General features: G+C 41.4%; 4 protein-coding genes across 10 annotated transcripts in view; 1 reads left to right on the top strand and 3 right to left on the bottom strand.

Annotated features, from left to right (window-relative positions):
- The window catches only part of b4galnt1a (beta-1,4-N-acetyl-galactosaminyl transferase 1a), a 51,320-nt gene extending 47,624 nt beyond the window's left edge, over nt 1–3,696 (bottom strand). Inside the window, exons 1-2 of the mRNA XM_048241398.1 lie at nt 3,561–3,696; nt 1,708–2,018 (exon numbers count right to left, since the gene is read on the bottom strand). Coding sequence (XP_048097355.1) covers nt 1,708–1,919 — 212 coding nt within the window. The 5' untranslated portion in view covers nt 1,920–2,018; nt 3,561–3,696. The remainder of the gene's footprint in view (nt 1–1,707; nt 2,019–3,560) is intronic.
- Nucleotides 3,697–11,906: 8,210 nt separating this feature from the next.
- Nucleotides 11,907–38,671, top strand: c1galt1la (core 1 synthase, glycoprotein-N-acetylgalactosamine 3-beta-galactosyltransferase 1, like a). 7 transcript variants are annotated; one of them, XM_048241018.1, is made up of 4 exons: nt 11,907–12,318; nt 32,913–33,204; nt 34,066–34,730; nt 37,032–38,671. In XM_048241018.1, the coding sequence occupies exons 2-4, from the start codon at nt 32,943–32,945 to the stop codon at nt 37,386–37,388; spliced, it is 1,284 nt and encodes a 427-aa protein (XP_048096975.1). In that variant the 5' UTR covers nt 11,907–12,318; nt 32,913–32,942; the 3' UTR covers nt 37,389–38,671. The 7 variants fall into 7 exon arrangements, with proteins under 7 accessions (XP_048096975.1, XP_048096979.1, XP_048096973.1 ...); XM_048241022.1 differs by having other exon boundaries at nt 12,215–12,318; nt 33,033–33,204; XM_048241016.1 differs by lacking the exon at nt 11,907–12,318 and adding an exon at nt 31,501–31,925.
- A 3,443-nt stretch (nt 38,672–42,114) lies between these two features.
- On the bottom strand, nt 42,115–44,454 carry tac3a (tachykinin precursor 3a). The gene is made up of 7 exons (XM_048241023.1): nt 44,315–44,454; nt 43,549–43,664; nt 43,347–43,446; nt 43,206–43,235; nt 43,002–43,055; nt 42,770–42,839; nt 42,115–42,424 (listed from the first exon to the last, which is right to left on the bottom strand). Exons 2-7 carry the CDS (start codon nt 43,648–43,650, stop codon nt 42,406–42,408), a joined length of 375 nt encoding a protein of 124 aa, XP_048096980.1. The 5' UTR covers nt 43,651–43,664; nt 44,315–44,454; the 3' UTR covers nt 42,115–42,405.
- Nucleotides 44,455–68,819: 24,365 nt separating this feature from the next.
- Nucleotides 68,820–72,089, bottom strand: part of znf385a (zinc finger protein 385A) — a 40,069-nt gene continuing 36,799 nt past the window's right edge. Inside the window, 1 exon segment of the mRNA XM_048241284.1 lies at nt 68,820–72,089. This exon segment is cut by the window's right edge and continues 1,340 nt beyond it. The gene's annotated coding sequence lies outside the window, so the exon portion shown is untranslated.

Consider the following 72,089-nt stretch of genomic DNA (forward strand, 5'->3'; position numbering starts at 1 on the left):
GACTAGGGATGTAACGGTGTGAAAATTTAACCTCACGGTTATAGTGACCAAAATGATCACGGTTTTCGGTATTATCACGGTATTTCTGAAAGTGTGTTCAATATGTTCAGAAACCACTGATAGGCCTACACAAGCTGAAATAGTTTCAAAAAGTATCCCGTTCACTTTTTTTTTCATGTTTAATTAGCTATGTGCTTATAGCTTAACTTACCCTACCATAACTTGGAGTTTGCTATTTCTGTTATTTGGATGCAATGAGTGAGACCAAAGTAAGCGTTCAAAATAAAACTTTAGGCTACTGTATTCTCCTGATAACATTGAGTGGAATGGATTTAATGTGGGCTTGAACATAAAAAACGCTTAGAGTGGCTACATGATACAGTGCACATTTTTGCGGTGAAAAAGTTCTGCCTTTTAAAATCAGGTGTAGCCGAATCCGAATCGTAGTTAAAACCATCAATTAGACAACAGAATCAGTAGGGTACCAGTTTTGTTCCATTGTACCAGGCCTACTGTATGTCAAAAGCAGGCTCGGATGAAGCTGGGAAGGATTAAACACACGGTTTCCGCGGTAATCAACAGTGATAATCATGATATTTGAAATGAAAACGGTAATTATTATCGTCAACATTTTTATCGCGGTTTACCATTATACCGGTAATCGTTACATCCCTAGTTTAGACTACTGCAATTCACTGTACATAGGCCTAACCCAATATAATTTAAATTGACTCCAGTTAGTTCAGCAATGCTGCTGCAAGACTCCTCACTGGCACCAAAAAGTGTGAGCACATAACTCCAGTTTTAGCTGAGCTTCACTGGTTACCAGTGAAATTTAGAATTGATTTTTAAGTTTTACTCTTTGTTTTTAAAGCACTCTATGGTCAAGCCCCTTTGTATATTTCTGAGCTGACTTGACTTGACTTGACTTCATTGATGACATTTAGGGCATGTTTTCTGTTAATAATTAAATGTCTATGTAATAGACTATACCCTGTGTAGCTTTATGCCTTGCTTTTTATTACTCAATGTCTTATCAAAAGCTTTTTTAGATTAGAGAATTCATATTGTAGCAAGGTAGCATGGGAAAAGGCACAGTGGAACACGCCCTTCAAAAAGAGAGGTATTGTCCTTCAGGTCTAAATGAGGGCTTAACTGTTTGTTTGTTATGATTATTGTGAAATTGTGTATTGGTCGTGCTTTTAGAATTGGGTTTGTCCATTAGTAAGCCAAGAGAAGTTACACACTTGAGTCACCATATAGGCTATTACCATCCAATGAGATTATTACCGACACCAAAAGAAGGCTAGCTGAAATTACGTATAGAATTTTTCTGCAACAGCAGGTGGACACCCAGGTACACACAAAAAACACATCCTCTAATGACACACAAGTGTGTGTTCTTGTTGGTTAAATGGGGTCAGGTCAAGTCAACAGTGAAGGATGTAACAAGCTCTCAGGAAAACGAGACTGCTCTAGACTATGTGCATGAAAGTTGGTGGTTAGTTTCCAGTGGAGCCAGGTGTGTTTTAACCTGCCGTTATTGTTAATGTAATTAGTGTCTACACAAACTCGGTTGGGTGTTGCAGTAGGGAATCAGTGCCTTAAGATAAAGAAGTAACTCAGCTAACGCTCCACCGGAAATACGTGAGCATACAGGAAAAGCCGTGTAGGTAATCTATTGCGGCCACATGCCATCGCACCCACCCCAACACACTCTCCTTGACACGGTATGGGATGTCATCGTATTTGTGCTCCGAGAGGAGCAGTCTGTCCCCCAGCAGCTTCTCCATCTTTGCCTCCTGCTTGGGCCGCACGTCCACGGACGTGTACGGCCGCGGCGTCCAGGAGCGGATCAGAGCTGCCACCAGCCCCAGGGTGACCATGACCATCAACACCTTCTTCTTCTGGGACCACATGGAGTAGGTGGGATTGGGGGTGGGGTGGTGGGAGGGGGGCAACAAGAGGAGGGGAGAGGAACGGCTCGAACTCTGTGGACCGGGACCACGATCGGACGCCTAGAGAGGAGAGAAGAACAGAAACAATATGGTCCTTCCTGGTGGATTCTCAGCAGAACAGAGTTGTAGCTTACCTAGGGAGTTTAACTAATGCTTGAAACACTTCAAATGAGAAGAGCTTGGTCTGATAGATTCACTACTGGGCCAATCGGAAAGCTATGGGGAATACTCCAATTTAAGTCTTGCAAGGCTCCATTTTGAGCTGACCCTGGCACTTTGAGATCTTGATTGATGCTTAATGGTGACAGTCCTGACCAAGATAATTACCACCACAACCACTGTGAAATTCATGTAGAGACGACATTAGCAAAAAAAAAAGCAGTCAGCATGGTCCGACATGGAAATAACAACTGTACTAGTTCATACACAAGACACTTTTATAATCATCTGGCTGTCCACTATAGGCCTACCTGTCATCTAAATAAAGGTTGTTATACAGTTGTGCCTACATGACAGTGTCTACACTACAGTATAGGCCTACGTCGTTACTCAAACTTCCTCAACTCAAACAAGTATGAGCCAAGTCCATGAGCTTTCAAACACACATACTCAATCGCTCCCCCTTTACAATCTTCGCAGAATTCCCAAGGGGGGCTCAAGAGCATTTATTGGAAAACGTATAGTCATTTAAACCATGGATTTGCGTAAAATAGATGAATATTACAATGAGCAACCGCTTAAAAACTCAAACTCAGTTGACTTTACTTCATCTTGTAACTTTCACATGGCACGTATGCCTAAAGACGTGCAAGAGATTTACTTAAACTGAAAACACTTACTCGCATTTGCTTCCTTTTAACTGATAACCTTTTTGCAAAATTACAAATGTACACTTTCACCCAAAGATAACTCATGCCAACCGGAAGGTATTCAATGACGGGCATAACTTGACCGTTAACACCTAAACAGTCCGTGAAATGTACTGAGTGAAGCAATTCTATAGCTCTGGCCCACGATTAAATATAGACAGCAAGCCTATGTATTAGCATGTCAAATAAACAATTAAAATACAACGTTAGCTAGCAGACATTTATGCCGGTTTTAGTTACCTTAATATATTAAGACGCATCAGACTACATGTTACATCATTATCTCATTCGCTAAACGACAAGCTTACTGCTACAGCTGGTTTGAGTAATATTTTGTAATCAATAAAAGCAATAGACTAATTGTTGCAACAAAATACCTTGGATATGCTACTTAGTGTCAGGCTAATTGTTAATAGAGCCCTTACCACGACAAGTCGCGGGGATGCGTAATGTGGAAGGCCATATCTGGCAAAGACGAGCTATCATTACAGGGAGGATATGCCGTCAATTAACATTAAAAAAATAACAAGTATCTAACGATGCCACGCAAGTTAAGTGAATATAAAACATTATCCCGTCTAAAGAGGCACTATTTGGATTTCTACGCGTATTTTCGTATTGCAGCATAGGGTCAGCCAAACCCAAATTGCACTGAATAAAATCACCTCGATTGCCTTGCAGAGCCAGATGTCGCATAATAACACATTCAATCCATAAGATAACATTGACTTACCAGACAGAATTATTTCATTGCCTCTTTTTTCCAGAGCAGTGGCAAACACATGGTTTCAAGCAAGGCATAAAAATCCGGTTGAAGGTAATTGGAGAATGACACTGGCAAGAATGCCGCCCTGTCTTGTTCTTCACTACCCCTTCTTTCGGCGTAAGAATCTGCCTGTTTCCATACGTAGCCGATGCCCCAAGTGGGCCCGCCTGTGAACTGCAGTTAAGGGTTTAAAAACCTTGAGATACCATACCGGCTACATATTCTTTATGGTAAGGATAGATTACTTCATTGATTTTATGGAATCATTAGACTATTATTACTAGTTTTTATTCCATCTTTAGGCAAGGTAATAGTATGATGTTGTTGTCTTTTTTTTTTTTTTTTAAATCAGCACTTGCTTTTGTATAGTGAATGTTTTGAGACATCACATTAAATGTTTGGCCCAACAGCAAAACACAAGAAAAACATCACACAGTTGGGATATTTATTTTATCAGCACTTGCTTTTGTATAGTGAATGCTTTGAGACATCACATTAAATGTTTGGCCCAACAGCAAAACACAAGAAAAACATCACACAGTTGGGATATTTATTTGGAGACAATACAATTTTGGAAGCAATCTGCAATCTGAATGATGATGTAATAATAGTCTTAAGATTCACACACAGCTCTGTTACGTAGGATACTGTGTTAGGAAATGGATGTAAGGGGGGGGGAAGTATGTGATGAATTCCAGTTTGTGTGGGCTATTTCAGATACGGCATGAGCAATTATTTAAGGCATTGATAGAGATGTGGTACAGTAACTAAACACAGGAAGTCAGAGTGAGTGGTCTGTCATCTAGCTCAGACTGTGGTTGAGGCCCCTGTTGTACAACATCTACACGAATGACTGCTGAGCCAACAGCACCTCCATCATCAAATTTGCAGATGACACAGTGGTGTGGGACCTGATCAGTAACAACAATGAACAGGCCTACTTGAATCTAGTAGAGGATGTACAGTAGCACAGTGCCAGTTCAACAACTTGATCCTGCAAAACAAAGAAAATTGTGGTGGACTATTGTCAGTTACACTCCATTAAAAATCAATGGGCAGCCTGTGGAGAGTGCCGAAAGTGTTGAACATCACCGAGGACCTCACCAATAACATCCAGCACACTCTGAAGAAATCCAGGCAAAGACTGTATTTATGACAGCTGAGAAAATTCAAAGTGTCATCATCCATTTTGAAGGGCGTTTACTCTTCAGCAGTGGAGAGTGTTCTACAGGTAGCATCATCACCTGGTATGGGAACTGTACAGCCTGTGACTGCAGCAGGGAAGGACAGGGACAAAAACACAGCCCAAACAGCCCTCAAATCGGTCGGGCACACCTAATTAAATACAAAATCCTTGCATTACCCTTAAATATGCATATATTTACAACTAAGTGTCGTGGAGCACTGAAAATTGAACAAATGTAGGCCTCATTGGCTATTGTGGTGGAAAAAACTCACACCTACCAGTTCAATTCAAGACCAAATTAGCACTCTGAAAAACCTCTGACTAAGTCTAAGCCAATGCAACACTGAGCAGTAGAGTGAATGTATATTCTGCAGAATATTTAATCCAATTTGAGATCTGCGCAAAATCTGAGGCTGGAGCAGGGTGCTCCATCCTTTATCCTCACAAAGGGGTCAAAGTTCCTCCTATTTCCTATATGCAACAATCTGATCAAAATTTGGGGTTCTTCAGAGTTCAGAGAGTTCAGAGAGATTTATTCATCACATACACAGTTATATCAGTATATAACAAGCAGTGAAATGTAAGCCTGGTTAGCTTCATGATTGTGTAAAGTAGAAAAAATCTAAGTAAAACAGATAAGATTAAAAGCAGAAGTTAATAATAAATAATTCAACTAAATAATAAAGTGACATGAATAATAATAATAATAATAATAATACTAATAATAATAATAATAATTGAAATAATTGAAATTGAAATGAAATGCCTTTATAGTCGTTGTACTTTACAATACAATGAAATTAGGAGCGCTACTCCACTGGGTGCACACAATAAATACAATAAATAATCATTACAGGACATATAAACAGAGTAAAAAACAGTAAAAGACATTTAGAAACATAATAAAAACAATAAAATAGTATAATTTATACAAACAGTACCTTTGCGAAGTTTTCCTTGAAATCTCGCGTGTCACGGGAAGTTGATTGACGAGAAAGAGCGAAACTACAGCTGATACATGACATGAACCATACTGTCTTCGTCTTATCCTCCATTATGTCAGCTGAAGCTGCAGTCCGTAGGCTATATGCACATGTACCAGTCACTCCTTCTTCACGTGTACAGCACGTCTTCTGTCAACATTACTATTGCGAGTATTCACGTATCAGCTGTAGTTTTTCGTCAATCAACTTCCCGTTAGATTTCAAGATGGCGGCGCCCGGAAAACTTTGTGAAGGTACTGTTATGTATTATCGTCTTGTAAATAAACTACCAGTGCTTTTTCAAAGTTCTCAATGTCTCGTTTTAAATGTCAGGGCCTGTCAATATCACACCGAACTTCTCCTTTAACATTCATTTTCAAAACTGTACAACTCACCGAGTGAGTTCTTGCGAGAACTCTGGATTTTCCAGGTTAACATTTGGGAAGAATAAATCTGGTGGTACTGGATTGTATCAACCTATAACGCCTACCAGATAATAATAATAATACATAATAATAATGTTATTAAAATGGGACCATGGTATTCATTAGAGTTGGCATGTCCATGTTGAGGAGTCATGGCAGAAGGGCTTGCCTGACTTCAACAAACTGAACAGACAGTTACTGGGATGGGTGGAGTCCTTTATGATTTTAGTGGCTCTGTTCTTGCATCAGCTGATGCACATATCATGCAGGGAAGGGAGAGGAGTCACTCTCTGCAAGGCTTTGCAGTCTTTCTCAGAGCTGTTAGCACACCACACACACAGTGATACACTGGGTCAGTATGCTCTATATGACCCCAGTGTAAAACGTTTTTAAAATCACATGGGGGGAACCTGAATTTCCAGAGTTGTCTTAGGTGGTACATTCGTTGTCTGGCCTTTTTAACCTGAGCTTTGATGTGAGTAGCCCAGGTCAGGTCCTCAGAGATGTGTACTCACAGATATTTATAAATAAAACCACTAACTCTCTCTACCTGTGCTCCGTCAATCAAGAGAGGGGTGTAAGTCTGCTGCTGTCTCCTTCTGAAGTCTACAATTAGCAATTCACTTTATTGATCCCCACGGGAAAATTCATGATGAAACAAACTATTTGGCCACAATTCCCAACGGTGTGTGTGGAAGAAACCAGGCACTGAGCTGCACTGATGTTTGTCCTTCTTTATGCTTCTCTCATCCTCTCAAATGAACTCTGGATGTCATTCATTGTGACCATTGGGCCCTTGGTTACCTGTCTGACCAAGGCCCTCCGTCCCGGATTACTCAGTTTGGCTGAGCGGACAGATGTAGGAAGACTGTTGGTTGTTCCCAACTTTTTCATTCGAGAATGATGGAGGCCACTGTGCTCTTGGGCACTTTCAATGCTGCAGAAATGTTCTTTGACCTCGTAGCTTGGTTTTCACTCTAACATACACCATCAACTGTGAGACCTTATATAAAGAGATGCAGTGGCGATTCTAGACATTTTTAACAAGGGTGGCACTACTGAGGCACTGATTAATTCAAGGGTGGCATGAGGCAAAACATCCAGATAAACAGAAACAGGCTCAAGATGTGAAATTAGCACAAATACATTAGGGAAACCAGATGCAAACACCATACTCATAAATTGAAGGACAAAAAAACACAAATACCTCACATAAAATGTCTTTGTATTTAAATAAAATGTAATACAAACATATTAAAGTTAATTATCTAAGTTGTCTGTCACTGGGCTATGCTGTTCTAAAACAAATTCCATCATGGGGGCATTAAAATATAATCAATTTTATTATATTTTATAAAAATATTTTATTTTGTAGCTGTTACAATAATTTGACCTGCTTTTTTGTCTGTTAGTTTATTTTCTCAAGAAACTTGAGGTTGGTATGAAGGAGTGTATTGTGTATGTGAGCAATTTCATCTTCCTGAATCTCAATATTATGATCACAACAGGTCTGGGCAAATTATTAATTCAATTTTCACGTGGGGTAACTTGTTGCAGGGCAACCATAACCGGTTCCATGTCTTCCGATTAGATGATTAATCATCAGATTAATCATCAGATCATCAGATTAATCATCACTTTAAAGTTCTCAAGAAACTTGAGGTTGGTATGAAGTGTATTGCAGGGCAACCACATAACCGGTTCCATGTGTTTGAATTGGATGACTTCCATGTGTTTGAATTGGATAAAGTTCTCAAGAAAATATGATGCCATTATAAAATATGATGCCATTTTTTTTCCAACTAAATAAAATAAAAATGACAACATACTATTTTGTATTTTACATACATGTATCAGACATACTGCCTATCCCTGGCTGTTGGCTGCAGCAGCTCAAGCTAGGTAGTACTGATTGTTTTGTGTTTATGTTAGTTTTGATCCAATTTGACAGCTTTGCTATGTTGCCCACCCAAAATTTCTACCAGCCCACCCAAATATAGTAGCCTAGGTTAGAACCAGCCCTGCCCTGCATGGAGACATATTTTACGATAATAATGGAGAAAATGTTAACAAAACTTTAGGTTTTTGTTAACGGAATCTCCCGACCCCCATTCATCTATTTGCGCAACAGCCCACATTCTGCCTTCAATCCAGCGAGACAAGTGAAATAAATGTTTTTTTTTAAAGCTGTCATCGTCATAGGCACGATATTTAGGCTACCTCTGTTAAGCCTACACAAAGTTGCGTATTAAGGAGTATTTCCTGATCGGGGAAACCTTTTGTTCCGCAGTTCAATTGTGCCGCAGGCCAATAAAGGCAAGCGTGTTTGCCACTTACATTTCTGACGTCTGACACTTCACACTGCTGCAAGTGCATCAAGAAAGGTCCCGCCTTATACCATGTTAATGGCCAATCATAGACAAGGATTTGGGGTGGCACCTGGGGTGGCCAATCGAATCTCAAGGGTGGCCTGTGCCACCCGGAGCCACCCCTCTGGCTCCGCCCCTGAAGAGATGTGTCTTTCTTAATAATGTCCACTGAATTAATTTAGGCACAGGTGGACTCCGAACAAGTTGTAGAAGCATCTCAAGGACCATTAATAGAAGTAGGATGCACCACAGCTCAATTACAAGTGTCATGAATACTTGTAAATGGAATATTTCAGTCTTTTATTTTTGTTATAAATTTACAAAACACCCCAAACATCTGTTTTTGTGGAGTGTTGGAGTATTGATGAGAAAAAAAACTGGACTGGGAACAAAATTCGGCCCTGGCAATTTTCTCCTGGACCGGCCCACTACTGGACCGACGACCCCCCCCACACACACACACACACACACAAGCCCACCGATACCAAAATCCCCCCCTGATTCCCCCCCATAAATAACAAACATGCTGTAGCAACACTTCATAAACTGAACCCAAACATTTAGATTTGGACCTATAGGTTATTATATAATCAGTATCGTAATATCTGTCAACTATGACGATGTCCATGCATGTTCAGTAGCCTATATTTTTCATTTAGTCAAGCAGTGACATGTGGTTTAATCAGTGTTGGGCAAGTTACTTCAAAATCGTAATATATTATGTATTACTTATTACTGTCATTTCAAAGTAATTCATTACATTATCATATTACTGTCTCTGAATTGTAAGGCATTACACTACTATTGTATTACTTTTAAGTTACTTTTACCAAAATATCTGGAAATATGGATTTGGAATTCTAGCCTTCTAAGCCTTGAGCTAGGCTTAAGGCTAACAACAGTAGAATACAATAGATGCAGTGATGGCTCATGATGCAATACAAGGAACAATCATAGCCAGAATTTTGTTTAAAGAAGACAAAAGGTCAAAGTCTGGTCAATTGTGATAGAAATGCTGTAACTTTAGGCTTAGGCCTACTCATTAAAATCAACAGAGAGCCCACTACCTATATATTGTAACCCAAAACTTAAAGACATGTCAAGATAGGCTACACAGTGCAGCTACTGACCATTTTTGTGCCCTAACTGGTGAAATACAATCTGCCTGTTCCCAGGGATGGGTAGTATTTCAGAAACATGTAATATGTGTTTCAAATGCAAAATAGTAATTTTGTAATTTTAAAAATACTGCAAAATACTATATGTGAAAAACACAAAAAAGTAGATACTACAGACAGGTGTAATGAATAATTGGTAATTAGGCAACAATGGTTTATGTTTATCACAATCAGCTAATGTGAGAACAGCTGTGTTCAACAACACTTACAGCTTTTCAGTGACGGCTATTGCTGAAGCATCAGCTCTGGTCTGAAGCACTGGTGTGAAGTGGTACATAAAGTAAAGATGAGCAAGTTGACCTGTGCAAGTTCACACAAGGACACTGACAAAGGCAACCATGTCCCATTGTCTCCATGCCAATCTTTAACAGAAAAATGTCAGATATCTCAACCACAATGACATCAATAGATGGTAAGGTGTTGAGTGTACCCAGATAGGTCAGTCACTTAGGCCTACCATATATCGTCACAGGTGACAAGCTAATCATCGCAAAGTGTTGTGCTAATGCTGGGAACAGGCAGGGATGGGCAAAAATACATCAGAATGTATTTTTAAATAAAATACTTAATACCCTCATTTTTAATGTATCAAAATAAACTACAAAATACAGTAGGCCTAACCATATTACGTATGTATCAAAATAAAATACTGTATTTTTGTATTTAGAAAATACTCAAAATACTTTTTTCAAGGACGTATGGAAGCACTGCAAAAAAAGCTTTTTTTTATCCTAAACATTTAGCCTATTAAAACTATACTGTATAGTAAAAAACAATACAATTTGGCCCCTATCGTATACCTTATGCAAGTTCATGTGGTGTGATCAAAATTAAGAATAATTCAAGAATTTACATTTACATTTAGTCATCTAGCTGATGCTCATCCAAATGACTGACCGAGCTTTCAATTAACCACATTATAATCAATAGGCCAAAATCATAATTGTGTATCTGTGCCAAAATTCGTAATTCAAGTCCAGTGCAGAACTGAATAAGAAAATCATACGGCGATGTATCTTGAAGTTCCAGTATGTGAGAGACTTGACGTGCCTTAATATCTCCAACCTCAAGTATGCAGCTAATAAGGAAATATAATTGTTATTTAATTAAACAAGGTGAACTTCTCCCCACTGTGGAATGCAGAAAAGAATGCTACAAGGAAGGGAATTCAAACACACTCAACACCTTACCATTTATTGATGTTATTGTGGTTGAGATATCTGACATTTTCTGTTAAAGATTGGCATGGAGACAATGGGACACGGTTGCCTTTGTCAGTGTCCTTATGTGAACTTGCACAGGTCAACTTGCTCATCTTTCCTTGCGTACCACTTCACACCAGTGCTTCAGACCAGGGCTGATGCTTCAGCAATAGCCGTCACTGAAAAGCTGTAAGTGTTCTTGAACACAGCTGTTCTCACATTAGCTGATTGCGATAAACATAAACCATTGTTGCCTAATTACTATTTATTCATTACACCTGTGTGTAGTATCTACTTTTTTTGTGTTTTTCACATTTAGTATTTTGCAGTATTTTTTAAAATACAAAAATACACACCAATAAAGTATTTTGATACAAAATACAGAGCCATTTCCTTCAACCCAATAAAATATAAATGACAAAATACTATTTTGCATTTGAAACACATATTACATGTTTCAGAAATACTACCCATCACTGGGAACAGGCAGATTACATCTTTATAGTTGGCCATATGATGACATACTTAGGTTAATACTTCATTTCACCAGTTAGGGCACCAAAATGGCCAGTAGCTGCCCTGTGTAGCCTATCTTGACATGTCTTTAAGTTTTGGGTTACAATATACAGGTAGTGGGCTCTCTGTTGATTTTAATGAGTAGGCCTAAGCCTAAAGTTACTAGCCTGGGTGCCATTCCGAACTTAGTCCCGCCCACAACGTTTGAGGTCGGGAAGTTCGGTCTGGCATTGATCAATAGTGGCGCTAGCCTGACGTAGTCATACTCAATTCTAGTCAGAATTTGAGTCTGAAACTGCTCCATTGAGCTGTGATTATGGGGCGTGTTTCAAACGAACCAGGAAAAAAATGCCTCTGCACTCAATTGGATATACCTACAACCAATCAGAGCAACGGAGTGTGTGAAGTATGTTAAGCGACGCATAGTTGATGTCAACAGAACTCAACTGCACGCTGGAAGAAGTACAAGAAGAAGATGTGAGCGATTTTCGCAGGTGTTGTAAAAATAATGTAAGGATACACGGAGTTCTTCAACACACGAACCTCATTTTTGAGAGAAACAGTAAAGGTGAATGCATATACGATCAAGTTATCCATTTAGGATTACAACTCCACAACACTGCAAACAAATCGCATCGCATTTGTCGGTCCTGTCAGAACTTTATAACACGGTTGGAACGCGACATGCCCGTGTTTAAAAAATGGACAGAAGACGAAGGAGACCATCCTGAAGAACCGTGTTCATCTGAGGCATCAGAGAAAAGAGACCGGTAGCCTACTCCTTCCAAGACGCCCGGACTCTGAAGAAGTTCTGCCCCAATCCGTCAACTCCAACCAGTACAAAAACGCAAAGAAGCATTACAGAGGTAAGCTTGTTAATACATTTCTACTTCTTATGATATGAATATGAGAATAACCTCGATTGCCACGTTTCACATGAGTTAATAGTGAGTCGTGATTATTGTCCAATGTGATAAACACTGTGCATTCCCACACTCCTCATTTCCGTGAAATCTATCTATGATTAAATCATCTAGTCATATTTTGACATGCCTAGTATTCTGGAAGCCAGCCCGAATTTCAGTGTAGTGTGAGCAAATGTTACCAGGATAAACTTGTACCTGATGTGTAAGTTGGCCTCTGTCACTTTGTCAATATGTAGAAACTTCATTTTGTAATGGACTACTAGCATGTTATCCAACCCCCACTTCTGTGCTCTGCACCTCTGTGGGGGGTGGGCAGTGTTTCTCTGACCTGCTCAGCAATTGCATCTGGTGTCACCATATTTAACAGTCTGTGGAAATTGCAGTAAATCGCAAAAGACAATTTCTCACGTTGAGCACACAAATGCGTGTGTCGTTTATTTACATAGGAAAACACACTGAAAAACTAAAATGGCGCTGTCCAGCAACAAAACCGGCATGGGGCTACAAGTCATCACACATTCATAACATTTAAAGGGACCACGATCCCTGAACAGTTATACTTACATGAAGTAACTACAGACAGAACAAAGTGCTGTGTTTAATATAAACGGTGTGTAGAACCACACTTAATAACAAAGGTGAATTATGCCGGTCACATTCACTACACACGTCCCCCCAGAATTCACCATATCAGAAGTACAATCAACAGTCAACGGGGAGGTGGGCGTATTAACCGTCCACAACGGCTGTGCTGTACCGGAGGTCGATGAGACCCAACTGCGGCAGGTGTCCCGTCATGACACGGGTGTGGGGCATGGCGTGTGGGAGGCTTGGGAGAGAGGGGAGTAGGGGTGGGGGCAGAGCTGGAGCAAAGAGCTGGTCTGGGCAAATTATTAATTACATTTTCACGTGGGGTAACTTGTTGCAGGGCAACCATAACCGGTTCCATGTCTTCCGATTAGATGATTAATCATCAGATCATCAGATCATCAGATTAATGATCACTTTAAAGTTCTCAAGAAACTTGAGGTTGGTATGAAGTGTATTGCAGGGCAACCACATAACCGGTTCCATGTGTTTGAATTGGATGACTTCCATGTGTTTGAATTGGATAAAGTTCTCAAGAAACTTATCTGCCTGAATCTCAATATTCTGATCACAACTCTGGGCAAATTACAAGTCAGCACCAGTGCTGCATTCATTGTTTTGCACTTTTATAATCACATCACCAAAAGTAGGTTATTGGTTTTACCAAAAGAATTTGGCACTATGTTTAAACTACAAACCTAGAAAGTATTTTGATACAAAATATGATGCCATTTTTTTCCAACTAAATAAAATAAAAATGACAACATACTATTTTGTATTTTACATACATGTATCAGACATACTGCCTATCCCTTGCTGTTGGCTGCAGCAGCTCAAGCTAGGTAGTACTGATTGTTTTGTGTTTATGTTAGTTTTGATCCAATTTGACAGCTTTGCTATGTTGCCCACCCAAAATTTCTACCAGCCCACCCAAATATAGTAGCCTAGGTTAGAACCAGCCCTGCCCTGCATGGAGACATATTTTACGATAATAATGGAGAAAATGTTAACAAAACTTTAGGTTTTTGTTAACGGAATCTCCCGACCCCCATTCATCTATTTGCGCAACAGCCCACATTCTGCCTTCAATCCAGCCGAGACAAGTGAAATAAATTTTTTTTTTTTAAAGCTGTCATCGTCATAGGCACGATATTTAGGCTACCTCTGTTAAGCCTACACAAAGTTGCGTATTAAGGAGTATTTCCTGATCGGGGAAACCTTTTGTTCCGCAGTTCAATTGTGCCGCAGGCCAATAAAGGCAAGCGTGTTTGCCACTTACATTTCTGACGTCTGACACTTCACACTGCTGCAAGTGCATCAAGAAAGGTCCCGCCTTATACCATGTTAATGGCCAATCATAGACAAGGATTTGGGGTGGCACCTGGGGTGGCCAATCGAATCTCAAGGGTGGCCTGTGCCACCCGGAGCCACCCCTCTGGCTCCGCCCCTGAAGAGATGTGTCTTTCTTAATAATGTCCACTGAATTAATTTAGGCACAGGTGGACTCCGAACAAGTTGTAGAAGCATCTCAAGGACCATTAATAGAAGTAGGATGCACCACAGCTCAATTACAAGTGTCATGAATACTTGTAAATGGAATATTTCAGTCTTTTATTTTTGTTATAAATTTACAAAACACCCCAAACATCTGTTTTTGTGGAGTGTTGGAGTATTGATGAGAAAAAAAACTGGACTGGGAACAAAATTCGGCCCTGGCAATTTTCTCCTGGACCGGCCCACTACTGGACCGACGACCCCCACACACACACACACACACACACAAGCCCACCGATACCAAAATCCCCCCCTGATTCCCCCCCATAAATAACAAACATGCTGTAGCAACACTTCATAAACTGAACCCAAACATTTAGATTTGGACCTATAGGTTATTATATAATCAGTATCGTAATATCTGTCAACTATGACGATGTCCATGCATGTTCAGTAGCCTATATTTTTCATTTAGTCAAGCAGTGACATGTGGTTTAATCAGTGTTGGGCAAGTTACTTCAAAATCGTAATATATTATGTATTACTTATTACTGTCATTTCAAAGTAATTCATTACATTATCATATTACTGTCTCTGAATTGTAAGGCATTACACTACTATTGTATTACTTTTAAGTTACTTTTACCAAAATATCTGGAAATATGGATTTGGAATTCTAGCCTTCTAAGCCTTGAGCTAGGCTTAAGGCTAACAACAGTAGAATACAATAGGTGCAGTGATGGCTCATGATGCAATACAAGGAACAATCATAGCCAGAATTTTGTTTAAAGAAGACAAAAGGTCAAAGTCTGGTCAATTGTGATAGAAATGCTGTAACTTTAGGCTTAGGCCTACTCATTAAAATCAACAGAGAGCCCTCTACCTGTATATTGTAAACCAAAACTTAAAGACATGTCAAGATAGGCTACACAGTGCAGCTACTGACCATTTTTGTGCCCTAACTGGTGAAATACAATCTGCCTGTTCCCAGGGATGGGTAGTATTTCTGAAACATGTAATATGTGTTTCAAATGCAAAATAGTAATTTTGTAATTTTAAAAATACTGCAAAATACTATATGTGAAAAACACAAAAAAAGTAGATACTACAGACAGGTGTAATGAATAATTGGTAATTAGGCAACAATGGTTTATGTTTATCACAATCAGCTAATGTGAGAACAGCTGTGTTCAACAACACTTACAGCTTTTCAGTGACGGCTATTGCTGAAGCATCAGCTCTGGTCTGAAGCACTGGAAGTGGTACACAAGTAAAGATGAGCAAGTTGACCTGTGCAAGTTCACACAAGGACACTGACAAAGGCAACCATGTCCCATTGTCTCCATGCCAATCTTTAACAGAAAAATGTCATATCTCAACCACAATGACATCAATAGATGGTAAGGTGTTGAGTGTACCCAGATAGGTCAGTCACTTAGGCCTACCATATATCGTCACAGGTGACAAGCTAATCATCGCAAAGTGTTGTGCTAATGCTGGGAACAGGCAGGGATGGGCAAAAATACATCAGAATGTATTTTTAAATAAAATACTTAATACCCTCATTTTTAATGTATCAAAATAAACTACAAAATACAGTAGGCCTAACCATATTACGTATGTATCAAAATAAAATACTGTATTTTTGTATTTAGAAAATACTCAAAATACTTTTTTCAAGGACGTATGGAAGCACTGCAAAAAAAGCTTTTTTTTATCCAAAACATTTAGCCTATTAAAACTATACTGTATAGTAAAAAACAATACAATTTGGCCCCTGTCGTATACCTTATGCAAGTTCATGTGGTGTGATCAAAATTAAGAATAATTCAAGAATTTACATTTACATTTAGTCATCTAGCTGATGCTTATCCAAATGACTGACCGAGCTTTCAATTAACCACATTATAATCAATAGGCCAAAATCATAATTGTGTATCTGTGCCAAAATTCGTAATTCAAGTCCAGTGCAGAACTGAATAAGAAAATCATACGGCGTAGGGCGGGCGTAGCGGTCCTCTGTGGGCATCGTGGCGAATGAAAACATAATCAGCCGTCTGAAGCCCAGTGGGAATGTGCGACTGAGGGAGGCCGTGACGGGAAGTAGGGTCAGGTGCGAAAAGCCTCGCATTGTCCAATAGAGTTGACCGCTGGAGAGTTGCAGACCAAGGAACCGTGGTGCTAGGGACAAAATCCCCTGGGACCCGCAGCGGCTGTCCATAAACAAGTTCGGCAGATGAGGACTGTAAGTCCTCCTTTGGCGCAGTCCTGATGCCCAGCATCACCCACGGGAGTTTGTCGACCCAGTTGCTGTCTTTGAGGCTGGCACGCAGGGAAGCCTTCATTGACCTATGAAAACGTTCACAGAGTCCGTTAGCCTGCGGGTGATATGCAGTCGTGCGGTGGAGTTTCACCCCGAGGCTCTGTGCGACAGCATTCCACAGCTCAGACGTGAACTGCGCGCCTCGGTCAGAGGATATATCCGAAGGGGTGCCGAAACGAGCAACCCAGGTTCCGATAAATGCCCGTGTCATCTCAACAGTCGCCACAGACGTCAGTGGCACAGCCTCAGGCCAGCGGGTGGTCCTGTCAACCATGGTTAACAGGTATGTGAAACCGTGAGAAGATGGCAGAGGTCCGACCAGATCTACATTCACATGGTCAAAACGTCTCTCTGGAACCGGGAACCACTCTAGCGGTGCTTTAGTGTGACGGTGTACTTTGGCCCGTTGGCACTCAACACAGGTGTTAGTCCAGTCCCTAACGTCCTTCTTGAGGCCGTGCCAGACAAACTTTGCTGCAACCAGTCTCTGTGACGCTTTCGAACCTGGGTGGGAGAGACCATGGATGGCATCAAAAACGTGTCGTCTCCATCCTGTGGGAACGATTGGCCGAGGACTGCCTGTAGAGACGTCAAACAGGAGCGTGGTGCCAGCATCTCCAAAAACCACGTCCTCGATCTGCAGCCCTGTAGTTGAGGTCCTCAGGAGTTGCACGTCCGGGTCTGTAGTCTGATCTGCTGACATGCGGTGGTAATCAAAGCAAAGATGGACTGCCCCCGCCACAGCCCGTGACAAGCAGTCCGCCACGTAGTTGTTCTTACCAGCAACATGTTGCAAGTCTGTAGTGAACTCTGAAATGTAGGACAGATGGCGTTGCTGGCGGGCGGACCACGGCTCAGCCACCTTGGCCATGGCAAAAGTCAGTGGCTTGTGGTCCACAAAAGCAGTGAAGTGTCGAACTTCCAGCAGGGAACGAAAATGTCTGATGGCGAGGTAGAGACCAAGCAGCTCCCGGTCGAAAGTGCTGTACTTACGCTCGCTGGGACGCAGCTGACGGCTAAAGAAAGCCAGAGGCTGCCAGGCCCCGCCTACCCACTGCTCGTAGACAGCACCGACAGCGTAGTCCAAGGCGTCTGAGGTGATGGCGATGGAGGCTGTTGAAGAAGGATGCGCCAGCATGGTGGCATTCGCCAGGGCTGCCTTAGTGGCAGCAAAAGCCTTGTCCCTGCTCTCTGACCAGTCCACAAGGTGCTTGGGCTTACCTTTCAAGGCCTCGTGCAAGGGCCGCATAAGCTGAGCAGCTCGAGGGATGAAGCGGTGGTAAAAATTCACCATGCCGAGGAACTCCTGTAGGGATTTGACAGTGAGCGGGCGTGAGAACTTTGTTACTGCCTCCACCTTTGATGGGAGAGGGACTGCACCGTCCTTAGTGACTCTGTGTCCCAGGAAGTCAACGTTGGAAAGACCAAACTGGCACTTGGCGGGGTTGACAATTAGCCCGTGTTGGCTAAGTCGCTCAAAAAGTGTTCGGAGGTGCGCCAGGTGTTGAGACTTGGACGTGCTCGCTACGAGGATGTCATCCAGGTACACAAAAAGAAAAGGTAGGTCCCGCAAAACAGAGTCCATGAGGCGTTGAAAAGATTGGGCGGCGTTTTTAAGGCCGAATGGCATGCGCAGGAACTCAAAAAGACCAAACGGCGTGATCACGGCTGTTTTGGGAATGTCCAGTGGGTGCACCGGCACCTGATGATATCCCCGGACGAGGTCCACCTTGGAAAAAATCACCTTATCTGCCAGGTGAGCTGAAAAATCCTGTATGTTCGGGACTGGGTATCAGTCAGGTGTTGTTGCCTCATTAAGCCGCCGGTAGTCGCCAGCCGCCGCCCGGTTTGGGGACGATGTGGAGGGGTGATGCCCACGGGCTGTCGGATCGACATACCCAGGCGTTCCATGTTTGCAAATTCAGCCTTTGCAACGGCAAGCTTGGTTCTTAACATCTACACACAGTCCATGTGCACACAGAAAATCTGCTCCGAGTAGGGGAACGGCAACCTTTGCTGTAACAAAGTCCCAGCCAAACCGCTGTCCTCCGAAACACAATTCAACGTACCTCGTTCCATATGTGCGGATGGGGCTACCATTGGCAGCTTCCATAGGGGGGCCGTGGCTTTCAGTCACCATGTCCAAACGGGATGCAGGCAGGACGCTCCTCTGTGCTCCCGTGTCGCACAGGAAACATCGTCTGGAGATGCTGTCACGGATGAAAAGCAGCCTGCCTACGCGGTCGACGCTCATGGCCACTACTGAGCGCCGGCCCTGTCATTTCCCGACCCGCCGAAACTGCACGGCGAACAACATTTGTTAGCCTTGGGTCCAAACTTGCCATGATAAAAACACAAGCCTGAAGACTGTTGGGGGCCAGAAGACTGCTGCCGACGAGAAGTGGTTGCAGCGATGAGTGTGGAGTCGTCCAGCGTCACAGGAGCGATGTGTGCGGGAAAAAGCGCGGCCACACAACACAATGTCCCTGACTTTTTGTCAGCCTCTTCAGCCAGCCTCCGACTGTCAGTGATTGTGGTGTTGGCTAGTGCAGCCCTGACTTGGGAAGGCAGCTGACGCAGAAAAAGTTGGATAAAAAGAAAATCGGGTCTGTGCTCACCCAAGAGATCCAGCATACGGTCCATGAGCTCAGATGGTTTGCTGTCACCCAGTCCTTGAAGGGAGAAAAGCCTGCTGGCTCTCTCAGCGTCTGACAGTTCAAAAGTTTTCAACAGGTGGGCTTTGAGTGCTATATACTTCTCAGTTGCCGGAGGGTTTTTAAGAAGACTCACTACTCTGGATGCTGTTGAATTTCCGAGAGCCGACACAACGTAGTAGTACTTTGTTGTATCCGCGGTGATCTCACGCAACGCGAACTGCGCTTCAGTCTGGGCAAACCATGCCGACGCCGACGATTCCCAGAATTCGGGGAGTTTGAGGGTAACAGCATTCGCGGTCATGGTCGTGTCGTGTCTCTGGATACGTCCAGCAGACTAACGTCGGGGTCACCAGTGTGGAAATTGCAGTAAATCGCAAGAGACAATTTCTCACGTTGAGCACACAAATGCATGTGTCGTTTATTTACATAGAAAAAACACTGAAACTAAAATGGCGCTGTCCAGCAACAAAACCGGCATGGGGCTACACGTCATCACACATTCATAACATTTAAAGGGACCACGATCCCTGAACAGTTATACTTACATGAAGTAACTACAGACAGAACAAAGTGCTGTGTTTAATATAAACGGTGTGTAGAACCACACTTAATAACAAAGGTGGTACGCCGGTCACATTCACTACAAGTCTGTATTTTCCAATGTATTGTCAATGCACGTTATACTTATTAGGCTATACTGTAATTCTTCACACTGATGTGTTCACTTATATTTCAGGTTGTCACACATTTTCCATCCACTTGACCTCCACCTGGAACACCTAAACAATTTTCTCAAAGGACCAAACATGTCAGAAATGTCAGCAGCCAGAATCAGTAGGTCCATTGGCATCGTCAAAGAGCTAATGGACAAAACGGACACAGAGCTGGAGCTGACATGGCCGGCTGGCATTCATCATGTGGCCCGAGAACAGGAGGACGTTTTAACACTGGTAAACGTTTTCAGGGAGACACAACTTTCCCAACAAAAATCACCCAGGCAGGCAGTATCATGCATTCCCGAATTTCTAGAGGAAAACATTTTCAAAGCTGAATTACCAGGAGATGTGGATGAAGTCCAAAATAATGGACTGGCAAAATGTGCCTATTTAAATAATTAAGTAAATGTGAAATGTAAATGGTGATGGTAATTTGTAAATATTGTTTTCATAAATGACAATGTAAATAATTGTGTTTTCATATAAAAGTTTAGTATCCACATTCTTGAAACCATTTTTGTGTTTTCTTATTGGTTGTATGTTCAAAGTTCAGTGTATATCTTCAAACATTACCTATTATGTGTAGATATTAAAAATCTTTATTGACATGTCTTATTGCTTGTCTTTTAAATGCAGAAACATCACCAACCATTAGAGAAGTATAAACCATTTTAATTTTATTCAAAAATATTAATGTAACAGAGGTAAAAAAAAAGGTATTTGCACAACAACAGGACCCTGAAGCTACAGATTTGAGCCTGAATTTGAAGCTAGTCTGAGATCTTCAACATTGACAAGCCTGATTCTAAGTTACTTGGTGATGATTGTATCTTATCATCCTCGTCATCAAAGTAACCAGTGTAATCCATCTCAACCTGAACACGGTCATCCTGAACAACAGTCATCAAACAAATTAGTTTGACAAATTAGTATGAGCCTGAAGTAAACTACTCCTGTAAGTTTGTAACAGTTCCCTGATCAAAAGTGTGCCACTATTCTGTGTTTGTGGTGTGATGAAACCTCCCCTTGAAAGTGTTCATATTTGGGGATTAGCTCCCCACAACCTTCAGGTTCACAAGAACAAACAGAATGGCAGTGAGCGCAGCACAGATGTCCTAGATCAATAGATGTGGTGTGTTCCTCAAAATGGCAGTACAAAGCTTTCCGCAGACAACTAGTGACTCCATTATAAAGTACCGTCTTAACTGCTGGGTCAAGCTTTGTACTAACATCCCTCACAATCCAGTGTAGGCACTCCAGTGTATGGCCAGGTACTTTAATCAGACCCAGTCTGATGTTTGTTCTGTTTGGGCTCAGGGCCAAAATGATTGGATTGTCCATCTGAAGCTGTTTCATAACCCTGGCTCTGGATTCCCGATCAGCAGAAGCAGTCAATGTCAGCACAGGTGTACCTGGAATATATAGCAGTACAAAAAGCAACCAATAAGTAACAGTAAAAATAAGAAATTATGAGTAGTATCATTTAGTACTTTTTAATGACTGTACTGACATCTAAAAAGAATACATCACTTATAAGGGGTACAGTGACTACCAATATGGGTATGGTGCTTGAGTACATAGAGCAACACCCAAATGCCCTTCTGCCCTTTTGCAGCCTGACCACTGATAGAAATAAAACAGTAACCTACATTAGAATGTTTTAACAGCTAGTTCGCTACAATCACACTAACGTTATGATTGTCTGAGTTAGCGAACGTACAACGATACCTACTATGTTTACAACATGGGATTCATATCACGACATTGGGAGTTATTTACTAAGTCAGACAGTTAGATTCTCTTACCATTTGTAAGTTAGATGAACTTCGTCCACGACGATACCCATTACGTTGGCTTGAAAAACATCGGAGCCTAGCATGTCCCTCCACTTGTTGTTCAGCAGCCAGGATTCCGGGCTTCAAAAAAGGATCTGGCAACGACCGCTGGCTATATCCACCTCGTCGTGCACGCCGAGTTGCATCGCCGTGATGCCCATTTCAGTTTCTTCGGCAAAAAACATCTTTCTTATCAACAAATGCCTTGATCCCGTTACTCTGTTCCTCTTTTAAAATTAATTCGCTGTCGATATCTTCTATAACAGACCTGATAGCAGAATCTACACATCTCAATTCTCCAGCGGCAGCCATCGTTGTTGTAAACGAATTCAACCCAAGCGCTCTTTGGTGACGATTTTGGGCGAGCATACTCGCGCGAGTACTACGTCAGGCTATAAAGTTACAGCATTTCTATCACAATTGACCAGACTTTGACCTTTTGTCTTCTTTAAACAAAATTCTGGCTATGATTGTTCCTTGTATTGCATCATGAGCCATCACTGCACTTATTGCATTCTACTGTAGCCCAGGGGCGTCGCTAGCTATTTAAAACATTCGGGGCTAGAGCCCAGAAGTTATAGTCCTTTTTGTCCGGTGGTTCGGGGGTTTCTCCCCCGAGAGATTTTGAAAATCGGGCTGATGAACATGCAATTTTAACCTACTTTGAGAATGAAAAGGAAGGCCAATCGTAATGATCACGTCACGGCATTCCGAATATTTTGATGTTTAAAGACCGTGTAAGGAGAACGTCTCTTCTGCCAAAGTGCACCACATACAACACCCAAAATATGACATTAAAATAGCCTGTAGAATAAACATCTTCATGCACCTCTGTCAAGTGCACAGGTGTGAGCGTTTGTCTCGGGATAAACATTTGGACGTCATCACCTTCAATTAATGGGCTATTGGTGCCTTGAAAGCAACAAATGTAACAGAAAATATTGCCATTAGTAGCCTAATGTTACAAGTTACAACATGTATAGTTGTGAGTAACGAAACTTGAACGCTAGAAGGTGTTGCTTGTGGAGAGCCTAACAGGCTAACTTGAAAACATTAGGCAGATGCCAAACGCGTCACGATGTCCCCAGCAGTTATGTCATTTTTGTCATGTTTTTCGTGTTCGTGTGTGGGGCTGTGTGCAGTTTATCATTTCGAATTCAATGAGCTAACTAGTAACGTTGATGGAGGACGTAACGTACGTTAGATTGATGGTCAGATAGTCAGATCTTCGTGTAGTGGCGATCGGCTGGCTGCCAGCTGGGTTGAAAGTACTGAGACTGCAAAAGTCTTGTTTTACCGCTATGTATTTCAAATGATCAAGTCAAGTCAAGTCAAGTCAAGTCGGCTTTTATTGTCAATTTCTTTACATGCACTGGTCATACAAAGAATTGAAATTTTGTTTCTTACTTTCCCATGCAGACATAGACATGCTTTAAATACAGACATAGACATACTATAGACATAGCCATAGACAATAAACATTAAATTAAAGTGCAAGACTGAAATATAGAACATGTATCAAAATAGAAATATAGGACCTATATATAAAAAATAGAGGTAGTTGTGTTATATTTATATAGTCTTAACAGTTACATGAAGTTTAAACTTGTGCTTGTGTGACCTGTATATTTACATTGATATGCAGTATGCAGTAATTTCAAGTATATCAGGCTTGATGTGAAGCAGCAACACGTTAGGCTGCGCAGTCACAGTGCAGTTCCACAGGGCGGTGTTGGGGGGGGGGGTTAGGGTAGACAGGATCCTAGTTTCCTAGGTTCCTGGCTGGCTGGTGGGTGGGGCTGTCAGTGATGGGAGAGTGGGTAGAGTGTTCAGCATCCTGATTGCTTGGTGGATGATCACTGAAAGTATAATATTGGACACAATTACTGGATTGGTGAAGGGGAATAGCTTGATGTTAGGTATTATAGACCTAGCCAAAGTCCGTCTGTGAAAACCGCTCGCTTCTCATTCATTCTAGTGTTAATTTTGTCACCTATTTTTTATTTAGTCTTAGTCTTAGTCTTGTGACGAAATGTCCTTTTAAGTCTTTGTCGTATTTAGTCATTCAAATATCATTTTTGTTAGTCAAGTTTTAGTCAACTAAAAGTCTCGTCATTTATAGTCTAGTTTTAGTCAAAAGAAAACTAAAGCTATCTTAGTCTCAGTCAGTTTTAGTCAAAACATTTTAGTCTTTTTTATAACAAATTATTTCTGATTACCATTTCAGTCAAATAGTGTTTCACACATCTCAATTTTCTAACAATGTTGTGTGTCCACAGGGCTACTCGACTGTTATAATTACTCATTCTGATTTTTTGTCAGTCAGTACATGCACAGGTAAGTCGAGCTACAGTTATAGCTCGGCTGGGATTTGGCCATAGACAGTAAAAGATTTGACTGGACCACTGTCATGATCTTCATAGACCAGTGTTTCACAAAGTGTGGTCCGGGGACCACTGGTGGTCCATAAAGCTATCCCAAGTGGTCCATGAGCAGACGTGGTAAAATATAATATAGATGAGTTGTTTGCAATATTGAACCAACTGTTCTACAACACTGTCTATGTCAGATATGCCAGTTTAAATCATATTAATCCTCTGACACAATTAAACAAAGTGCAAAGACAATAAGCAAGGTGGTTCAGTAAGTATTGTGTAGGCTAATATCCTGCTAGGTCTATTTTTTTTTTTAGCTAGGTGGTCCGTGTGTTTCTTTTTTATTGATTAGTTAAGTGGTCCTTCATCTGAAAAAGTTTGAGAAACACTGTCTTGGACCCAAGTATGAATGTTTTACTCCGCCACGCTAGATGGCGATATGCGCCCAAACGCAACACAAACTCTCAATCTTAGCTAACTTGCTAGCGAACTTTCCATATTAGCTTACTTGCTAGCAAACTTTGCATCATCAGTGTAACTAGTTAAATAGTTGACATTACTTGCTGAAAATTTTCGTATGGACATTCTGGGGGATGTTAATTTGTATATGTATGAGAGAAGCTTCAACTTCTGGGTATGTAGCATTGTGGCATAAAGCCTAACTTCTAAATCTCCGGTGTTCTTGTTCCATGTAGTTTCCTGCTGCAGCCACAGGATTGCAGCAACAGCACGTAGACTAGCCTACAGGAAAGCTGCTGCGCATGAACCATGAACTCATTCGGAATATTTTGAAAAGGTAACAGCTATTGTGTCTTCTCATTTGGTAGACGAAAATGGAAGAGAAATTTTATCTTAGTTTTTATTTCATGCAAAACATTTTAGTCTCGTCTTTTTTGGTCAACAATAATGCATCTTAAGATAGTCTTAGTCAGTGTTTCAGGACATTAGTGCAGTCTCGTCATCGTCTCGTCTTAGTCATGTAAAAAAAGGTTGTTGACGAACATTTTTCCTCTCGTCTCGTCTGACGAAATTAACACTAATTCATTCAACTCTGCTCAACTTTTGCCGCTTGCTCCGCTCAACTCGCTGCTGAAGGTTACATTCGACCGTTTCTTGGACTCATACCAACGTCAGTGAATGAATAAGTCTGCACTGCTCACCTGTGGTAAAAAATACTGGCGCAACTACTATACTGTCATGGAAAACATTTTTTTGTTGGTAGTGAAGAATGTGATTCCATTCTACAGAACCAAACGTAAGTTAGTGTGTCTCTTTCTAGTTATTCAAACAAAGTGTCCTTCAAGTTAGGGGGGTGCAGTGGTAGCCTGCTAGCTAGTAACATCAGACCAGCATTGATCAACGTTGTCTTTGAGGGCTGCGTTTCACGAACCTGAGCTGATCGAAATGTCCTCCTGGGTTGCGGGAGATGATGACACACTGTGAGTTTCCACTTTTTGTCCTCCCTGCTCTGCCCTTTTTTTTCTAAAGAAACTTCTAATATCAATTTGTCCTTCTGTACACTTATTTCGCTAAGGCTATAGTAGAAGCACGAAACAGCAATGTGTAATGGCGTAGAGTAGAAGGTACTTGAAATTGCAACATTTTGCAACAAATGATTCTAAACATGCCCAGATCACGTCAGATTTTCTTGCGCTGCTGTTAATGCACACAATGGACACAAAACACAAACGTCTCTTCTACGGGGCTATTTATTTCATTCACCATTAGAGTTTTTGTTCTTGTTGTTGTTGACGGCCCATATATCCGGGAATATCCCCAGAGGATCCGGGGCTATAGCCCCGAATGCCCAGGTCTACGACGCGCCTGCTGTAGCCTTAAGCCTAGCTCAGTCATTATGTTGTACCACATCACCCTCCATTAGAAGTGCAATGAGCTGCATTGAGCATAATAAACTGCATTTAGAATTCCAAATCCATATTTCTAGATATTTTGGTAAAAGTAACTTAAAAGTAATACAATAGTAGTGTAATGCCTTACAATTCAGAGACAGTAATATTATAATGTAATGAATTACTTTGAAATGACAGTAATAAGTAATACATAATATATTACGATTTTGAAGTAACTTGCCCAACACTGATTAAACCACATGTCACTGCTTGACTAAATGAAAAATATAGGCTACTGAACATGCATGGAGATCGTCATAGTTGACAGAAATTACGATTTGTGCCAACATGTTGTAGAAACACAATCACAGCCTTTAGGCCTATTTGGTGCAAATCTTCTACATTGGTTATAGTCAGCGATTCACATTAACTGTAGGCTATCACCACAAGTGTATAGGCTACTAAACGTTTTTGCCCAAGTTTGTGTGCCGTCATCACATTTTGCAAAATTAGGCTACCTTCGTTACTAACCTACCAGTTGATACTTTTTACGTGCATCGACTTGCGATTGATTGTGCATCTAATGTAACACTCGGCGGAGAGACTTCCACTTTCCAAGTTCCACTTTCACTGTCGTTGTGAGCTAAAAGGCTACTATAAGGGAAATACTTTTAAGTTCCCTTTGAGTCCAAACATGAATAGGTTTTCTTTAACCTGTGCTACACTTTTCCACCAAGTTGTGCGAAAATTGTAGGTACCCGGAGTTTTTTTTATGTTGACAGACAAACCGCACTACATAGCCTACATGGTGCAGTAAATGAAAGCTCTTTCAGAAGTGGCGTGCAACTTACGCCTATAAAAACAATATATTTATGGAATAAAATTAGACACCTCTGATTGCTGTTTACGGTTAAACTGCTATGATGTGAACACCAGCCAGCGGAGGGCACTTACATAGCCTAGGCTACCATGCATGGACTCGTAGGCTATATTTCCCCACAAACCAAGCGGCTGCTTGGTGGGCAGGGGGGCGCGATCGTAACTCACATTGAACCTGTCATGAAGAGGCCAAAATGATTGACCTGTCACCCCTCAATCCAAATGGATGCAACTGCATTTATAGGCTAAGCCTAGGTCTACATGACGGGCCGCAAATAGGCTAAATAACTTTTAAAAAAAATAATATCCAGGAGGTCACCGGCCCACTGGGCATTTGCCCGGTTGTACAGATGACCAGTCCGAGCCTGGCTGTGAATACTAGCACTGTATACAGCTTAGTTGGCTTGTGCATGAATAGCCTATTTTGTAGCCTACAGTGTACATTCCCTTCAGTCTACAGTCTTTTATTCCATCTTTACCAAGAGAACCCTTCTGAGATGGAACCCTTTCGACGCCCTATTAAGGTTTTGCACCTACGTCATAATGTCATGTGACCGTTTGTTTACAACTAGAGTGGTAGGCAAGAATGGTAGGCAAGGCACTGCAGAGAGTGGTAGGCAAGCCAACAGTCGGGTTGCATAGGCTACACATAGTTACAAATAGCTTCAAAATTGAAATTTTAATATCAAATATTGACCGGGATGCCGACCACTTGTGTATGCCCTAACAGTTGGTTTTACAATAAGAAGCAAAAAGGTGACGAACGACCGTTTAGCCTACCTATCCTCGTGGTTGTGGAGGATGATCGTTAGCAGCTGTGAAGTCTTTTATTCTCAAGATGGCCTAATGGTGTATCCTACTGTCTACGAAGACGTAGGCTAAAATACAACTATCTACAGTCATCCAAAAATGAATTGCCAGAGATAGGCTATGAAGGGAAAAAGTGCAGCATTTTAAACATGGCAAGATTTTTTTTACAGTTTGTTCTAATTTGTCTCGTGAAATTCGTGTTTGTAGACATCAATCACCTATCTCCTGTCCTTCTATTTCACGTTATCATGAGTCATTTGATTATATAATCACAACAAATGCTAATAAATGAAAACAGAATAGGCTTATGTGCTATAGCCTACAGGTCAGTTAGGCTAACTCCCGTCTGTCAAAATAAACTGATTTGATCCTATGAATTGTTTAGCGATCACACACAACAACTTAACACAGCAACCTCGAACACCACTGTTGAACCTAGGCTACTGCTTCAGTCATGTAAGAAATAAGCAGTTTATGAATTATCTTTACCCGTTTAATCAAGTCCACATGAATAAAATAACAGCATATTTAAAGGCTGAGCAAGCATAACAGCCTAATATAGCCGATGCTGCAATGAACTAGTAAAAAGGTTTCATACAAATAATGAACTTTATCACTCACATTCTGATTTTTTCTGGGTGGTTATATATCCATGCAGATCGTCTTCGAATGAGTCATCGCTGTTATATGTTATAATATGTTACAGGATTCATGACTTTAACAACATAATGTTACATGATGCTGACTGACGCTGCATGGCTATCTTACTAGGCTACCATTTTAACGTCTGCTGAGTCTACTGCCTACCAAAACCTGTCGCTGTTCAGTTCAAGTTAAATTATCAAATATTGTTTGATTTTGTGTCAACTTTCAAAGGGAAGACATGTTCCTTTCTGGTCAAATTTCACAGCTTCTAAGAAAGTCTATCGTCTTCGTGTAAACCGAGTTTTGAACAGAGAAAAAAAGTTAGGCTACCATAGGCTACATGCAGGTTCTCCCATAACGTTATCGATACAGATCAATGTACCAAACCAAATCAGGGCGATTTTAGCGAAATAATGTTCCTGTGACAGGCTAGCAAATATTGAACAATGGGATAACGTTTCATCATCACCTTTATTGATGCCTGAAATGTTGACATTGCTGAAATACAGAGATGTAGCCTACTGAGAGGCAGGTGCAGACAACGATGTTCAATGGGTTCAACTTGTCCCTTGCCTACCAGGTGGATGTAAACAAAGCTATAGAACCTAGAATACGTCACATGAAAAACGTTAATAGATACCAACCACCACTCATGTCGTTGATGTTAAATTGTAGGCGCCTGACGGAAACTGATCAATCTGACAGTTTTGACACTCTTTTGCTGCCCGGGTTTGCAAATCATTCATGTAGAAAACTTAAATTTTGGACCATTGTCGCTCGTTTCAATTTGGGACCTTGCAGACGGATTGTTGTTTGTTTATTAAAAGTCAAGACAGTCCAAAGTAGCCTGGGCTATTCAAAGTGTCAGTTTATTGCACATCATTTTTACGTCATTTTGAATACTGCCAAGTTTGAAATCAATCGGACGAACGGTTTGATAGATATGTGAAAAACAGGCAAACAAACATACAGACAGAATTTTGTTTTTGTAAATTCTTGTCAGAAAAGCCAAATTATAGGTCTATTGACCATGATTCCATTTATAATAGCAGTAAAAGGGGAAAATATCCAAGGGGAATGTTTTTTTTTATATATACACACTGTATACAGGCATATTATAGACTCAATTAACCTGCAAAATACAGATTACAATTGACAGTGTACATAAGGTGTAAAGTGGTAGGCTTGTACAACACAGTGTGCATCATGTAAGGGATGAAATATCTGTGTGTATTTCTGTGTTATACAGTATCTGTAGATTGAAGCAGGTAGTAGTGGAGTAGTGGAGACTAAATCCTAAATAAACATTTATCCACCTCTATTTAGAGTTTATCCACCTCTCAAAAGAGTTTATTCACCTTTATTCAACTTTTAACATTCAAAATAACACTGTATTATCCACATTCCCAATATATACACTCATCAACACTCTAAACATTTAATACCACTGGTATTGTTACAAACATTGGACAATAACCTCATCAAACATGTTCTGAATGCCTTTTATAAAAATCCAATACCGCATGGCGCAGTCCACCACACCGAGATCACATAATTTATAGTTTACCCAACCTCTTATTTTACGACTACATCCTTGATTCCATCCTGACAAACTTGCCTGAACTGAAATCTCAAGTCAAGAAAGGGTTCCTCTGAACACGCAAAAGCGAGACCTCTGGTGGGCGGGAGTGCATCATACAGCTCTAGTGTAATGTAACAAGAGCAATGACCACAAGAAAACACAGGAGGGCATTTGTTTGTGGAAGATAATATTTTCAATTTTCACTAGTGTGCCGTGAGAGATCATCAGGTGTGCCGCAGAAAATTACCCAAATGTCACTCACTGGTCCAGAAAAGCAACTGTTGCATCAAAGAATTTATAACCACATGCCCTCATTGATTGTATGATTGCACTATTTGTGGTATGCAGGCATTGTACAACGGGGGCCCCATATCCAGTTCACAGAATCATCACATATCCAGTTCATAACAACAATTAAATTAGATATAGTCACCTACAAATGAAGCAGAGGGCACTTGTTTTATTGAGCAGGTCTTGCATAGAAGCCATAATAAGGCCATATCTGTGTATTATTTGAAATTTCAGGCTATGGTATGTTTAATTTTTTCTTCACACAGGATGTTAGTGTGCCGTGGGACATTTTAAGTGTCAAAAGTGTGCCGTGGCACAAAAAAGGTTGAAAAACACTGGCCTAGGCAAAGGGAATCTTCATTTGAATCCTTTACCCTCCTGTTGTGTTCGTTTTCTGTTCACTAGTTTTGTGTTCCCGGTCACCGCTGCATTATAACTTGTTATAAATCCATAGTAACACATATATTATCATCTCATGTTGTGATAGACCTTTGTAACAATTTATGTTCTATTGTATTGAACGAGTTTTGAACTTGCATTTGCTATTTATGGCCTGCAGACCTCATTGACCTGAGCTCATGCAAGCCAGAGAGGGGAAGAATCTATTGGGGAAAGGTTCCAGTGAGGGTTGGCATAGAGGGGGTGTTTGTTTATGTGTTTTAATGTACAGAAGCACACATACAGTCCATCTGATCAATATACGTGTCTCTAGACTCAATTTTATACACTGACCATTTTCTCACCCATTCATTTCTAATGGCCGGTCATTTTTGACCGTGAATACACATAGGTGTTAAATAGAACACTCAAATTGTTATGCAAATGATCAAAATGTGTTTCGTGTGTTCAAATGCCCTGTGTTAACAAAGTCATGGAGCCACATAGTAGTCAGAATAAGTTAACAATATTTTTGAGAGAAAAGAACTGTCAATCGGTCACATTTGACCGCGAACACAACAGGAGGGTTAAGAAGGGAGGGACTTAAAGAGAGTGAATGTCAGCTCCTCCAATCAAATGGCCAGTACCGATTCAGGCAGGCAGACATACGCTTAGAGTGATGATCCTAGTTGAGTATTTTTCACGGAAATGTTAGTGTTGAATGTGAAATGCTAGGCCTCGCTTGGTGTATTGAGTAGTGTACACGTGCGCTGTTAACGATGAACGTTGGATTACAGCGTTAGGCCAAAGTAGGCTACTATCGCTCCAGAATGCCCCATGGTGTAATCAGCAATATCAAAGAGAACACGGAACTGTTTCCACGGATGTCTAAAAAAAAGATGCCAGCGAAACTAAGGCGACCACAGTGCCAAATTTTCGTATTGACCTGTACAAAACCTGGACACTGGATAGCACTGTGTGAAACCACGCATGGTCAACCCGGTAGGTCACCTGACGTAGCCTGTTCTCCGATCTCAAGACAAGAGCCCTTAGAGACTTCAACTGGTGCGTTTTGCTGTAGTAACTCAATGTGCAGTGTCAATAGCCTACTGGCAACATTTAAGGTGAGATGGTGGTCTACCCGCTAATCATTTAGAGCGTGCGTGTATGTGCCGTCTGTCAGATTATTTACAAATTCAGACCAAATCAAACGCTGCGGCAGAAAAAGACTAACAACAACCATGTTATGTTATGTTACGCTGCCCAATATCAACAATCGAATGTAAACACATTCTTAGCCAATAAATAAAGTTCACGATTACAATTGTAGCCTATTGACTGCAACTATGTATCACTAGAAGGTTACGTGCTTGTATTTGTCGTTCGAAATTATGTTGAACGCATTTTGATATGCATGTAGGCTACGAACGAAGACTTTGGAGGAAAGCTTATTGATATCTTATTCTATTGTTAAATGTCTGTTATTCTATTGTTAACACTGCCTTTCTTTGATACATAGAGCCTACTACTTTTATGAAAAAGATGTTGCGATAAAGAGCTGAGATCTTTAGATGTTGCGATATGTGAGAAACTAGCGGTCTCATGCATAGTCTACTGGACAAAGAGAACCCTATTTTTGCCCTGGGTGAACCTTTAAATACCCTTTTAGATTTATTAGCGACCTGAGATAGCCAGATAACACTCTTAAAAGTACTTAGCCTTGTTGCAGAGGTATTGCAAAATTGTGAGGGCCCAGCAATAATCTACCAAAGGTCCACCATTTACCCACAATCGGAGGTCATATTCAACAAATATTAACCCAGCCGTTCAAAATTCGCGTCAAATCAGATTGTTCAAAATCTGAAGAAACGTATGTCAGGTGCAAGCCATATTAGACCCAGTAAGTTAACACAATGTTTATGATTAAATTAGTGCTTCCGCTTCCTTATCCTAGACAATTGTTTGTGGTTCCAGTAGATCATGTGACGACAAAGTCAAACAGGACTATTGCTGTCAAAGATAACAGACGCATAGTTCCAAGTGCAGTCCTACTGTGTGTCACACTTGATCAGCTCTCATATTCTTTCGCTCCTTGTGTATTCTCTCTGAAGGCATGCAGTGACTAAGCAGAGGGTCTGGTAATGGGGGTCATGAAGAGCCAAAGCTCCCGTTGTGCCTTCTTCCTGGGCTTTATCGTGGGCTTCTGCACCCTGTACTTCTTTCTGCGGCAGGCGTGGTTTGTGCGGAGCTTCACAGCGGTCACAGGAGTCAAGCTTCACAGCGGTCAAGGAGCCCAAGGGAGTGGGCCCGATACTGGGGTAGCGAGGGAAGGCAGTGGCAGCAGCAGAGACTGGAAAGTGGAGGGAGCAGCTCTGGTCAACCTGAGACACCCACATGAAAAAGGTAGGCTACACGCTCGATGGTGTTTTAAGCCCCCAACGTCGTCTTCCAGGCAGCGCTGCCACCATCGTCTTAAAGTGATCTAATCCTAACCCTAACCTTAACTCGTGCCTTACCCTAGCGCATTCCAGGCGGCGCTGCCTTGAAGACAACGTTGGGGGCTTAAAACACCAAGAAACAGGCTACACAGTCCTGTGACATGCCTCTTTAGACTACTCTCACAGACGCCATACACACAGTTGGTTCGGAGCTGTTCAGTGAATATGGTGTTAAATTGATCAAGCATTTTCCACCCAGATGGCAAGTTTTTCTAATTTGAAGTTTTCTCTCCTTTGAGACCAGGTGTGCAATGGATTTGGCACACAAAGACCATAAACATCATAGTTAATAAGCCACTAGAAGGGCAGCTTGCAGTAGTTGCAGTAAACTTAACACCATTGACTCTTTTGCCAACAACATACCCAAAGCCAGAGTATGAAAGAACATCTAAGGCTTTTTAGCTAGCAACTGGTTAGGTTTGTTTCATGCTCCTCTTTAGGTAAACATGGGTGTTAATAAAAGCATATTACCTATAACAATGATGATTATGCCTGTGTATGTGCCATGTGTGTGATTGAGTGTTTGACTATTGCTCTGTCAACAGTGTGTAGGCAAAGGGAGTGAAAAGGGCATACAGTACAGTACAGTAGCCAAGATAACAGGGCAACTTGCATTTGACAAATGCAGTGAAGTGTAGTGCAAAACTATGAAGACATGAGAAACGGGAACAAAGAAATAAAAACTATGCAATGACTGGAATTGTGATTATGGTTGCACATGTGGTTTGACTGGAGTTTTTCTTTCCTTCCCTGTGTTTCTATGCAGGTGAAGACAGCCTTGTTGCAGATGAGCTGTTTAAGAAAGTGCGTATTCTGTGCTGGGTGATGACAGGGCCCAGCAACCTGCGGACGAAGGCTTGGCATGTGAAGGCCACGTGGAGCCGCCACTGTAACGTTCTGCTCTTCATGAGCTCTGAGGAGGATCCAGACCTGCCGGCCGTGGGCCTGGGCACAGGGGAGGGCCGCGACCAGCTCTACTGGAAGACCATCAAGGCTTTCCACTATGCCCTGAAGAACCACGCTGACGAGGCCGACTGGTTTCTCAAGGCCGACGATGACACCTTTGTGGTGGTGGACAACCTGCGCTGGGTCCTGTCCAACCACACGCCCGAGGAGCCCATCTACTTCGGGAAGCGCTTCAAGCCTTACGCCAAGCAGGGCTACATGAGTGGGGGAGCAGGCTACGTGCTGAGCAAGGAGGCCCTGCGGCGCTTCGTGGAGGGCTTCCGCACCAAGGTGTGCACGCACACCACCTCGGTGGAGGACCTGGCCTTGGGCCAGTGCATGGAGAAGATGGGCGTGCTGGCGGGTGACTCCAGGGACACGCTCCACCGGGAGACGTTCCACCCATTTGTCCCCGAGCACCACCTGACAGGGAAGTTCCATAAAAGCTTCTGGTACTGGAACTACTGCTTCTACCCCATTGTAGAGGCAAGTAATAAGTATCCTCAAGGTTTTCATTTGGTTACAAGACAAAGTGAAGATCCGCACACTGTAGAGCTCCCATTTTTTTTATTTTGGTAACGTTTCAGATGTTTGAGGAAGGGCCGTAAGGGCTTGAAACGTTGCCAAAATAAAAAATACTTCAGTAGGAGCTCTTTAGTGTGCGGATCTTCACTCTGTCTTGTAACCGGATCTACGATCCTGCACCTGGATTATTCTTGGATGCGCTTGATAAAACCGTGCTGTACAGCCAATTTCACTTGCGACTTAAAAGAAAATGAATCAGGGTATGTTTTAAGCTTCAAACCAGCAGTGAATGCTGTGAAGAATGCTATTAAAATTGTGTCCTTAATTCCAAATGGAGACACAGTTGACCGAGTAGATTCCAGTGTAGTCAAGAGCAGGTAAAACTTGAGGCTGGCTTGCGAAAGAATAGTTCTTTATTCTGGATGTAACAACAGAGTTCTGATAACCCTGTTGTACGCACAGCACAGCACAGCACAGTGTTGTAAGGTGAAGCCAAGGTAATGAACTGAAGCAAAGATCTGAACTCCTGGATAATTATAATACCAGAATATACATTCATGTCTGGGGTCAAATTGGAGGGGGGCAAACAGGCAGTGATATAGCCTTATTCAATTAAGACGTCTTGTGGGGGAACAATTAGTTAGGTACACCATTTGCTATTGTAAGGTGACAACATTCTGTCTGCTTACAATAAACATCCTCTCCCCGCAGTTTCTGCAGTATTAAACAAAGAACCAAAAGAATGACATACAGAAAACCACTAAAATCTAACAGCTGGTATGTGTTTGTTTTGTCCACTGGCCCAGATATTTATCAGATATTATGCTAACTACCAGACAATGAAAGTAAACTGAAAATGTGCAGAAGTGAGACCTGACTCTGAATGTGATGCACTCTGTAGTCAGCACAGGAAAAGGAAGCTTGTGCAGCCAGCCAGCTTGCAACTTACTTCAGCCTGATATCTTCACATCAGAATTAAGTCATCTTGTGTCAATTACCTGATGACAGATTGTAGTCTTTGGGGAAGGCCCAAGGAGATGAACCTGATTTTATCTCTCTTACAGCTCTATACTGCATGAGGACCCATTTGTACGGCGTTTGTGTAGTATAATGGAAAAACACCCAATATCATCTGGGTTCTGTCGTAGGCTCAACCATGAATTGTACAGCATGAATGTATTATGTAAATGGCAATAATTTTGAGAGTGAAAAGCGTGTCAGATATTTATGAACACTGCCACTCTTCACTGTCTTTGCATTTGTATGCAGATCAATTTAACGTGCAAATGATTGTAGGGACAGACAGCAATGATTGCATTTGCTTTCAACAATTTTAAGCAGTATTTTGCACTTTGATTATTAGTGCATTGTGGTCTGCCACTTGAAGTGTATTAGTCAGGAATCATGTGCTCAGAAATAAAGATAATGTAGGCACGAGAAATGTAACGGCTGATAAATGCTACTGCGTCAACTCCACCCAATGACTGTTGCCTGAACCTTTGAAGTTCTGCATTTCCTGTGTCTGTGTCGCTCACCACCAAAATGGTAGTCAGAATGGTTTATTAATGTTATTTGTTTGGCCTTTTCTTGCTTAGATTTTGTAAATGTTATCAAGAAATAGACGCAGTATCTTCCAATGACCAAGTTATTGTAACCAGAAAAAAGGTCTGAAGTTATTTGTGAGGTGTCTGCCAACCAGTTTATGTTAATATGTTACCAAGCAACCTTCCACAACTGCAAACAAAGTGCTGATTTCAAAACACTACTGACAAATAGACACTTTACAATCGGATAACCCTGCTGTCATTGTAGCCGAAATATGTCTACATTTATTTGCAAAGCTTATGTCAGCAAACTAGCCTGTTGCTACTACCCACAGTAGGCTGCGTGAAGCAGCTCGCCATCAACACACAGGGCGAGATGACCAATCACAGTCCTTGCGGTCTGCATCGCCTCAAAACAAAGACACACACAAATTGTTTAGGAGGTGCACATCAGGCAACGGTGTAGGACTTGGAGCTTGCAGGGCCAGGGCTTGTACACGGTGATGCAGAGGGCTACACCATCCATTTGACGCAGAAGCACAAATCAGCCTCAAGCCTGAATGACCTGTTACCCGAGCGTACCACCAACGTATATCCTGCTCTGAATTAAACACTGTGCTGGAGCTCCTCAATTGCCTGCTAGTGAGAGATTTTTGAGCTTGTGTTCTGTTTTCGCAGCTCCTCCTTTGTGACGCTCTGTTTCTCTGCCTCTCTGCAGGGTCCCCAGTGCTGCTCAGACTTGGCCGTTTCTTTCCACTATGTGGACAACGTGCTGATGTACATTCTGGAGTACTACACCTACCATCTGCGGCCCTTCGGCTACAGGCACCGCTACCGGCCCCCTGTGCCCGAGGCGCTGACCAGGGCAACCCAGACTGAGAGGGCGGGGGCGGCGGCGATTGACCCTGGCCCCGAGGCCCATTCCACGGGAAAGAGGCCAGGTCCAACGAACGCTGTCACTCAGGGGCAGCCAGGGCCACCGGCAGACAGGCTGCCAGTGGCGAAGGGAGCGCAGGGTGAACATCCGCCCAGCAACAACAGGACTGAACCTGTGAACACAATCCCCAAACAGTAACCTCCCCTGGGACAATCTTTCTGTGTCGACGTGTGTGCTTTGCGGTTCATTTGAAAGGGAATTTGTAATTAGTGCTCCTGCAGTGAAGAATGGAGAAGCACATAATGTAGCTTTTGTGTGGTGTGGGAGGCCGCTAGTATGCTTGTGCAGAGTGTGCTAGTGTGTGCTAGTATGCTTGTGTGAATGCACTGACCATCTCTGTGTCCTTGGAAGGTGATGATTACTTCTTTTACTATTTTGAGTTGGACATCTTTAAAGTACAGAGTGGTTGTTTCTATTCTTTCAAACCAATCTACCATTTTTATTACTTGCAGGGAAAACAGGAGAGTTCACGTCATGGTGAATGTCACAGTTGATTTCAGCCCTTAGAGGATGGGTACATTAAGCTGTGGCTTTTTTTGTGTCATTATTTTACATCTTAGGTGTTTCTTAATGTGTTACACAGTTGAGTTGTACATCAGGTGTTTCAGTTACTGATACTGAGTCTTAATGACCCAGTTTGGAATAATTTCAGTAGAGGTCAGTGCTGTTACCTCACATGTCTTTGGCAAACATGTCTGAAAGAACTGGTAATGGTTATATCCGATACTAAATTCTTCATTAGAGCATATGATAATTCACCATGATAGAGGTTTTTGCACTGATTATTGGCCTAACAAGTACTGACTCACAGTTTTTCTCCATTGCTGAGACACATTTTCAGAGCCAGTTCATTCATTTTCTCAAAACTACATACACGTTCTCAAAACAACACTTGCATTGGCATGCAATCTATAGCTTTCAGAGGTGTATTTCACAAAATCTAGATAAGGGATTAAGATGGGATTTTTTGGTTATCCTGGATGAATTTAGCCTTGACTTGGTTTCACAAAAGAGATGGCATATAGGTTACCATGGGGATTTATTCTCTGCACCTAGCCTGATCCCGACCAGGGTAACAGACAGGCTCAGTTACTGTAATTCTAATGTTAATTATGTTGTCTTATTGGTTCAGCCAGCTGTCATTCAAATCAGACCTCCATGTGATTTTTTGAGAGGTTTATTCCATACTGTTTGCTACATGTATTTACTCGCAAAACACAACAGATTGTCTGCCAAATACCATATGGTTATCATTTTAATTATGGTAGCCTTATAATTATAAATACACTCGTTGTTTGCTTCTATTGTTGATAGACGTTTGATGAATAGTTTGACTACTGTAGTAGTTGATTGGAAGTGGAGGGTCAATTTTTCAAAGGTGTTGTCAACTAATTTGGTTATAAAGACAATATAAAAGTATATATAGTCATACTATGTGCATCTTTGCAGTGGCAAGTGCTTTCTTAATGTTGCATGCCGGGACAAGCACTCACACATGGATGTACATGGGTGTATACGTAAATTTGCATTCAGTTGGTCTACCACACCTACTCCCACTGTTTTACAGAAATAGCCATGATTCCCCATTCAAAAAAGGACAACTTTACTTCATTGTTAGTCTATATCAAAAGCGGCTGTTCACTTTGTGAGAAATGAGAACGTACACGTATCCTGAATTACTTACACCTGGCTTGTCCTAGTCGCTCCTACTCATCCTGAATTGGCGTTAGTGAAATGAGTTGAACTTGGATGACCACACAATGCTATGTCAAGCCTCGCTTTATCACTTATCTTGGATTTCTTAATTCTGCCTTTGTGAAATACCCCTCAGTTCAAAATCAGGAATGATGCAAAGCAGTCTGATGCAAACTAATGTTATCCGAAATGATGACATTTTAGAGTGCCCCTTGTTTGAATTTGGTGTGGTTGATGATGTCCATATTGACTACTAATGTAAAGCATTTTCTTCTCTTCATTTGTCTGCCTATCCCCAGGTTTCCCCTGTTGTCAAATCTACATAAACACAAACATAATTCAGCAATTACTGATGTCACCCATTTCTATAGAATTGGAAAGAAAAGACTTTGGGCCCTATTTTGGTGATCTAAAACGCTTAAATACATTCCAGTCCAGTCCACATTCGTGCACAAAAAGGCAGTTCTTATGTTTCTTAATCAGTCATGGGTGTAACATCCTTTAAACCAATGAAAATTACATCTGTCATTCAGTATTTTGATAGTCAGCGGCACATTTTAAGGAATCTGCTTGCACATGACACCGTATGGAACAGGTATTCCACTAAACCATGCTTTACTAAAAACTAGCATAGTATAGCCTACACGCATCTGCACTCGTCTATTATTTGAACTCATAGGCAAAGTGAAACTAGCTTCACTGTGGTGTCATAGTGAACTACAAAACAGTTATACACAGTTAATTACTTTCACTATTGACTGACAATGGATTACCATCGAAAACATAGCCTGAAAAAAGCAACACTTACCCTTACAACACTTACATGTTCAAATGACTGAATAAAAAACCTATGGACATTTATCCTGCAGAGGAGTTGCTGCTTACATCTCGTGAGAGTGCGTCTTCAGCTGTGCTTCATATGCGCCTTTCGCTATAGATCAGGTTTTTCTTGGTCAGTGGCATTTAGATGGTGTAGGATCAGGGGTGTCGAACTGGGTCTTACCAGGGCCCCAAGGGGGAAGAGGGCCCTTGAAAAGTCTGGACTATATGCATGGGGGGACAGGGGGGCCCATCAGGACTGCCTATGCATAGGGCCCAGGATCTTGTTCTACGCCCCTGTGTAAGATAGCGATTTTTAGATTTAGATAATGCACCAGACCACACCTTAGGTTGTTAATTGCCACACCCCTGGGCGCATTGTTTGATAAAAGAGAAGCGCATGGCGAAAAATTCGAGTCCAAGATAAGAGGACTATTGAAAACTGTCACATCCATAATGCCAACACAATGCCATGGTATTTAGTTGGCGTTATGGATGTGACAGTTTTGCGTGGAATTGCCCAGGAATAAGCTTTGCGTCATGATAAGAATACGTTATGCGCTGCGTTTCTGATCGTCAAAATAGGGCCCAATGAGACCAAAATCCAAATGTTATATTGTTCTATACCGCACAGTATAACACACACACATAGCAGTTACACCAATGCAAATTACATTGAAAATGGGTGCAATTGTGAAATGGCACACTATATATTTTGCTGCACTCATTGTCCAGCTTTATCATAATAATCCCACATATGAGCACTTGATGAATGATGATGAATTTCATTTCTCTCTTATTTATCGATTCTGCAGTTCTGATTGGTGTGTTACTGTATGTGGCTTTCACCATGAAAACCGTGAGCTCATTGCGTTCAGAGGGTGATGCCTTGAATATCTTGTATTAATTGCATGTGTTACCTAAATGAGCTTAAAGATTACACATTGAAGAATGTGTAAATAGTGTTTACAGTTATGGTAAAAAAGATGCACATCTGAGTGCATAACTGAGGCAAATCTACAGGCTTTCTTACAGAAGGAACCGGTTACTGTGTATTAGCCATCCAGAAAAAACAAACATGGTCCTGATCACAAACATGTTGCTGACACAGTTGTATATGTCTTGCACACATATCTGACAGGAGATCTGATGCACTGATGGGTAAATGATGTGTTATGAATCCAGCCCTCAAACCAGCAGAACAATTGGAGGCCTTACATATACATTAATGTAAGAAATTGTATTATCTACAATTATAAGGAGTGTTATTGTCATCATATCAAATATGTTTGGACCTTATGTTACTGGCAGTGTTTCGTTTACGAATAGTAATAATTATAAACATATGGGCATCACTTAAGAATTATGGCATTATGACTTTGTTATAAAGTGATTGAATACGCATAATGCATTTGTGGATACTGATTATTGTTGTTCTGTTGTCCTGTCTCCATTCACCTTACAGATAAATATTTTTATGACAATATTACATCTATGCAACTACAATCTATTGTACTGGTAGATCATTTCTTCTTTTGAGTGTGAACCATAATGATAGTGGTCATGACACCAACATCTTTCCTCCTTGGACTGCTTATGGACCTGTGTGTAGAACAGTTTTGGGCTTTTCCTTGGTCAAGCAGTCATCTCTCAGTTTTATGGGCATTGTCTAGACAGGTTACTGTTGAATGACATCTTGTTCTGTTAATAGGAACAGAAGGATGTCTCTCTTCCGTTATCGATGGTTACTGTTGTGAACAGGTACTGGTTGGCTTTACTCAACTAGAGATTTGAACACAGATTAAAGCGGCCTATTTTTCTAAAGGAGAGAATGACAGTGACAATCCCATCGTGTTTGGGGATGAGAGAATTTAGTTGTAACCTGGGTGTGAACAAGAAAACTGAGTTTGACTTTTCCAGAACTCTCTGGCACCCAGGTGGAGTTCAGTATGACATTTAGTCATAACTAAAATGCACTGGCAAATGGTGCTCTCCTTATGCTGTGGTGAGACTGCTTCAATCTCTGTAAAATCCACTTCTCTGGAGACACTGACTTAGCATGCTTAAAATAGCTGGAAGGATACCTGATGTTTTGCTCAATAGAGTTCTTATCCTTGTTATGTTGTTGTCACTTTATTACAATAAACTCTGTTTGCTCTGTGTTTTGCAGGTTTAAAAATGAATAATGAAGGATATTGTGTGTTACACAGTTAAGGTTCAATCCGACTGTGATTAATCACCACGACTGTTGTTTGTTGGTTTAAATATGATGATGGATGTTGTGTGGCCAGTAAAGGCTTAGACCCACAGTGTACTTAATTACCACAACAGTAAATTAAATAGTGTTTATTTACAAAAAATAGGTCAATTCAGAATAAGTCTGGGAAATAAATTAAAACAGTGGTACATACATAATCAAAAAAGCAAACGGCAATTGGAGAGTGTATCTGCAAATATACAAACTGTTGGTTTGTCACAGTATATTGTTTCAATGTATAAATTATCTTTCTCATAATTACATAAAGGTATGCCTTTGCAGTGTTTCTGTAGAAGAAATGTTTTTTTTCTTTTTACATGAAAGCATGTCTGAAAAATACGTTGCCTAAATATTGAAGATGTCTCCTTGGCAGCAGAAGCAGGACTATAATCCACGACGAAACCTGCAAAAGAACCGCATAATAACCCAATATTTCTTACATAATTTGCCATTACAATATGAGCAAAAGAAATAAAAACTTTGTGTAACACGATCAAAGTTAATAAGAGAGTTAATCACTTTAAATGGTTATAAATTATCGTTAAGTTGTTAATGGTCGCTTTAGAAGGTAGATAAACTAGTTGCAAGGGAAATCATCTTTTATATAATCACTGTCTCATATGGTCGTAATTAAACAGATCCTTCCCATTTACAGAGGAGAGAAAGAAGACAGTAGCTCATTCCGTATAATTGAGGACACAGACCACGGACGATTTATGCATTTCATAAAGCGGGTATCGTCCCTTACCTCTGCTTGCATTTGCTGAAGAAGATGCCTCTTGTTCCTGGGTAGTCCTTTCTCCAGGGACGTCCGGTGCCTGTAAATGCAGACAGTGATTGAACGAAACAACTCCTTTCGGGGGTGTACTTCTGAAATAATGTAGATGACAAATTTTTTGACAGGCATATCAGGCATTTTCTAACAATGTCAGTAGGCTAATTATTCAGATTATGCTACTCATTCCAACTGAAGCACGTACCTGTGTCAGAACTCCTGCGACCCATTAGTCCAACAAAAATATCATGCATTTCTCCTGAATTACAATAAAAAAAAAAAAACATGACACGTAAGACATATGCGCACCCAGATATGTCGATTACTATCAATATAGACCATCAGACGTTTGCCTCCAGGAAAGCACATGACTGATCTAATCATTTTGACAAAGCTTGAACCATCTTACTTTTGAGTGGGGATGGTATTTCTTCAGTATCTAGAGAAGGGGGGAAATAAGAAAGGTTTATCTTGTTATTCTATGCAGTTAAAACTAGTTGCTTATACGCGGTCCCCTAGAGCTTTTTTATGAGCAAAAAGAGACACTCACCGGTGCTCCTGCGCCCCATTAAACCCACGAAGCTGTCATAGTCTAAGTCGTTATATCTCTTCAGTAACTCCCGCGGAGGATTCCGAAAGCTTGGAGTGTCCTGTTGAATGAGCAGTCATTGTCATTAGTCTAACTCGCGACACCCATAACTTTGCAAAATATAGTCAAAATGTATCCGTAACACATGTATCACATAACTTACATCGGAACTAGATCCCTGCGCCTCGACCTCTATGCAGCTTGACTGACAGAAAGGGGGTTCAGTGACGAGAAAAAATACCACCAGCAGTAATCCTCGAATCATCTTCAAATGGGTACCTACAATATAAGGGAAAAACCCAATCAGAACACAACAGGAAAGATAGGTCTAAGGGCGTCCTCCATTCAGTTGGCAATCGCCTGCAACCGAAAGAACGGATTCTGATAAAGAACATGCATTCATATTTTCCTCATGTAGTTTTTCAAAACATCAACTTGAGCTAATTGCAGCATTTCTGTTATTGTTTATTGACTCGGGTGCCAGATGCGCCTTCAATGCGTCAAAACAATTGTTTCATGAAGCAAAAACAGACTGTGATATCCACATCTATAGCCTGCGTGGAATTATTGAAAAGTTTACTTTGAAATAACTATTTTCTAGTACTAATAACACATTTCCCAAACCACTGGTTTGAGTGAAAACAAACAAGTCTATATAACTCTAAATTAAAACCGAAGCAATTTAATGCTGGTTTTGAATTATTCCGGTAGAATTTTCACGAACAACATATTTGAAGGCAGGAACAACACCTCATTCTTTGCTTAGCAATACCATGGATAAATCATGGATCCTTTTGGCGCCGTTCTTGTACTACCCTATGCAGCATTATAGACTATTTAGTGCGAAATAAACGAGAATACGAAGCAAACAGCGACGGCTTGTGCGTTAAAAGTGTGAAACCAGTGCGCAATTCTATACTGGTGCCTACCTGAGGTGATAACACTATGGAATAGATCCAGTAGAGACCTGGACGCGTTGGCGAAGTTCAGCGCTCTAATCCTGCTCTGGGTGCAATAGAGCGAGTCCGTTGAAAGAATGAGTCTCACCCCTTATTGTTAAATGATGGGCGAGGATTTGTCGAATCAATCTGAACCAATCAGACGTTGTGGTGTAGGTGTGGTTTGAGGCTTTATGCCCACCATCATCACTGACCACGCAGCACAGTCTTGACATCAAAGGTGTTCGCCTTCCCCTTAAAAGGAGAAATTCGTAGTGCTGATTATATGATGGCATAAATATATGCATCTCTTCTTTCAGACATTCATCTGATATGATAAACTTTAAACATAAATTGAGTAACTTTAGTACTAGTGTGCAACTGTGGATGGGTCTGAATAATTCAGCCTTGGACCATGTATGTCCTCTTACTTTTGGATCATTTAACTCTCTGGAATAACATCTCTCCAAATGTCAGCTTTGTTGACTTCTACATTTGCAGTTAATCTATTTGCAGTCCTCTTTCGGCTAAGTAGGTTCTTACTGTGTCTTTGGCCTTGTGAACAGCTTATTTCCAGATACTAAAGACTATGTAATGTTTTGAGGAAGTAATTTGAAAGATAGCATCTGGATCAGCCTTTCAAAGCATACATAACTATCTTGAAGAGCCATCTGACAGGCTACACGCTGAGTTGATTAGCAGGGGCATCCATTTGTCAAGGTCCACCCTGGGAAGGTGGAAAGGGCAATTACACATCATCACCCTGTCATCACCATCTCTGTAAGACATACTCAGACATTTGTATCATGGACATCACGATTGTCAGAATTTACACTCGCGTAATAAATGCTATGTCTTATCCAAATAACAGTGTTTTAGTATTTTGTGTATTTAGTGATTTGAAGATGTGATTATTATATATTTCTAATCACAATAGTAAGGAATTCACATCAGTAAGACGAATATTCATTAGGGATGCATAATGATTATGGAGATGGTAGTAAGGGAACCGCACAGTCTCGTCTCTCTCTTGTGGATAGAGAATAAGGTGCTGTGAGACTGGCCCTACAATACTGCAGGGAACATTTTCCCACCACTATCCACCTAAGTGATTCTGACAGCTATCACAGATGTCTCAATAGACAATCTTTCATTTTTCCTTAAGATATCACAGTACACCCAGTTGACACTTTGCCCAGCTACATAAATTAATTGGAATTGCTGAATGTTTGATTTGAAACCGCAAGGGACTGAGATGATGATCTACCTTGATGGGCATTAGGCGGCAGATTGGGGGCATTTTTCCGTGTGATCTCTTATAACCTAGATTGATTGAAGGCATCCTCAGACCCATGGAGTCAGTAAACAGCCTTACATGACTGGAAGTGGAATGGCACTATCAGGTGAGAGGATTAACTGTTCATATGCACAAAACAAAGTGAGATGGATGTATTAATTACCTGAAGTGAGCAATGATTATTGTGTTTTGTTTCGGTTTTGTAATAGTAGTGAATTACATAAATAACTTGTTTAATTAAAGCTGTTCTTGCTCATATGTTTGGCCTTCAGAATCCTACGAGTAAAGGAAAGCAATGCATTAATATTGACCCAGGTATGAAAGGAACTCCAAACTGCCCAAAGTACCAGCCAAAGTGCCACCAAACACTGACAGTGAGCTATGACTTCAATAGACATTCACAAATATGTGGCATCAAACCCATTACGCCGTGCATGAATATTTCAGCGCGTGCTCGGCTCAGCCTTTGAGCAGGGCTTCAGGGCCCAGCTTCTGGGAACACATAAACGCTGGCACTCGGCAGGGACGCATCCCTCTCGACGAAGCCATGTGTCAGACAACAAAGGGCAGGCGCCAGTCCCAAAGCCGCATCTCCCCAAAGGTTAACGCAGCATTGACACACATGTATGATTTAGTTATGAGTGCCAATCTGGGCCCGTATATGGCCCTTCCTGCTCCCCGCGTTGTAGCACTCGATGTAGGAGGCAAGAGCGGAGCACAGCGGAAGTGAAGAGGATCTAATGCCCGAGGAGGAGGGGAGAGAGAAATTAATTAATTGCCTTTTTGTCTATAATTAATAATGGCCCCCTCTCCCACAATCAAAAAAGGCAGCATCCTGCAGCACTATCAGAGAGGAGCCGGCGGGTGTCCCCCCTCCCAGAGCCAGCACCACTGTAGGCTGTTTATTTCGAGCATGCTCAGGGTGGGGACCTCGGGCTTCAGTGAGGATTAGGCTGAGACTTCCAAGTGGTGACGAGGGGAAGTCACCTGACCAAATACAGACGCGGGGGTGCGTCAGACCACCTGCTGTACTGCTAATTCTACAACAGCCGGCATCCAGACCCAGGATTTCTTTTTGCCGTTGCTGCTGGGACTTAGTCCAACAGCATAGGGGATGTTGATATGGAGAGAGGGTACACTCTGGGGGAAAGATGTTTTTAGTGCTTGTTTTGCTGGAAGATTAGCAATGGCGATAGCTTTATCTGTTGGTCAAGTCCTGATGGACCCCAGGGTGTTGGGATTCCAACACAGAGCTATGAATGCCGATGAAACGTTTTTTGAGAGTAGAGCAGGAAATCAGTGTTTTTTATTTCAATGGATGCCAACTTGGCATATATCAGTTCATTGAATTTCTCTAGATACCAAGAATTGATGGATACAAATTTATTGGTGCTAAAATATATTGATACGTTTTCCTATGATCTATTGCCTGGATAGTTTGTAAATTACATTTTAGCATGACCTGACAAATGCAAAAATATTTCCTAAACCGAGCAGTCAAAATCAATAAATTCAAATGCTCAAAGTCAAGTAAAGAATATACAATCAACAAATTCATAACTTGCAGCTCTGTAAATGTAATTTATTTACTAACTTGTCCTTGTGGATTACAATACATTGGCAAGACCAACAGGCAACTGAGAATCCGAATCAACTAACACTGGACTGCCATCCACAGACAGGACAATAGATCATCAGTGGCCAGACACTTCTCCATGGCTGAGCACAAGATGAGTGACTTAGAGGTAGTGGGAATTGAACGTCTATCACCCACCCGCAGAAGCCGTGACGTGGAAAGCAAACTTCGACAATGTGAAGCACGCTGGATTTTTTACATGGGCACATTGTCTCCTGGAGGACTCAACGAAGACTTTGACCTGACTTGTTTTTTATAAACATTGACATTTGAGTGTGACTAATATTAATGTCTCTCCTGTAATATGCACTTGTAAGGTGATGCAGTATGTGAGTGTTGATAATGTTTTGCTTCTGGAATGGAGGATTGAAAATGTAGTTAGTCTCTGGTGCATGTTAATTGATTGCTAATTGAGTGTTTGGTCAAGTATACTGTGATTGGTCCATTTGAATCCTGTTAATGATGTCATGTCCTTTATATGCTGTGAACTCTGATTGCTGGGAATTTGCACTGAGGATGGGGTCACCCGAAACGTTTGCACTTGCACTTTAGTTTACCTGTATAGTCTGGTGAGCCAAGAAATCACGTTTTAATGTGAAACTCGGTTTTTGAGTTACTTGTATTGGAGCCTACGCACTGACAAAGACAATAGCCACCGTCAAAGGCGCAGATCCTCTCTTTGGAAATCACTAAACCGAGCCGTAAAATTGGTATGAATGAGAGATGAACATGGTGTGCTGGCAGCACATCTTTGCTGTAGCAATGTGATTGTAGGATTGCCAGTTTGCTTGTAGCTGTCAGTGATTGGTAATCACACACTTATCTGTGCCTACATGGTTCTGTTTTGCAATTACAAGCCAGCAGGACCTCATCTGGAAATCAACAGGCTGGCAGCTGGCTTAGATGCAATGTTGAATTTATAGATAAACCTGAACTTCACAGCAAGCGTGCTGAGAATTCAGCATGGGGAGCAGAGTCGTAAACTCATGTTTACTGTGTACCCTGTTCACATTCCCCAAACAAACCGCTATTATACGTCATGATGCCTTTCAACCACATTTCACTTTTAACCTTGAAGAAAACATCTCCTATATATGTACACAGTATTAGCTCTGCTATGATTAATAGAACACGAAACAGAAGTGATAAACATGTGTCCCTTTGTTTGTAAGGAAGTCAACACAATTTCCTGCCTCACTTGTTTGGAGACACTTTTTGGGTCTCCCAAGTCATGGATTCAAAGTGAATGAGACATGACGTTTGACAAGATGCTGCCTGACAGCTTTGATTGGTGGTCACGCTCGGCTAAGTCGCAGCAGGAAGGCAGCGCGTGCGTCCGTGTTGCGTCTCGATGGCGTCTAGCAGCTTCACCCGACTTTGACTGGCTCGACATAAAAGAACACAGAAAGGTGGAAGTACGACAGGCCCTCTTTTCAGGCCTGAATGGAGGAGGAAAAGGGCCATGGCCCAACAGGTATCATGTGAATGAGAGGAGGTGGTATGTGAAAGGGAGCGAGGGCAGAAATAAAGGCATCTAACCTTCACAGATATTTTAGTCGATCTGCTGGAGATTTCTAAGGAGGCGTAGGATTTTTGTTAAAATGTGATGTGATATTACAATGTCATGCATACAGTATAACGTGAGTCAATTGCATCTGACGACAATTGGTTTTAACCTTGGGTTGATGTTCCAGATTTTTTCAAAAGTTCCTGATGGACAATGGGAAATGGATCTGTTCATATGAACCCACACCATGATGTCTGGATGTTGTTAAGCCCTTAGTGTCACCCTTATCATCGCTCTGTAAATACTCAGAATCAGAAATAAAGACTCAGAATCAGAATACCAAGGCATGTGAATAGACAGCCTTCAGGGAGAGAATATAGTGAATAAAGGCTGGACAAGATGTATGCTGTCACTGCAATGACCCAAGGTGTTGGAGTGGGAAAAAAACCATACAGCTGCTTAAGCAAGTTCACATGGATGCATGCCTTTCTGCCATGCATTGAGCAGAAAGACCAAAGAAGAAGGACCTGGCTTCATTTTTGCCTTGGTGTTCAGGATGTGCTCTCAAAGCCCTCAGTGGACAAAAGCTCAAGGATAGTTTCTGGGCCATGTCTTACTTCCGTCGCTTGCCTTGCCTACGAGTTTAAATGCCAGACGAGTGCAACGAGTGTATACTCTGCTTGTCACCCACACAGAGGAAAGATACTGACTGGCCAGGCAGCAGGGTGCTTTACCGGATGCCTTAACCCTGGTAGTCATGGAGGGCAGCTGGGGATGTCGCGGCGGTCAGTGAGGGCCTGAGGGGGCAGATGGGAGATGTAGTGCATGAAAGGGATGTGTCAGACACTCCCAGAGAGCTCCCAAGGAGTTGCACTACCAGGCTCCTGTGCTGACAAGCTCCCTTGAGGGCAACACAATGAACACCAAAAATAGATAGTGCAGGAGGAAGCCCACTCAGCCCACAGCACATGCAACCTCATCACACACGTCAGTGATCGCACTAATGGCCAGCAATTAAATGTCACAACGCTGCAGAGGAACCTCCCGCCATCCCAGCGCCATGGCTGTCCAAATCAAACCTGATTGTCACTGCACGTCATCTGCTGCCTGGAAATCACACCTTCAATGCACTTCAAAAACAGCATGTCTTGTAACAATTGGTAATCATTGCTCAGTGGTATGTGGTAACCCACGGTGTCTGTATTTCCCTTCAGCACTCCCCGATTTTGACAGGGGGGTGGGATTGGGTGTGTGGTTGGGAATTGGGCATGTAATGGCTGTGCCGAAGTGGTGTTTCTGGACTTGAGCACCCCCAAACCCCCCCCTCCCTCCACACACACACCCCTCTCTGTATTCCAGTGATTCTTTCTCATCTCTCCCTGACAATGAGATCCAGCCCGAGAAAACAAGGCACTTCAATTACTCAGTGGCTCCTCTGCCACGTATCTCTGGACTGTTATGGTTCTTCGTGTGACATTGCTTATTCATTGTTTGTCACGGAAGTCCAGGAGGAAAACAATGCCGCGCAACCTCGCAGGGGAAGTCTTTCAGTCCTCACCTCTTTTCACTTCTCCCCCCCCCTTTTCAAGAGGCAATCTGCTACTGTTTCTGTCTTCTTTCTCCATGCCTCTGTTCTTTTTCTTCTCGTCTCTTTTCAAAATCTCTCTCTCTCTCTTTTGCTCTGCCTCTCTCGTGTCTCAGCCTGACAGGCTGATTTCTGCCTGAGAATCAAACATAATCAGCCACTTCAGTTATCTACTGATTCTAATCATTTCCATTTACTACACATTTTTTAACATAGTTTTACGTCAGAAACAAAATATTGCCTTGTGCCAGCAACTGAGGTCATCATGCCTTTTCCTTCCAGCAAAAGTCATATATTATGATTTCATTTTTAAGTTGTTTTTGAATAGATTTGAAGGCTTAACCACATATCTATAGATCAACTCATTGCCGGAGGCTGAACTTCTAAATCAGTGGTAGCAGACAGAGGGAACAACATAAAATAATGAGACTTTATTGCTATTGTCTGTACAGGTGGCATTTGCAGGTAAAAAAGGAAATGACAGCTACAATTGAATATCTTCAAGCATGAAGTTGGCATTGATTTGTGAAGCTGGTAGAAAAAAAGGTAAGTAAGATAGCCCTGCCTCAACACTGCACATATGAAACAATTAAATTGTTAAGCTAAGACCAAGGCCATTTCCCATGGATACTGGAACTAAGCTACTGGCCTGGTTAAGAAGACCATACCCACATCAGCCTCACAATCTGCCTTCACAGGCAGTCAGTCACCAGGTGCACTGTTTGCCCCATAACCCAGCAGACCCCGATGGGCAGAGTGTGGGGGTAGCAAGGCCAGCTCAACGCAGGCACTATGGGTGGACCATGGTGGAGAGGTCAGGGTGCGGAGTCCCACTCTTTGGGCCAGACCCCATCTGTTGCACCTGAATCACAAGTGCTTTTTCACTCTCATTATCTCATCCGGTCTCACTTGAAAAGATCCACGTCCACCCTTCTCTCTCCCCTCTACTTTCAGCCATACTCTTTCTGTCCAAGGGTGTTTGGTGGAGGTGTCAGATGGCTGCGTGTGACCAAGCTGTGATGGTTTGCAACAGTACGTCATGAGGAGAACCACCCTTTTCTCCACAGGTTTTTTTTTGTACTGATGAAGCACTTGTCACCAAAGATGCATTAGGAGATGCATTATAGATGCATCTCACTCGTGGAGAGAAGAAAATTTGGGTTGGGTCCACTTCAACGCCATCAAAACCTTATTTGCTTCATTCAACATGCTGCACAGCCAGCTGGACCTAAAAGGAAAGCCTTATTCTCGGAACAAGAAGAGTGCTTTCAGACTCTCATGGTGGATGGGCTGTGCTCTGATGTAAACTTCTCTTGCAAATGGAACTGTTCACATGACTGTGTGTGTGTGGATTTAATTATGAGGGTGTACTCCTGTACCAGGAGGACATTATTCTTTCAGGGTATTAAATTAGGAACAGCTGGGCGTTGTCCATATTTTTGGTAGTCTCTGAAAAATAAAAGATTGATTCAAAGTATAATAATGCCTCTCAGCAACCGTGTAATCATAACATCTTACTTTAAAATGAAACAAATGTGTGTGTCATATACAGCAAAAATGGCCAGTGAGCCACTGATGTTTTTACCAACACCTGCCTACTCCATTGGTCCTCTATGCTGTGAGCTGATGAGCCTTGAACTCACATTCATATGAGCACAGCTTGAACGTGCTTCACCAAAAAAGGATCTTGTTGACTGTGTGTGCACGTGTGTGTGTGTGTGTGTGTATGCTTGCCTGAATAATATGCTGTGCTTTGATAATTACAACACCTTCATTTTCCACATACGGAAGCTGTTCCAGGAGCATAATGGATGGTCTATACTCCCCTCTGATTCGATAACATACAGAGCTACAGCAGATTGTAATCCACTTGCGGACATGTCTACATTAGTAAACTAGGTTTCATCTGTTCTCTTGGATCGTCAGACGCTCAGAGAACATATACATGACGAATGGTCGTGTGTCTGCACTAATGGGCATGTAATTCCCAGAGTCCCAGGCTCATAACAGCAGGTGTACCTCCACTGAGCATCTCTCTTACCACACTTAGTGGGCTTCCTACAAGCAGTATTTATCTACCTCCTCAAGAGGACATCTATGTGGCCTACAGCACTACACAATTTGCACTGCAGTAATGATCCATTCCTGCTGGACCAAGTGTGAAGAGGATAGATGACAAGACCTGCGGCATGTGGCAAAATAGCAAGTGCATATCGTGGCTGTTCTAATCCGGTCGGGAAATTGCACTGGTCCTGCAAATCTGCACAGTGTGTTGGCGGGTTTGACTGATTTGTAGAAAGGGAGTTTCAGGGTGGTGTTTGTGAGAGCTGACAGATCACGGCTTTTGGTGTGCAGAGCGTTGAGATGAGCCTGTGATATTATCGGTTTCATCAGACTTCTGAACATCCTTCTGACCCCGACTGCTTTTAGCTCCCCTCAACCTAAAAAGAAATATTTAAGTGTAAATTGCAGCATGAGTGAGATCACTGTGGGCCAAGCAATAACAGAAAGGGAAATGGGAAGAGATTAAACCCTTTCCGATTGCATTATGCTGCTCAATTGCGAAAGCATTTCTGTATGTGTCTGTTTTCTCTGTGTCTGAGTCAGATGACTTGCCTTTGAATGTTTTGTGTATTTTCAATCTGGAATGATTGTAGTGGTCTTTTTTAGCCACCACAGTAACAACACACTAGGGATGTAACGGTATGAAAATTTAGCCTCACGGTTATAGTGACCAAAATTATCACAAAATTATCATTAAAAGTGTGTTCAATATGTTCAGAAAGCACTACACATAGGCCTGATAGGCCTACACAAGCTGAAATAGTTTCAACATTTTTCCTTTTTCCTTGGTCATATTTAATTGTGCGCTTATAGCTCAACTTACCCTACTATTTCTTGAAGTTTGCTATTTCTGTTATTTGGATCCAATGAGTGAGACCAAAGTAAGTGTTCGAAATAAAATTTAGGTTACTTTATTCTCCTGATAACGTGAGTGGAATGGATTTAATGTGGACGCAAACATAAAAAGACGCAGAGTTGCTACATGATACAGTGCACGTTTTGCAGTGAAAATGTTACGCCTTTTAAAATCAGGTGTAGCCTAATCCGAAGTTAAAACCATCGATTAGACAACAGAATCAGTAGGGTACCAGTTTTCTTTCATTGTGCCAGGCCTACTGTATGTCAAAAGCAAGCTGAGAAGGATTAAACACACAGTTTCCACACCGCGGTAATCAACCGTGATAATTATGATATGAAAAGAAAACGGTAATTGTTATCGTTAACATTTTTATCGCGGTTTACCATTATACCGGTAATCGTTACATCCCTACAACACAGCTTTTAGTTTCGGAATTTAGTGCTGAATTAGTGCTCTGAAAATACTGACTTCATTTAGTATCACTGAATACTGAAATGACCAAGACACGCAGAAAAGCAGCACTAACTATACCTGTATTAAACCAGTATATTGTGCAATGCCCTTGACACAGTGCAACCATGTCGGCCAGGAATGATTACTTAGCACTGCATCAGCGAGAATGTAAGGGAGAACAGCTTTTCAAGGTTATCTGGGAATGAAAGCGGAGTGTATGAAGGTGAATAAGCCCATCTGTCTGCTTTAAACATGGCTGAATCATAGAAGAACATTGTAGGGTTATCAGGAAGCAAAGGTTATAGTGATGGACCAAAGCAATAATGCACTTCCTTATTAGGTATCGGTCTCAAATTTTCTCATCTGTCATCTTTGTGACAAGCTATTGGAGTCCATTAAACACATTAGTTATGTGATTCCTCATCTCTGCCGCTCCATTAACACTAAATAGTTGTGGTTATTGCTGCCACAGGAGAGACATTCTTTTCTTTCGGGCAGCCATGGCCCACTGGTTAGCACTCTGGACTCGTAACCGGAGGGTTGCCGGTTCGAGCCCCAACCAGTGGGCCGTGGCTGAAGTGCCCTTGAGCAAGGCACCTAACCCCTCACTGCTCCCCGAGCGCCGCCGTTGTAGCAGGCAGCTCACTGCGCTGGGATTAGTGTGTGCTTCACCTCACTGTGTGTTCACTGTGTGCTGTTTGTTTTTCACTATAATTCACCGATTGGGTTAAATGCAGAGACCAAATTTCCCTCACGGGATCAAAAAAGTATATATACTTACTATACTTAATACTTCTTTCAGGGCCACATGGGTCCTCAACACAGGTCAGGTCACTTCAGCGCAAACCTTGCTTCCAACATGCGTCAGGGCCAGAAGCCAGTGGAAATGAAAAGTCTGGCCACCACAGCAGCAGGGCCTTCAGCTTCAGTCTCTATACACCTACAGCATCACGGCCAACAAATATGGCACAATCTGTTCAGCACATAGAGCAAAAGAAGGGTCGCCCCAGTGTCACAGAACACAGCAGCATGGTTCATAAGAGTGTGACCAATCTGCAGACAAGCCACAGCATGATTAAAGCTCGAAGCTGCTCATCACTCCAGAGAGCCGGGGGAATTTCATCTCAATATCCAGAATGCCTCACTGGTCTCTCTATTCTGCCATGTCTTTTTTTTCTTTTATGCTAACATTTCCTTGTGCTTACTTTCAGCTTTTCCACCAAGAGTAACTAATGGTTTGTAAACAGTTAAGCGGTTTTGACAACTATATTTAACTCTCTAAGATTACAAGCTTTGGTGTTGCCACCCCATCATGTGGCAGTGTATACAGCAGGCTGGAGAGTGAATGAGAACTAGGGTCACAGTATTGTGACAGACAGCTAAGAGCATGACAGCTGATGGTTGAAATGTCTTCCTCAAAGGGCAGCAGTATGACACTTTGTTTGGTTTAGAGCTACGATCAGCTTGTCGTATTTACTCACTGGAAACTGATGGCTATTTAGTCAAGACAGGGTGCACCGATATGTGGTCCGGATAACAGTCCACAGACTGATGCACCCAGTCAGAAATCTCCCTCAAGGCTCGATGACCCATCCACCCCTGTTCCAGTGACGACAAAGAGGAGTGAATCCTGCTCAAACACCATTGGGTTAAACTTTGCCTAGATCTCAGCACGTACTGATATAGTGGAAGCATCTTATTAAGCTGTCTTGTTAAGTGGCTTGTCCTCTGTGACAGTAACATGTTTCCCCACTCTTTCCTCTAACCTTAATTACATTACCTGACTATCAATGACTCTTGTTGTTGCACAAAACCAGATTGTAATCTGTCCTACGTCAGTTCATATTAGCACGTTCTATTTGAAACTCACTGATGGGTCTGTGATTTCATCAGCTCAAGAATTTAAATCCTGTTTAAGTCCTTCATAACGATTGCATTATCTTATTTATGTTCTCATCATTTTCCTGGATTATTATTTTATAGATGGATTTACCATCATTTTATTCATTTGACATGTGCTTTATTTGTACAGAATTGCTTGTGCTTTGAATGTCCACTTTCTTGTGTGTACATACAAGTGTTTTATATGTGTGTGTGTGTGTGTGTGTGTGAGAGAGTGCGCATATGTATGTGTTTTCCTGATAGAGATCTTGGGTTAATGTGACATGCTGTTGATTGGAGGGCCCTCATCTCCCGTCTGTGCTGGAGACAGCGAGAGGACAGATAAACGCCCACGAGCCACACACAAGATTAATGACCCTAGGCTCTTCCCTCTGCTCTGTCTGCTCTAACTGACAAGTGCCATCCATAACAGGCCATGCCACACACGTAATTACATTACTTTCCTAACACCTACTCTCTGCATGAATACAGTTGGTACAATATCACCTCATATCCATCTTTTTTAGTCATAAGTTGGAACACCCCCCTCCCAAAAAGGTTAGTGAGATCATAAATGTTATAAAAGTGATGTTTATCTGAGGTGCCTTTCCCCATCACCAGGCTTCAGCCACATTATGCAAGTTTTTATTTTTGTTTGTAGTTTAATAGGATCTCAAAATGATCTTTGTCGGTATACTGTATGCTGAAGGATTGTGAAGCATACCTGCTCTTGTATTGCCTATTCACCATGAAGTCAGAAACCCTGTGAAAATATAGGAAAATACATCATAGAGAGCTAGTTCAATTATAGCAGTGTCAACTGTGCTGCTTTTGGTTTGCTGGCTGTTGAGAGACTTTAGTTTTAAACATAATATCTTCTCAATAACGGCTTCTTAAAGGTTGATTTGATTGGATGTATGATCGTACAATTCACAATTTAAATGATTAAAAGGACAAAAACAAAAGGGGGTGGGTTAATCAAGTGGACAAAAAAAGCTAAAAAAAAAAAAAAGAGGTGTGAAAAATGAATGTAGATGGAATCACAACACCAGCATATTGTTGTGTGATTCAAGAACTCCCTTAAGAAAGGACTGTCACATGCATTACCCAAAAATCTGACAAGATGATTAATTTATTGACTTCCTTCAACCTATTTCTTTAGGGAACTCTGAGAAATGAAATTGATTGACGATGCATTGAGGATCACCAAAATTGGCTCTGCCGATGCAATCCTCTGGCTTTGTCTATTATTTTCAAGGTGGTTTCTAAAGCCGTTATATGATATTCCAAATCAACTCTTGTCTTTCTTGAAATCATGATGTAACAAAAGCTGTCTGTGACTTAATCAGTCATCAAATGCTTATAGTGCTTGCAGCTCAGAATGAGTTCACAAATTTGTCAATAGCAGTTCATACTCAAAAGAAAACATGCCAAGCCAAAATTAAGTACACTGAATAAAGTTCACAGCGTCTTTTGCCTTATGTGTTCAAGGCTGCCGTCTAATCTTCTTTCCCCACTCATCATGTGTATTATGGAACATTAGAAATCAATGGCGTCGGAGGCCATTTCATGGGACATATAGCGGGGGTCGGTGGGTTCTCCCCCAGGATTTTTTTTTTACTGAATAGACTAGATATGATTTCCTTTATTCTGGTGCATTCTAACAGGTGGCCTATAAGGGCGATACCATTTTTCGTGCGACGTGACAGAAGCACACAGGCATAGCCTGTAACCAATGATGGGTAGGCTAGCCTATTTCTAGGCCTATCTAAAATACGTATTTCAAATACAAAATACTATTTTGTAATTTGTATTTTATTGAGATGATGAAAATGCCTTCGTATTTTGTATCAAAATACTTTAGTGTATTTTTGTATTCTCAAAATACTGTAAAATACTTTCTGTGAAACACTGTGATGACATCTACAGTATCTAACAATCTATAAAGCACGTCTCGGTCTATGTCTGTCTGTGGCACCATAGCATGGTCAAGCCCCTGTGATACCGCTCTCGGCCACTAGGGAATTTTCACACTTGCTATGGGCATGTATATTGCACTAGTCATCACAACACAAAACGCCTGGTGCTGCAGATTGGATTGATTTTTTCTTTTTTTGTATTTACATTGTTAGAGGTTGTGCACACACCAGTTTCAGCTGTATACACAATTATTCAACTGTGATGAAACTCACCATAAGTGATGCAGGTAAATAACTTAAAAGGTTTAAATTTCTAAATAAATCATCCATTTGGATTGTTTGTCTTTGAGTTATTGTCAGTGATCCATAGTGGGCAATCTATTACACCAATAGAGTAAACAAGTATACTTAAAGGAATTATCCAGAGTAAAATGCACTTTAGATCAATTTACGGATGATTGGGAGTACATACGTTGAGTTGACATCAAAATCATGTCATTCGGATGTGTTTTGAGAAAGTTCGATTTTACCGTTTTTAGTCAAAACTCGTTAGCCTGGAAGTGACCGTTGCCGTTTTTTAAAAAAAAAAAAAACATAGTCCAGTATTTCTTTCGAAATTGAAATGAAGTTGTATGGACTGGACTATGTTTTTTTGTTTTGTTTTTTTAAACGGCGACGAAATTGTGAATTTCCAGAGCGTGTTACTCCACACTCGCCAATCGACTCCTACGGACTTTCCCTTAAAGACGCCAGCTGCAGCAGCAACATTTCCGGAAAGGTACTGGCTTGATAAAATTCATTCTGGACTCTCTATCCGACCACATAAAGACCTCGGGATACTTCGGTTTGGCTTTAGGGACCCTCTACTCACTACCACGTAAGTGTAATGTTGTTTGGAACTGTAGAAGAGGTATAAAAATAGCGTTTTGTAGCGGCGAAATGACTTGCCCTAGTCACTTCCAGGCTAACGAGTTTTGACTAAAAACGGTAAAATCGAACTTTCTCAAAACACATCCGAATGGCATGATTTTGATGTCAACTCAACGTATGTACTCCCAATCATCCGTAAATTGATCTAAAGTGCATTTTACTCCGGATAATTCCTTTAAGGAAGGTTTTCTTGAGTTACCGAACATTTCTCAGGTTTATATCGGGATGTCTGACATGAGGGGTCAGTATCTGTTGACTGATTATGGAAGGAGTCTCTTGCTTTCAGATGTTTTTTCCAGGTAGTGTGCAGGTGAAGGGATAGACGAAAAACGCTTTTAGAAAGAAGTATTTTGTAGTATTTTGAAAATACAAAAAGTATTTATTTTGATACATTTTTTGGCTGCTGTATTTTGTAGCTTATTTTGATACATTTTTAATCTGGGTATTTGGTATTTTATTTGGAAATACATTTTAACTTCGCTGCTCCATGGACTAGCAATCTAGCCCTAACGCTGCAGATAATAGACAGAAAGCATATGCTCTGGGAACAGAACACAGATGCATGTCCTCCGTAGTGACCTGGTGAATATACAGGGTTGCCAACTGCATCTGGTTTGACACTCACGCTATCAGCATCAATCTCACGCTCTCACGCACACAGAAGAAATGTCACGCCAAATCCATTCTTCTTATTTTTTCAAAGCGTTCATTTTCTATTGATGACTAAAATAGACCACAGCATTGTTTCTAAATGACAGGAGACGAGTTTAAGGCATAAATAGGGTTTTTAGACCAATGGCAGGTAGAAATATTCCTGACTACTGAAATAGTAGAGTAGGCTTCTAGAGCAGGCCTCTGGGCCATATGAACTGACATATTTCATATTTTAAATCCAATAAATCTCTTGACATTCAAACGATGACAATGACAACTATTTAAACTTATAGGAAAATGGAATGTCTATTGTGAACAACGGTAATACTTGTATAAACCTGTTTTATCTTTTAACTTAAAGGTAAAAGGTAACATCTGTGTACATCCCTGTATAGTTGTGACAGAGGAAAAAAATAAAAACGCTTGCTAGCCTGCCAACAGGTGTCTTTTTGGTGATGTCTTACATTTTTACAGCGTAGTCTGACCTGGACTACAGATAGTACATAGCCTGTGCAGGTAGTGAGAATGACAGGTATGTGTCAAAAATGAATTTGAAGATGATGTCAAAAGTGCCTAAAGCATACCTAAAAAAGGGGTCCCTGCAGACTTTTGGGAGCTTGGGCTAAAAATCAAACAGAGTCATGCAAACTTGTTCCGTGAAAAGACAGATGGAGTGTCATGTTCTACACACTTCTGAGTTTAAGTGGAAGATATGGATTCAAAAAGTATTAAAGCAAATTGGCTATCAGTCTCAAATTAACACTTTTGTCAAACCATGAACCATCTGCCAAGATAGTAAGTCAAATAGACTTAAAAAGCTATGACAGAAATCTACAAAATGAAAGATTGGAAACCATAGCTTTCCAATCCAGTCCATATAACTTCCAATATGTAGGCCTGCATCCTCAAAAAGACGTGGTTCTGAGAATACGTGGGCTAATGGTTTAATAAACCCTGCTTCAGGGCTATTTCTGGGTTGTTTTCAGATGAGAGATTCCAAATTCCCTTTCCATCTGTCACCTCTCTGCCTCTATCAGTCTCTCAGCAGTCCAGGTGGAGACGCATAGATGAGACTAATCACCCCTGTGCGGAATCCCACCTGAATCTTTTAGCGCGTCTTGTTAGCTACGGCTGTGGGGCATGATAAAAGATAAGCTAATTTAATATTGCAAACAGTGTGGATAAGTGTGTGTGTGTGTGTGTGTTGTGTGCACACACACACGTGTCTCTCAGGGTGTATGACAAAGTCTATGATTCAAAACAGATCGTTCAGCTCCTCCTAGGTATGAAATAGCTCTATTTTCAAGAGTCTGCTCTATGTGTTAGCTTATTTGTGCTACATTGGCATAATGTGGCACAATGGCCTCTCCAGATACAACTCAAGTCTGCAACACAGGGAGCATATTCAATTCATGTAACAGACCCTCCTCTGGCTGCCATTAAAACCTAATAAGGCTTTTGTCATTTCTATTATTTGACAAATTACACCCTCTCCAATTATAGGGATTGTGTTTGTTTTCCTTTGAAGTCCGCGCTTGAGCTGTCAACGCAGTGCTGCACGACACTCAGTGGGGGGAAAGATGTGGCTTTCCTCAGTGACAATTATTTGAAGAGTGGTCTGTCTTCACCCTAGGACTTTTGTATTGAGGTGAACTTGGCTTTGTGTTGGAGGACTGGACACACTGAACTGTGGATAGCTGTGGAGATGGAGATGGGGGTTGGGGGGCTTTGTACCCATGGATAATCAGAAGGCAGACCTCTGGGTGTTTTTAATGGAGGATCATGGGAAGGCAGACCTCTGGTGTTTCTAATGGAGATTACATTTCCTAAAAAAAACCTTAAAGTCCTCAATAACAGGACAGTCTGTCTAGGACCCTCTTGACGGTATGCCATTAGGTGTGAATAAGTATTTTGGGTTTCTGAATGGATAAAATACCAGCTTGTAGAGATCATATCGCTGGGTAGTCAGGTAATGAGGCTCTCTTGCACTCAGCACAGTGGGGCCAATGGGTAGACAAGCTATGAGCTAACAGCACTCATACAGTATTGTACAGTTCAGTACATCAATCTGAAAGAGAACATTTTTTATACACCGACTCATAATGCACACCAGGGCACAATGAGCAAACATGCTAATGGTTAATTATCATCATTGCCAAACCACCCATGAATCAATTTCCAGCCATCTTTGATAAGAGTCAATTTCCTGACAATTCTGCAGTTTAAAATGTCTGTCAGTCTTATCAAAGTCATACAAATTAATTTCCGTTGTTAGGTTGTATGCATGCAGGTGTAAGATTAAATTAGGTTGTATTGGAATTAGAATATTCCTCATATTTAAAATGGTCAAAACTAGATGTACATAATATGAACACTGAACAGTGCAGCATAAAATAACTGAAGAAAATAAATTACACTGCTCAACTTCGATCCATCCCCTACTCCTGCAACTCCTTGTAAACAGCAACTCTTACCCTTGGTTGCTCAATAATTGTTGAAACTCAAATGGATATGTGAATTTCACATAATTCTTGTACAAAAATGGGTGTTTTAGAGCCACACTCATCGTTATATTCTCTACAAGGTCACAAACTTGTGTGCACTCACTAAGATAAGTCTGCAACAATGGACAGGCTGAGGCTAATACGTTTCATAAAATTAATGCCCAAACATTGCAAGTAATATCAAGGGCTGAAGTTTTGTGCATTATACTCTTACCAAACAGTTTCAGAAGTGCAGCAAACATATTATTGTAAGTCAAGATTTCAAATGCAGTTGTTTACTTAATGCCAAAGAAAATGCATGTTGCATGGGCTCCTTTCCAGACCAACCTGCAGAGTAAATTCAAATTTGCTAACAGGTTTGTCTGGGGTCATGCATACTTTGCAAATATTTGTAATATTGTGCAGGATTGGTTTTGGGACCCATTCATCACAAGGTTTGAACAAAATCTGGTGCAGCAACAACCTTATCTGATTAGATATGGAATGACCCCTATATTATTCCACAGGATTCCCACTCTATCAGATGTAAAATTCCATAACTTTTCCCTGAGTTTCCCTGACAAAAAAATGGAATTTCCATGAATTGTATAATGAATGGTACAACAAACCGACCAATGATTTCAGAGCAGCCGTATAGCGTTCAAGAATCTTTTACTTTTTTAGAGCGGGAGATGAATAAATGGGCATTGAATAAACAAAGTTGATGGGCAACTCAAACAAGCAGTAAAGGTAATAACCAGATATACACCAATTCTGCATATAAATATATATTTGTATGAATGTATTTTGGCAAGTAAATTTGAAACTGCTACAACAAAATTCCCTGATATTCCATGACTTTGCCCCAAAAATGGTAAAATGTTCTGACTTTCCATGTCTGGAATAGGCACAATTCCATGATATTCCAGAAATTCCAAGACCAGTGGAAAGCTTCTGAACCAAGGAATAAGGGTGGTGTGAGGAAAGGTGGTGGGTTGCAAGTGAGTAACCAAACCAAGCTCGAACAGGTAGGCTGGGAATAAATTATCTACCGGTAAAAAGAGTATGCGGTGACCATGGGGGTCGAAGCAGATTCTAAACTGTTCAGAAATGTGCCGTATAATAGAGAGTTTGGCCTACTAGGGAATCGAATGTTCTGAGCTATCCCGTTATGCGATTCCGAGGTGGTCACATGGTTCGTAAATGGCATGTTGGATATCAACATTCATCATAATGCAGTGAATAATGGAAAACATAAATGATTAGCCTACAAAATAATATGAAATACTAAAAAATGCCCAACTGTTGCGCGTTTGGCTGCAGTGCAAGACCAGGAAGTGAGAAACGATTGCACAAGTTCCCCCGTGACCCAAAAAGGTGAAATCTATGGGAGCAGAAGGTGAAAATAACAAACTGGAGGGCAAATAACTACTCAATATTGTGGGAGGTAAATGTCAACAATAATTCACTATTAACACTTTGAGTCGAATATTGCTTTGGGTCGAATCAATGACGCATGCACGTCAGGTCAAAACCAGGCCATTTATTTTTGTGAGTTTATCACTAGGTGGCAGTCTCGCCAGGTCTCGCTAGGTCACTTCCCGGAAATTTTACAGGCAACACTTAATATTTCATGAGACGCTATATCTCCATTTCTCGAAAAATAAGGGGATTTTGATTAAAACTAGCCACTGTTTAGCTTGGGATTTCTCAGGAACAGAGGTATGTAGAAATAAATGGTTTGTACCAACTGAGAGCTTAAAGTCTCACCTGTGTCCATACCCATGACATAGAATACACTGTGGCTCTACAAAAATCGTCAACAATGATCTAGATTGCTGGCACTTTGGGCCAAAGCATTCAAATTATTCAATCAATAATTTAACTATATAAACTACTCAACTATTTAACTGTTCAGCCATTCCAACTGTCAGTTGTCATCACCTATGACTCCTGCCAACTGTTTCCTTTTCCCACAACTATTTCAAAATAAAATAATATTCCTCAATACAATAAGTCCCTATTAAATAATTAAACCATTTAAACTACTCAACTATTTAACTTTTCAGCCATTCCAACTGTCAGTTATCAACAGCTATGCCTCCAGCCAACTATATTAAACCACCACCTTCCTAGCAACCAACATAACAACCATTGGAATAAAGCATCTATGTCAGTTTCCATAGAAACCAACATGACTACCCTAGTAACCATCATAGAAACAGCGTTATCTAGCATTGCAACAACCATATCTACCAAAGCAAAACCATTGTAACTATCTCTACATTATCTGCAAAGCAAAACCATTGTAACTATCTCTACATTATCTGCTTCTGCATTATTTTGCATTTTCATGCACTGGTAATTTCTTGGAATCACATTTTCTAGTTGACTTCACTTGTCTCCGTCGAATTCTATGGGGTCGCTGTCATAGATATTAGAAAGCTAGATACTGCATTGGGCTCCAGAATGTGCGTAAATAGCACCGCCATATTGGTGGGGGCAACAATCACTGGAGGCCAATGAAGAAACGTGAATCTGACTAGAAATCAGACAGGTGTCTCTGATTGTTGGCAAGTGTTGCCCAGGGATGGAAATTAAATATTTTGTCCACCTGCCACTGTGGATTCCAAAATCTACCAGCCACTCAACTTTTTTACCTGCCACTAGAGAAACAGTATGAAAATGTGATATGATAATAGTGACCAAAATGATCACGGTTATTGGCAATATTGCGATATGATTAAAATGTGCTGAATGTTGCCCTAAACCTACCAACTGTCCTCCAAGAACAATAGCAACAAAACTAAAGGTCAGCAGAACCACATTCATATGCCTTGTCATAAAAGTGGTGTGGCTCCTTTAAGACTCCGTTGGTGTGAGTTCTGGAGCATCCTATAATCCAACTATCCAACTTGATCTAACTATACTGTACATCATCAGATACTGGTATAAATATTTACAAGTAGGCCTACCAAGAATATATTTAACATTCAGCTTTTATTTTCTATTTGGCCTGTTATGAAATCATGCACTGAACAATTTAAGCACAGCTCAGCTTTAAGAAACTTAAAAATGCATGCTTATCATTTTGTGAAACTACATTGAAAAACTATTTTTCACTATATTAATATTTGAAACAGCTAATTGTAGGGGAATGATTTACACCTTTGTGTTCAGTAAGTTCTGCTGTTTAGGCTATTCTGATATACGGTTTGTAATTTCTTGAATGAAGAGTTTGTGAGATATTCCACCATGACGAAGATGAGCATCCGTCTGCATCATCTCAGATAGCAGAATCAGTTTGGCAGATAGCGGACTGCTGGTGGTATGCCGTCGGTGTTGTGCCACTTGTGGTCCGCCGTTGGACCACCATCTCTTTAAATTTAACTTATGGCAAAATATTGGGCAAATTGTCGGCAACCCGCCAGCGGACCGCCAGAGAACCGATGAGCAAAATGCCAGCGGACCGCCAGCTATGCCCCCAATGGACCGACAGTGGTCCGCCAGCCTCTTGCTATCTGGGATAGGTCTAAATCAGTGTTACTCATTGCGCGGCTCGTCAAGCTATTATTGGTGGCTCGCATGCAGCTTTGGCGAGATTTCGCCAAATTTGGTTTTACTCATTTTGAATAGGCCTAAACTGTTCGCCAAAGGCCATCATCTCTGGCCCCAGCTTGATAAAAACAAAAGTAGGCTCTGATTTAGCCTAGTCTACTGTATGACTTCAATGAGGTGATCTTTAGTTTCGTTCTGCTTACAGTATGCACTGCCACTTGCAACGCCTTTGAATCCAATCCGCTGCCCTGTTTACCGGCAATGCTACAGCGGACTTAAACTGCCACCTTGTGGCGATAAGTTGTAATACATTTCATGCAGCTGCGTGTATCTTTTACTGTCTATGTGTGTATCACGGAAAGCGCGAATGTGCTATGTGTCCATTTCTAAATGGAACCCACTGTAGGCTAGGTGGTAACACAGCCAATATATTTTTTCAAATGTGCTTCATAAACATACAATACTGCACTAAAAACGCAAACATCTGAATTATACTTCTTCCTTCACCCATAATTAAGGTGAAAGGAAGTTATTAAGCATTGGCTGTATATATTTAGCTGTTTTGGATGTGTTATTTTTTTTTGTGGGATATTTATATGTAGAAATGCACATTTCCAAAGGTGAGTTAGTATGTTGTCTGGCTCTCTTTTTGATTTTGCACTGCCAATGTGGCTCTTGTGAAAAAAATAGTGAGGATCACTGGTCTAAAGAGCAGCGTGTCATAGTTGTCCGTAAAGGTGTCGCGGGCCGGATAAAAATACTTATAATTATATGGGCCACTTCAAAAGATAACTTCGTGTGAGAATATTAGCCTGTGAAGATACAACGCAGATCCACAGATCTCATAGATTTATGTTTATGCAGTCATCCTGAAATAAGCTAGCAGTGGCACATGAAAGCATAGCGACAGTTTATTAGTTGCAAAATGAGAAGCGCTGTGCCAGTGCCTATTAGGGGTTTGCACAGGATGTCACATTCTGGCCGGTAACCCATGTTGTAAAGCCAAGTCAAGGCCAAGCCAAGGTGCAATGGACTATTATGCGCGGTGGGTAGGACTACTTTAAGTGGTTGTAGCCATGTCAAAGCAAAAGAAAATCAACTCAAAAGGGATATAGGAAAGGACTTGACTTGGACCACAAGAAAAGGCGCGATATTTTGCAAAATTACGGTTTATTGGCAGCAGCGCCAGCGCAGATATGAGTTGAGTGAGGGAGACGCAGTACCAAGTCCCCCTTCCTTTGATCCCCCTGCCATTGTTCTCCTTTCTCCCTGGTTTTTGTATAAATTAGACCGGATCTGACTATTTGTGGTATGCTAGCTCTATTTATTTACCCGCCAAGTGGCTGGTAGATTGACCAAATTCACCCGCATTTGGCGGGGGCTAATTTCCATCCCTGGTGTTGCCCATAGTAAAGGTGGCGGCTGCGTTTACGTATGCCACCTAATAGAACTCGACGGACAATGCGATATCTAACTTTCTAATATCTCTGGCTGTGACCATTTATTTTACTGTCTATGGTTGGGATCTCGCTGCTGGAGCGAGGCTGGTGTTCAGTTCTGCTCGAAATAAGATGCCCGATAAGTGCCCAAAATGCGTTGCAATATGGCCTCCGAGTTACTTGGGAGGGGACTTGCCTAAAATGACTTTGCTACTTAACAATAATTGGTTTCGGATAGCCCTTAATAGCCTATGGCGGACCCTCTGCGTGAATGCGTAAACGGAGTGCAAGTGGCTAGGGTGCCAGCGAAGTAGCCGCCTAGTTTCGGAAAGGCTCTATGTGTTTGTATGGCCGCCATTATATTACCCAAAAGTTGATTTTTGATTTTAGTTGATTTTTGTAGCCTACTGTTTTCTTAATCAGACACAGCTGAGTGAATCGTGTAATCCATCTCTCCCTCACGCCATCAGAGCTGTCACTCTGCTCCCTACCATCATGGTGCGCGAGAGAGACCTGTGTGTCTTCAAGTACACTCACCCTTCGCTATGAACAGCCTCACCCTCGCGCTCAGAGCTGGCTAAACTCCATTTAGAAGTCCTGGTAGTGGCAGTTGCACGTACATCCATCTTCTCAGAAAGCGCAATGGCGACGAGCTACTGACTTTGTAGGCCTATGTCTACTTTATTGGTTCGTTACCTTGCAGACAAAGTTTTCCATTTCACCGCATCCTTTGTGATGCTCACACAATTTGGGGCACACGTGAAATAAACAGATTGAGAATCTCTCTTCGTAAAATGTGTCGAAAAGATGTGAATGAAACTTCATCTTGGCACCTGACCTGAGCAGCGAAACTCGGTGACTTGCACTGGTTCACGGGCACTGAAAGGTGATCAGTAACGTACTGCCCTCTAGCGTGTCAATATATGAATGAAACAACAAGTCAAGGTCGGGCAAGAGGCATTTTCCCATTATGTTTTCGCGATTTTTACTCAAACCCCTTTCTTCTTCCCAGTGAGGCTATTATTACAGATATAGGCTATTTGTAGTACTTTTAAGTTATTTTTTTAAAACATTCTTCAGTCTTTTCAGTCCACAAAGTAGCATGTCACTGATTTATATCAATTTACTAATGTATTTGCTTACACAAATGTATAATCTACCATCATCATGTAGCCTATCTTTTTATAAACGCCACCTACACTGACATTTCAGTAAGATTCCAACTGACATCATTAAAGGCCCTCAGCATGTTTACAGTTGTATAGACAGCGATAATGGCACTTTATTCATTATAACCATTGTCTATACAAATATACAGATACTTTATATATAACTAAATATATATTTTTATTTTTGTATGCAAAACACATCCAATAAAAAGTGTTGCATATGTCTGAAAACACCTAAATGAGTTTTTCATTTTTTTTATATGTATATAGGGTGTTAATATATGGAGGCAAATTAATCTGTGCATTAAATACACAGTTGAACTATCTTTTACAGCTGTGTGTTGATACACTGTACATTGATGGCGTGGGCCTACTCTGTGTTTTGCTAAAGCTCCCTCTAGTGGTATTCTTCCGGTCCTGCCAGTGGCTTTGAATGAATGCATGTGCTATGCACACTATCTGAGTTGTCTGTCTGCTTAAGTACACAGTAAATTGCTTAGTAAAAGAGGCACAAATCCTCAGGCCAGCTTGAGCAATAGGAAGTAATCCTGTTAATGTCACATCCCTCAGATAGCCCTCTGTCTCATCCATTTTCAGCCTGTAGTGAAATGCGTTGGAGGTTAATACACCAAGTGAGACCTGTCAGCTTGACCACTAAATTTGCAATGTGCTCAATTAGTAATTTGTGCTGATGTAAACCATGAAGAAGCTACAATGGCTGCCTCTGCAATACTGTTGGAGGTCAAGCATTAGTTTTCTATTGTGTTTTTTTTTGGGATGGACTCCAAAGGGATCAATACCAAGAGTCACTTGAGAGATTCAACCTGAATGGATACTGCATAAAACAAAAATGACCTGTTATAGGCATATTTGCATGTTCTATACATTGCTAGGATAGTCTATATTAGCTAAGATATTAGCAAGGTCCAGGCAGTCAGCAGCTGCTGTGCTTGATAAGATGCCTAGTTAGTCTAAGTCAAACGTTAAGGCTTCATTTCATGCCAAGAGATCTATTAAAATGTCATAGTCATTTACCTCACATTTATACAAAGGAGACAGGAGTGTTTTCATATTCTTTATTGATTTATAGACATTGATTTTCTTTTTTGTTATTTTTTTTTACTCTGGTAACTCCCAAGTTGATACCAATAGTAATATCCATAAAGTTCTGTTTTCATTTAAATTACATTTATAATATTTTACTCACATATGTACTTTATTGGTTGATTTCCTTATTGCAATAAACAAGAGTAGCCAGTATGAGTTGAATATTGCTACGGTTTCGCCATACATACTCTTTGCCCCTCTGACAGTCAAAATTCAAAAATAACTTTATTGGCAAGACGAAATTGTTCCAAAGCTTCTCCATGTCTCTCTGCTGCTGGAGAGGCTAAGGGTGGGATAAGGCTACGGCTAACACATACTTCAGCACTAACAGAACACCTGCCCAGGAAAGTCCAATGGATCTATTACTTTGCTCTAGACAGATTTTTTAAATTACACTGAGGACACTTCATTGGGGATGACTACAGGATGAACATATTCCATACGTATTTCTAGGTTTTCTTTACGGAAGTAACTAACCAGATGTGTTTGTGTGTGTGTGAGAGAGAAACTGTGTGTGTGTGTGTGTGTGTGTGTGTGTGTCTGTCAAACACTGTCAAATGTGTGGGTGTGTGTTTGGGGACATGAGTGTGTGTCTGTTGAGGTAAGGTTCACTGTTTATGGGGTCTGGGTGGGTCAGCGGGTAGAGGGTGTGAGGAGAACACCTGTGGGCTGACGTGATATGCTGTAGATATCCACAGGCCTGGGGCCCTGGATCCTGCTGGGAGGGAGAGGAGAGGCTAGTGTCAGAACAGGCTGCAGTGTCGGGTGGTGGCAGGCCATGGGGGGAGAAAAGACATCTCCCTTTCCAGCTGCAGTGGACACTATCTGCGCACACACACATCACTATAAGATACACACCAAACAGGAACGACAAGCACTGGTCCTGGTACAGTACTTCAATTACAGATGAAAAACGAAATGGATAAAATCAGAACTGTAACAAAGTAGATGGGCTGATTCAAAGCACAATGGTGGAGGCTAACTCTCAAGTTAGCATTATATAATGGCATAATCACTTTACTCAAACGGTTAATCACACACAAAAACTGTCAAATGAAAAACAATGCAACCAACAGAACTGAAAAAAAAGAAATGAAAACCATTTTCCTAGACTACTGCGTACAGTGGGGTCAACTACGTTCAAATTCAACTCAATTTCTGAATGATACCCTGTCCCCCAAGCAGAGATAAGTAAGGCCCTTTAATATGAAGGGCCGGTCCCTCCCTAGATCCAGCTACATCCTGCCCCCCCACCGCCCCCACCCCTTACTACCCCTCTACACTAAAAGGCTGATCTCTGCCTACAGGGGGAGCCTGTGAGCCTTTATAGCAGGCACATGTTTTCCCTGTTGACAGAACCCTGTACAACAACATGGCATGTTTTACCAACATTGAGTCATGCACACCACTCAACTTGCTTATTGCATTGCAATATCTCAACAACAGTAAGACATTATAGCACATTGCTAATCAATGGAAGGGCACTGTGTATAACAATGCCAGCACACCGTGTGAATAACATGGAAAAAATAAACAATGAATAGAATTGTCTGACATGACAGGCCTCAGTTCAGTTCAGCTCAGTTTTATGTTGTTTGTTTTGTCTTGTCTTGCCAAGCGTAAGATTATAGACCCTTTCAAGAGAGTTCCATTATCAGCATCATAGTTGGCCCCACAAGGCTTCCGTTTTAACATTCCATATGTTATCTTAATGCCGAGGAAGTCGATTGGGAACCAAATAGAACGTTCAAGCATCGTTTTTGTTTTTATTGTTGAAAGGGTCTATAGGAACACCACAAGTTCTACACTCGGCCCCTATTTTTTCCTCAAGTGCAGTTCACAACTTATTCTACCTGAATAGAAAAATAGTTATTTTCTGTCCATTTTCCTGGATATCATTATAGCTCCTATTTTTTCACATCACTAGTTGTTCATTTGTAACAATGAAAATGAAAACAAAAAGAGAAGAAACAAAACACCCATTGTAAAATAACAACAATAATATCCATTAAATGGCTTTTATTCATGACAGGAAGTCCAAACCAAAGGAAGAGGGGGCTGGGGAGGGTAATACAGACCTCTCCCTCTTTGACCTTTGACCTTCAGAGACTATTTCTTTAGTCTCTTGCTTTAATTCCCGTATTTAAACACATGTATTTTTCAACCCTCTTTGTAAAACTAAATCTATTCTCTGTTTCTGTTTGTCTCGTAGAGATCTCTCTCCTTTTGCTCACAGTGTAGCCTCTATGATGACCTCGAGTTTCCAAGGTCATTGCCGACTCCTACTCCCTTCTCGGCCATGACTGCGTTAGGGGTTGACAAGGGTGGGACTCTGGAGTAAATTGAAGAATGGGAGATGAGAGATCCACACAGGCACACACCCGTACACACTCAGACTTACACACACATACACACACACAAGGGGGATACTATTGCTGGTAAAAGCTTCTGGTAGGGGTGGGTCGCTGTGTGTTGCATAAATCACCTCTCAGCAGAGAGGGGAACAAGAAGAGGCTGTTTTGACGTGTGCTTGGTTTCCCTGTGTCTCGCTAATATATACAATATGATCCAGACTGCCAAATGGAAGAAGCCTACTCTTGCTTTACTCCAGGTTCAGCTACTGATGGATGCCATTCTCAATCTACCGACAGCTAAGCTATCCTCACTAGTTCAGTTATTTTTCAATTCCATTTCACTGATATCAACAGGCTTGAAAACAAAAGAATTCAAACTATTCTACTCTATACAATAGAATAAATAGAAGTCAACTGTTTGTCCATTTTTATATCCAAAAAGAGATTTGTTTTTTTGTTAGGGTGCGTTTCTGCCAACAGAAGATGTGTGTAGCTCTGAGATGGGAGTGACACGGGGAACATACAAGATGGCGCCCTCATCTGTCTGTCTTCCTCTCTCTCTCCTCACAGACTGCAGTTTGATTGCTATGAAGCCTGACACGTTCCACCAGCCTCGCGGGCCTGTTTGTATTTGACATTGCTGTCTTTAACTCGGAAGCGGCGCTGCACTATCAGCACCCCACACCTCCAGGCTGTCGTTTCTCCATTGACCCCGGTGTTGGGATCAGCCCTCACCCTGCACGCCCCCACTCCTGCTCCCCCCAACCCCCACACACACATCCCCTTATGGGAGAATTTGTTCCCCGACGGCCCTCTCTCTCTCCATGTGTCTCTCCATCCCTCTGCCCCCCCCCATCCCTGTCTCCCCTCC

The sequence above is a fragment of the Alosa alosa genome, chromosome 4 (assembly GCF_017589495.1).
Source record: "Alosa alosa isolate M-15738 ecotype Scorff River chromosome 4, AALO_Geno_1.1, whole genome shotgun sequence".
Taxonomy (NCBI): Eukaryota; Metazoa; Chordata; class Actinopteri; order Clupeiformes; family Clupeidae; genus Alosa; species Alosa alosa.

Excerpts from the sequence above, each read along its gene's own strand:
- c1galt1la (XM_048241015.1), top strand. The coding sequence starts at position 31,632 with ATGCCCCATGGTGTAATCAGCAATATCAAAGAGAACACGGAACTGTTT. Across the intron at positions 31,926-33,032 it reads GCCTACTGGCAACATTTAAG|GCGTGGTTTGTGCGGAGCTT; the intron begins GTGAGATGGTGG and ends TTTCTGCGGCAG. Across the intron at positions 33,205-34,065 it reads GAGACACCCACATGAAAAAG|GTGAAGACAGCCTTGTTGCA; the intron begins GTAGGCTACACG and ends GTTTCTATGCAG.
- tac3a (XM_048241023.1), bottom strand. The coding sequence starts at position 43,650 with ATGATTCGAGGATTACTGCTGGTGGTATTTTTTCTCGTCACTGAACCC. Across the intron at positions 43,236-43,346 it reads AATGGGGCGCAGGAGCACCG|ATACTGAAGAAATACCATCC; the intron begins GTGAGTGTCTCT and ends CCCCTTCTCTAG. Across the intron at positions 43,056-43,205 it reads AATACCATCCCCACTCAAAA|GAGAAATGCATGATATTTTT; the intron begins GTAAGATGGTTC and ends ATTGTAATTCAG.